Source organism: Echiichthys vipera, assembly GCF_963691815.1.
Source record: "Echiichthys vipera genome assembly, chromosome: 15".
Lineage (NCBI taxonomy): Eukaryota > Metazoa > Chordata > Actinopteri > Perciformes > Trachinidae > Echiichthys > Echiichthys vipera.
The window spans coordinates 22,551,409-22,619,912 of record NC_139840.1 but is presented as its reverse complement, the minus strand read 5'-3'; the positions used below and the strand labels follow the sequence as shown (position 1 = coordinate 22,619,912).

Here is a 68,504-nt window from a genome sequence, read left to right as displayed (position 1 = left end):
GTAGTGTTTGCACACTTGATCATATGCAGTACTTATGTATCTTAAGATTGGATTGAAATCATAATATCATAATCATACTAAGATGGCGCTGCGCTAGTGGCAGCCTGTTACAGCAGGTCTCACTCACGGTTGAGCTCTTTCCCTTCTACTTTTGTCTATTTTCCTACTTTTAATATATTTTTTTAGGTGTTTGGGTGCCGGTGCACCACGGAGAACAAAGTTGCCGTATTTACTTTGGCCTTTCTTTTTTTCTTTCTGCATTTTAAGAAATTTACCCTCTGTGGCACTAATAAAGGAATATCTTATCTGATCTTAAATAGGATGTTTATTTATTAAAAGAATAATTCAAAATATTCTTTTCAAAATAAACTTGAGAGTCCATTAAATATAAGTCTACAGTTAGCTTAGCTCAGCACAAAGACGGAAACATGGGGAAACAGCTCAACCAAATCTGCCTTCCAGCACCTCTAAGCTCACTAATCAACAAGTTATATCTTGTTGGTTTATTCCATACAGAAACCAAAGTGTAAAAATGACATTTAGCTGTTTTATGGGCGATTATGTGCCGGACTGTTTCTTGCTGGAGTGTCGCTGGTCACCAGGTAACTGCACCCAGCACATAACAGCATCGATCTTCTCATCTAAAATTTTTTAGTATTTTGAAGATGTACTCGATGCCTCGAAGTCGATACCTACGAGGCCCCTAAGGGTCATGGGTCCCTCAGCAGTTTCCCGCTTTTCCCGATGGTAATCCAGCCATAACAAGTCACCCTTTTCACTGTTTCCAGGGCGTCAGGGGAATCCGTTACCTGGGTAAGGGTACCTACATCGACTGCGCCCTCACCAACATGACTCAGGAAATGCTGCGCTCAACCTCATACCCCACCGCCCTCCGATTCGCCGTGATCATCACCGACGGCCACGTGACTGGAAACCCGTGTGGAGGCATCAAAGTGGCAGCGGAGAAAGCTCGCGACGAGGGCATCCGGATGTTTGTCGTGGCGGCGTCGAAGAACATCGAAGAGACAGGGATGAGGGAGATTGCCAACTCTCCTGCGACCGTCTACAGGAGGGAATTCATGGCTGTGGATCTGAGCCAGGGCAGAGCCGTCATTCATGTGGACACCATTGACCGCATCATCAAGACCATGGTAAGACACAAACACGTCCACGGAGACACACAGAGAAACATGCAACACGATCGATGCCTGTTCTGCTCACACGTTGTTCCTTTTGTCTTCACAGAAACATTTGGCGTACACGGAGGTAAGGGCATACTCACAGATAATGATCACAAAGGTTTATGTTTCACATCGTTTCAGCGCTGACTCTTCATTTCCTGTGTGACACAGTGCTACAAAGTGTCCTGTCTGGAGACACCAGGGCCTCACGGTCCAAAAGGCCACAGAGGACAAAAAGTGAGCTTCACACACACACACACACACACACACACACACACACACACACTTGCATGATTTGCACACTAGTCACTATTATTCTTACACGTTTTCTTTTTGAACTCACTGACTGCAGGGAGCTAAAGGAGACAACGGTGACCCGGGTCCAAAAGGAGCCATAGGTCGCCCAGGAGACCCCGGTATTGAGGGTCCCATCGGTCAGCCCGGTACCAAAGTAAGACACCAAACATCTACCTAACCCATCGTTCACTATCCACTACACTATGGCAACATTTGTTTGTCTGTGTCTGTATTGTTATTGTAACGATTTGCTCCTTTCCCTTTTTCCCTCTCTGTAGGGAGAACCAGGTTTTAAAGGCGACAAGGTGAGGAATCACTTTGCTTTTGTGAGAAGTTCATCCATGTGTCTTTGATACAGTAAATTACCTGGTTTGTGGATGAATGATGATGAAAATGAGTTCATAATCTGTTCATGAATAAGCACATGCCGATCGTACGTTCGATAACCGCTCATGTTCTGTCCGTCCACAGGGAGAGATCGGAACTCAGGGGAAAAAGGTACGACTTTTTTTCTTTACTTTTATTATTAATCAACAAACTGATACCAATGATTTTTTAAAGATATTAGTCTTTCTCCTCTAATTGTGTCTTCTCTTTGTCATTAGGGCGTGGCTGGCATCGCGGGACGCAATGGGACAGATGGACAGAAGGTAGTAGAACTGCAACTATCTATTATTTTCAGTCGTTTGGTCCATAAAATATCAGAAAATGGGTCTTGTCCTGTCCACATATCAAAGATATTAAGTTTACCGACAAAGAGGAGGAAAGAACAAAAAACAAAAACACAATAAAGAAGCTGGAATAGGATAATTTGGACATTTTTTCTTTACAAAACGTCTCAAAGAGATTATTCAATTATCAAAATAGTTGCAGATTATTTTTAACTAAACCATAAATCGACTGTTTGCTGCAGCTCTAGAAGGTAGGTATTTTGTTGTACATTTTAGGGAACCAGCTAGAATCGTCACTTATTTACGTAAACTGATTCTGAAAGTTGCAAAAAGTGGAAGTATTTGCAGTGAAGCTCTATTTTTTTAACGCTCCCTTCGTCTTCTTCTTCACAGGGTAAAATTGGACGGATCGGTGCCCCCGGCTGCAAAGGAGACCCAGGCGACAGAGTATGACATTCAACACTCTTTTAAATGATCATCACATACATATTTAGTTGTGTTACAGCCTGTTTATGATGTGTTTTTGCCGCTTTGCAGGGTCCTGATGGTCACCCCGGCGACGTCGGTGAACGTGGTACTGCTGGAACTGACGGAGAAAAGGTACAGGGTCTTCACTTAAACCAAAATCCATCAGCGATCCAACCTGTAGTTTAACTAAGCCTGACTGTATATGGGTGTTCTTATGTCCTGTCTTCAGGGTGATCCCGGTCGACCTGGAAGACCTGGTCCCTCTGGCCCGACTGGAGAAGTTGGACCAAAGGTGAAAAACAGGAACATTGGGGATAGCTGCTCTCTGATGTGACAGATATAAGGTCTGAAGCCATTTTAAAAGCTTTGAGGAAGAAATGTGAAAGGATAAACTCTGGTGCTTCTTCCACAGGGAGAGAGTGGAAGTCCTGGATCACCTGGCGTCCCTGGACTTAAAGGAAATCCAGTAAGACTTATTGCCACAGACAGATTAACATTCAGACACATACTCATTATCATGTAGCTCACCTGTGTGTTGTTTTTCTTAGGGATTACCTGGAACTGGAGGACCCAGAGGAGAGACGGTAAGACCCTCTGATTCACCTGTAATCTAATGTTCCCATTCATCGTTCCCCTGCAAGTTCTGCAGGAATGAGTCCTAAAACCTGGAATTTCATTAGCATTTTGTACTCGTTCCCGTCTTAAGGTCAATGTAGTAAGATACTTGAAATAAGGTCTATTTAAATAGGCTCAAGAGATTTTCACATTTTGTTCTATGACATAAAATGCATCAGTCAATACCACCACTTTGGAAGTTTAGTCTTCCAACCACTCAAAGCAGTCTACACTATGTTCAGCTTTTCACAAACTAACTGAAGAGGCTTCTTTGCAAGGTGCCGTCAATCTATCAGGATCTAATTCAACCATTCGGACGGACATTCACACAATGATGGCACGGTCTTCGGGAGCAATTTGGGGTTCAGTGTCTTGCCCAAGGACACTTAGACATGGATTGCTACCTCCTGAGCCCCAATAGTTTAAAAAAGGCGATTGCTAACAAGTGGCTAAATGATACCACAGAGTAGAGCTGCGGATGAATCCAGATAATTTCTATCCAAGCAACCAGTTTTAGGCTCTGAGAAAGAAAAAAACGTGGACATTCGACCCGAATCATGCCTAGGTTAATTTTGAAAAATTACATAATTTAGGCCGAGCCCAGTCGGGTTTGGGCTGAGTCTCAAAGCTCTACTACAGAGGTCGTCTAACGTTGTCATGAGGAACATGCGAAATTAGCTACAAACTTAGTCGGGGTGGCATCGGATATTCATGTAGGTTCTTAAAGCTGCAGTCAGCAAGTCTGGCAGATCAAGTTTCAAACTCTCACGCCCCTCCCTCTCTACCACCGAGCTCCTCTGCTCCCTCCCAACGAGTGCTCGTCAGTGCACATGCACCAAATTCCTGTGATCTCTCATCAATTTCCGACATGAAGTACACGGTACACGGAGGAAGGCTGACTAACTCACTCATAAATAGCAACTGCTAACGTCATTTAGCGTTTGCCTAGCTTTAGTGTTTGTGATATTTTGTAAAATGCGCAAGCGGGGAGGGGGGATCTGTGGCGTGTGCACGGACTGTGAACTGCGCTGAGGGGACAGGATGATAGGGGCACCGTGGATTTTTGTAAAATAAACACAGTAAGTGCACGTAGAGGCTTGTTTTTTTCCCCAAAAGCAGATGATTTATGTTGTTCTATCGGAGCATAGTGTTGGTTTCAGTGGATATGATCAAACAAATGTTGCCGACTGTGACTTTAATTTACAGCTAAACAATAGCTTTTAGTTTGTGGCGATTGCATTTATGCTTCAAAAAACATTAGTTTCGATTATCTTGTTGAACAAAAGGTGTTAGTATCATAAACTTTTCATGGCCACTTATTTCCTGCAATATTTCAAAAACAAAAGAAAATCCCATTCGATTTTTTGTCGAGGGAATTAGGGTGATGCTAACTTCCGGGTTGGCCTACAAAAATTCATCATACCTGCAGCACCCTATTGGCTGTGTGTTGATTTTCTAATTGTTCTTGTGTTCTAGGGAAGAAGAGGAGACTACGGGCCAAAGGGTAGTCAAGGGCCAGACGGAGTTAAGGGAGACAAGGTACGAGGTTATGTCGAAACATTTGTGTATTTCTGGCACCTTAGCTGGAATGATTTGTTTCATTGAGATACATCCCACCTCTAGGGGTACTGAACGCTGATTATATGTTTCAGGGTGAAATGGGGTCCGAGGGCGTGAGAGGACTTTCAGGTTCGCCAGGAAACGAAGGAACAAAGGTGAGAAGAGTCATCTTATCTTTTTAATATGCATATGTTCATATGAAAACCCACTGTTGTTGCACCTGGCATTAACGCCCTCTCCTCTGAACAGGGAGACAGTGGTCTGCCAGGCCCCAGGGGACCATCAGGGGCACCAGGAGTGGCCGGGAAAAATGTATGTTAAAGGTCTCATTTGGTCTAAATGTGAAAGAGATCATTAGCGCATATAATTCACATTGGCCCTGTTTGTGTTATAGGGTACCAGCGGTGACCCTGGTGATGCTGGACCAAGAGGAGAACCTGGACCGGGTGGACCAAAGGTATGTGTGTCTGTGTACCTGTGTCAGCATCTTCCCTCGACTGTCTTCAGGTGTCTAGCTGCGGGTTCTCTTGACTGTTTCTTTTGTCTGTACTCAGGGAGACAATGGAAGACCTGGCTTCAGCTATCCTGGTCCAAGAGGTCCATCGGTAATGTACACTGTCTCTATTTGCCAGTCAATTCAACTGTTGTCAGATTATTGGATGGGTGTTATCAGTTGCTTACATAAATGTAATCCTCGACTGATACAGGGTGAGAGAGGAGAGAAGGGTAATCGTGGACCCCGTGGCGGCAGAGGAGACTGTGGTCAAAAGGGTGAACCAGGAGATAAAGGAACTTTTGGAGAGGCAGTGAGTAACTCATTGAAATTGGACGTTTAATGATACTGGAGCATAAGGTGTATAGTGCAGTGCAGGAACACGACGCTAATGTTTCTGCTTACAACAGGGTGAGCCAGGATCTCAGGGTGAACCTGGTCTAAGAGGGCCAAGAGGAGAACTTGGGCGTGATGTAAGTATACAAAAAAAAAAACCACTGAGTTGCATCTAATGCCAGTCTAAGCTGATGTTTGCATATGTTTGCTTCTTACCGATTAGCGTTATCTGCTAGCAAACCAGACAAAAGCTGAGATGCTGAGATGATTTTATGTTTTCTTCCTCTGCAGGGAGATCCCGGCCCTGAGGGAGACCCCGGCCTCACTGTAAGAACATTTAATCTAAACACCCTTTTTTATCAAATCAACAGAAACATAATGGATATAATGATATAATGTTTATTCCTGCAGGAATGTGACGTCATGAACTACATCAGGGAAACGTGTGGCTGCTGCGGTGAGGCAGCTGTGTTTCCTTTTTTTGTGATCTGAACACGCTCTGATAGGCAGTAAGATTCTGACAGGTTGTGTCTTTGTCACTGCAGACTGTGAGAAACGCTGCGGACCCCTGGACATCGTGTTTGTGATTGACAGCTCAGAGTCAGTGGGTTTGACTAACTTCACCCTGGAGAAGAACTTTGTCATCAACACCATCAACAGACTGGGATCTATGGCCAAAGACCCCAATTCAGAGACAGGTAGACATGCATTTGTTCATTTCATATCATTGCTACTCCAACAACTAGAGAATCAGTCTGTAGCATAGATATATACACATAGATGCTGCATCCGGGATTTAGACCTGCTCTGACCGTAGACTGAATGTAAAGACTCATAGAATAGAGTAGAAATACCTAAACTAAGCAACATGGAATAACATTTCACAGACAAGATTGTTTTTATTTTACAATATTTTACTGATTAGAACGTGTTGAATGTGATGTATCAAAAGAGGTAGGTCCTAATCATCCTTTGAAGCATCTTTACAGAATATTCCAGCAGTGTACAGTTACAAGAAGGTTTTAAATCCAATATTTCACATTTGATTTGCCCGCTAAAAAGTAGGCGGGCTTAGAGTTTATTACAGTACAGAGCCACAGAGCAGAGGACCTTAATATAAAGTTACGTGACTGTCCTAATGATAAATTAAGCTAACGCTAGCTAATGTCAGGTATTTAGTAATTAATAATATAAGATGTCAGTAAGATGCATGAATGCAAGATGAGCTGCAGTTCCTCCAATAGCTACTTGAGGCTTTCAAACCCCATAGACCACAAGGTTAAAATGCTTAATTTACAGCAAATTGTTTAATTTAACCAAGTATCCAGTATCATAAATACACATCTGGCATTTGTAACTAACCAAACTGCATGAAAATTGGTCGAAAATTCATCAAGAATTGTTTCTTTTAATAGTTTATAGACCTCCTGCCTCAATAGACTGAGTGCATTAGGGTATGTGGCTCCCCTGCACCCGCATCGCTCCAGTGAACAGTAGTGGCAGATGCAGCATCTACTTATATATATCTATGGTCTGTGCAATGTCAGAGAAAACTGCACAAGATGGCTGCCAACTTGGTGTAAACACAGTTGCTTGTGTTCACAGGAACGAGAGTGGGAGTTGTTCAGTACAGTCACAGTGGAACCTTCCAGGCCATCCGGCTCAACGACCCCAAGATTGATTCACTGACTGCTTTCAAGGTCTCAAACACAAACACATGCGCAATCTGCTTTGAAGTTTATTCTTAGGGTGTACACAGTCTGTTCTCTTGTCTACTGTATGTTGTCCAGATGTTATTTATTAATCATGGCTGATGTGCTGTGAGATCAGACGTGCTGTGACAGTTCATCCGTACTTATAGCCTAATGTTGGATGCAATAGAAAGTACACAACTTTTAACAACGGAAACGCAAAATTAACTGTTCTAATGTGTAACGAATTGAACTGAAGCGGGTTGTTCGGTGGAAATGACGTATAAGGTTAACTTGAAGTACCTTTATTTTCAAAATTCGTAATCTTTCTTTGTGTCTACAATCAGTACTGATGTCATCATGTCCCACTGTACGTACACACCTTTCACATTCCGACTTCTCCACTGTTCAGGATGCAGTGAAGCGCTTGGAGTGGATCGCTGGGGGAACATGGACTCCATCCGCTCTGAAGTACGCCTACGACAACCTGATCAGGGACAGCCGCAGAGCCAAAGCCAAGGTCACTGTTGTGGTCATCACGGACGGACGCTTCGACCCCAGAGACGACGACTCGCTGCTCACTTACCTCTGCAGGTGCCTGGCACCGTGGCTGTATTTTGAGATTCAGAAGACGCATTTGCGAAGAAGAAAAAAATCTTCTATCTGATCGCTTGTGTTTTTTTGTGAGCAGTGATTCCAACGTCGACGTGAGTGCCATCGGTATCGGAGACATGTTCGACCAGATTGAGGAGAATGAGAGTCTGAAGAGCATCGCCTGCCAAAAGGAAGGCAGGGTGCTGGGCATGAGGCGCTTTGCAGACCTGGTGGCAGAGGAATTCATCGACAAGATTGAAACCGTGCTTTGCCCAGGTACACTCATTACAGAAGCACACATTATGCACAATTTGTTTATCTAGTGGATTATGACGCTGCTTTGTTTAGTCCTTTTTCTCTGACATTCTGTCTTTACCTTTGCCGTAGATCCTATCGTCATATGCCCGGATCTCCCTTGTAAATCAGGTAAGGTTTTAAATATTATGTATCTCTTATTGACTCTTCTTCTATGATGTTCATGCATTAATAAGGCGTCAATATGATTCAAATGAAGTACTTGTTAAATTTTCAAAAAGCATCTGAAAAAGCGTTTGATCTCAGGGGTACATTTTTGTATCTGGTTTTATTCTTTACACAACGTCTTCCGTCCCTTTTCATGCGTGCATCCCAGTGCAACACCATGAATGTCTTTGAGGAGGGACTGTTTGAAAGTGCACACTGTTATCCCCGTTTTTATGATGTGTCAGCAGGCTTTTTGTCGCCTTCGTGTGTGGCGATTCCAACCCGTTCTCACTCAACTCGTTAAATACGGCAGATTGGCCCTTAGCTTCTGATACAGACGCACGAGGCACTCTTCATAGGCAGAGTTGGGCAGGTCTCCATGAATGTAGAAGGGTAAAAAGTTTTAGTCTGACAAATAGTGATGGCCAAAGAAAGCTTCATGAAGTTATATGAAGTATTTTCCATATTTTCTGAGCCCACTTGATGGTACTCACTTTAACAAAGGGTTGAAAACACAACATATTACCATTCCTTGAGCCTTTTTTATTTAAACCAAGAGCTCATCTAGTAACTACTGTGCAAAGATAATTTGACATGCGGATGAGAAACCGCTAAATAATTTCCCCAAACATTTCTTGCACACTTGTTGCTATAGTGAGCCATTGGTTAAGCTACCGCGAGCTCAAGGTTGCTGACCCCTGACATTGTATAAAGAACTCCAAAATCTGCAGGGAAAAAGAGCATGAAGTTCTCGAGAGGAGGTGAGTATGGATGAATGGGTCAAACAAAAACAGGACTTTAGCCCAAGAGGCCGCTCCTCTCGTCCTGTGTATAACCAAAAGTCAATGATGACTTATTTTAACTTTTAATGTACTACGGAACTAACGTTACCACCTAGGTTTGGTGTTATTTTGAGCAGTATAAGTGGTTAAAAAAGCCGTTTTAATGCCTTCACCGTACTGCCCCAAGCTAATCAGTGTTAGCCATGTCCGGCTGTTAGCGACTAGCTTTAACCCAAACCATGATCTTTTCCTAAATCCAACCAAGTAGTTTTGTTGCCTAAACCTAGCCTGAATGTTACATGAAAAATTACGCCAAAGGGGTATCCAGTACGTTAACATTTGACGCCAAGGGGTCGCAACCAAGCGCTTGTATGTGACGAGCTGGGAGTGAGAATTTGTTGGCCAATTTATAACAGGTATAAACCTTTTGGCCTTCAGGTGTGTTCGGACAGTTTGTTTGAAGCATACTGACGCCTTTAAGCTATGCTCAGGATAAGAGATGCTTAAATTTAGGTCAATATGTCTTTTAGACAGTTGTGTAATTTCACCTTCTTTTCTAAGATGCAGTTAATTCATGTCACTGTAAAGCCAACACAGACAAAACCAAACCAAACTTGCAATATAGTGCAGCCCGCTGTAGCTCTGGCATCTTTGTCGGTTGTGTTGATGCGTCGTATCTGTGGGACACCGCCCACAATGTTATTCCGCCCGCTTGTTTCAGGAGGGGACGTCACTGCGGGGCAAGCCCCTCCCCCCTGGAAGGCACCAGCCAAGGATAGCATCCCCCCATTAGTCCCCACCTCTTTGGAGGGTGTGACCAACCTGCTGAACGGCCTGAGCGAGCAGCAGTACGGGGTTGGCGTTGCAACCATGGCGTACACAGCCCAGAGAGCCAAACTCGCCCAGGGATCGGACAGGCAGCAGTGGACCCAGCTGTTCATCGACTCCTTCAAATACGTCTATGGAGACATTATGGGAGACCCAGAGAAAGCCTTGGGACTCTGCTAATGCTAATATTCTAACCATGCTACCTCTCCATTATGGACGCAAATAACTAATAAGCTTACTGCTGAACATAGAATAGATTTTTTATAAATTGTGGGCATTTGTGGGCTGAGGATTGCATGATATGACGCTGGCCCTGTCCTTATGTACAGTTACATATGATGCTGCCTCTCCACATAGAATATATTGAATTAACGTACATGGAGTTAGAAATATGATACATATCGTTTCTTCCACCTTATGGAAAACTTATGTCGTCCATTGGTTGGTCTGTAGAGCCATTCATGTTGCTCCTGTTTAGCGTACAGTGGCTCTTTGATGAAGCCTAATTTCCACTGTGAATCACAAGCTCGCCGAATCACTCTGATGACTTTTTTTTGTCGCTGTTTTGCACATATCCATGGTTACGGCCTTTACTCTTTATTCTTGTGCTCTGTGAATGAGTCATGTTGGTGAAAAAGGCCACAACATGTGGAAAAAATCTGGTTTTATACATGTCACGGTATACTGTATATGAGTCAGATGTGGGTGTATGTGGATGTTTGCTGCCAATGAAGGAACTATTGTATGCTATGCTCTTGATTGGTGCATGTTTTTTTTTTGCATGTGGCTTGGCTTGTATGATGACTAGAGGACAACGACTACAGAGTTGTGGTATCATGTTAGCCCTGTGACTTAAACTTGCTGATGTGAACCATGTTGTTTTGTAAAAAATGTATTCATGTTTTTAATGCCCTCTGAAGAGAATAAAATCATAGAGCAAAAAAGTGTTTTCTTGACGAGGCCCCTGTCGATATGAGAACGTTTAGATGAAACCAGACTGCAAGACTGCAACTTGCATGTATTTTGGTTCGTTTTCAACTCTGAACATCTGTGTTCCAGCTGTAGCTTGCTGAATGTTTGATTTAAAACTTGGTGTGTGTGTGTGTGTGCGTGTCTGTTCCAGAGCCTGCAGTGGCTAGCTGTGTTCAGCGGCCAGTGGATTTGGTGTTCCTGCTGGACGGTTCTGAGAGGATGGGACTAGAGAACCACCGCAGGGCCAAAGAGTTCATCGAGAACGTGGCTCGCCGCCTCATCCTGGCTAATGGCAGTAAGGACGACAGGAATGCTCGCTTGGCTCTGCTGCAGTACGGCAGCCCTACAGAACATAAAGTGGAGTTCCCGCTCTCACACGAGCTCACAGTGATCTCTGATTCACTGGCAAGGGTGACCTACATGGACTCCTCTTCTGCTCTGGGCAGCGCCATCATGCATGCCGTCAACAACCTGGTGATTCCAAAGGTATGAATAAATAAACACTTGGATTTGTTGGCAGGTAACACGTGTCAGAAACATGTTAAAGGAATAGTTGAGTATTGAGTGAGATGGGCGTGAGAGGGTGTGCCCTGAAACTATCCGTGGCGCCACTCTACAGGGCTAATGGAAACATGGCTAAAGTGACCATGAACGTGACAAGATGGAGGCTCTGAAAGAACAGGCTCGCCTGCAGTTACATCTTATTGCCACAGAGACCGCTAGAAACAACATATTTCAAATCTTATGGAGTACAACTTTAAGTGATTAGCTTAAAGAATGAAAGCAGGGTGTCTCTTTTGTTTTATCTGTACACAAACAGTGATAATTGTGAGGTTTGGTTGACTAACTGTTTTGTCCTGCACCGTCTTTAAGCTAAGCAAAGCTATAGCCATATAAACACACGGATGTGAGAGTGGAATCCATCTTCTCATCTTGACAAGAAAGTAAAGATGTTTTTTCATGTTTGTGTTTGTAGGAGGGAGAACGCTTGGCTCGTCGCGACGCCGAGCTGGCCTTCGTGTTCATCACCGACGGCATCACAGCCAGCGACCAGCTGGACGAGGGCGTGACTGCCATGAGGCGAGCTGAAGGCGTTCCCACCGTGATCGCCATGGGAACGGAAACAGACGAAGAGGTGCTGAGGAAGGTGTCGCTAGGGGACATGTCGGCCATCTTTAGAGGAGCTGACTACACCGAGCTGAGCAAAGCTGCATTCTTCGAGCGCTTTCTCCGCTGGATATGCTAACGAGGAACTGTAACGCACCATAGAAGTAGATCCCGTAGGATGAACGAAGGGCCCGCTCCTTCAGCGCACACGTAAACACACACACTGCCATCAACAATCCTCTGTGATCGTTATCGTTACTGGATGTAGGGCACGGAGGCGGCTACATATCCTGTTGTTATGGGTGAAGATTCAATTACATGAAGCCAAAGCGACCCACGTAGGACCAGCTGACACACAAACACTTAGGCATGCAATATCATTTGTAACTTCATTGTTCTATTCATTTTAAATCTACGGTCAGCACCTCCCACCAAAGACACTCCTAAATATCCCAGAAGAGAGGTGTATGATTATTGAAAGTGTACGAAACAAATTGTATGCTTTATTTTGTTTTTATTTTGTATTCTCTCTCTCTCTCTCTCTCTCTCTCTCTCTCTCTCTCTCTCTCTCTCTCTCTCTCTCTCTCTCTCTCTCTCTCTCTCTCTCTCTCTCTCTCTCTCTCTCTCTCTCTCACACTCTCTCTCTCTCTCTCTCTCTCTCTCTCACACTCTCTCTCTATCTCTCTCTCTCTCTCACTCTCTCTCTATCTCTCTTTCTCTCACACTCTCTCTCTCTCTCACACACACACACACACACACAGACACACACACACACACAGTCTTCACAAAGTCAATATTTACATTAAAGGTGCTAAAGTAGAAATAAAGGACAAAGCCATCTGAGTGGTTCTGAAAACTTGTTTTTTACATCATGTTATGCTGTAATTATTGTTTGTTCAGGGGATTAAAACATGTAGACATGTCTTCTCCAGGAGGGAGAATAACACACACACACACACACACACACACGCTGCAGTTATTTACACGTCACGTCACACAGTGACAGAGAAACATAAAAGAACCAAATCTGTAAACATGAAGTCCAAATAAAGCCTAATGTGGTGACCCCAATGCCGTGTTTTGTGTTTGCAGAATGTGTAAATGTGTGACGTGAAATGTTTTTGATCCATGTGCACGCAATTTTAGTATCAAACACACACACACACACATAATGCATTTCATCATTTTGAGATCTAATATGTATCCCCTCTCCATAATAAAATAAAAAGCAATAAACCCCCAGGTTATTTTAATCCCATAAAATCAATGATGTATTTGATCCAAGTGTTAAACTGGGTGCATCTGCTCCCTCTGCTGTACAGAGAAGCACAAAGCAGCAAATTCACTTCAGACCTAATCATCTATTACACTGTATTATTCTCATAGTTTACGCTACATTACATTTTAATGCATTACATGTATTCGACAGATTTAATTATTAGTTAAATTGTAGGTCCAGGTTATTGATACAAAATACAATAGGCTACATTGTGTGAAATCATAAGCGGCCCATATTTGGGTTATATAAAGAAATAAAAATGATCTGCAGCGTTAAAGAGACGGACACATTAATGCATCAATACTTAAAATCCAGTAATATATATTACTCTGCAAAATGAGTACTCTTTAAGTTTATTTTGATGCTAATATTTATGTGCTGAATTAATAATTATTAATATTTTTACATTGCAACCTAGAAATATTTTGACCTCATGAAGTTCATGGAAACATAAAAGGCAACATATGAACAGAAGGATATACTTTTATTACATTTTTATCAACAATTGTATTTTTCTTGTCAATAATAATGTTTTTGCTTGCACTAAATACACCGAATGAATATTAGAGTAATATTTGTGTGTTTCTATTTTCATTTTTATTTTTAATATATATATATATATATATATATATATATAATTGTTTTATTCATATAGACACAGTTCTTTTTGAAAATGAAAGAAAACGTAATTTGCACTTGTTTTTATACACAAACTTATTTTTTTAAACTTTATTTATCATCAAACAGTATGAACAATTCAAAAAGGAATAAAAAAACAAAGCGACAGAAATATACACATCGAAATGATATATATATAATTGATACAAACATTATCAAAACATTTACATATACAATAAATAGTACATTAATTATACAAGAAATATAGAAATGACAAAGTTATAAGTAAATAAAAATACAAAATTAAATTAAAATTAAATAAATAAATAGATCTACTAAAAGAAATAAATTATGAAAAGGAAATAAAAATAAATTAAAAAAAATATATATATAGGTCAAGTTATAATGGCAGACAAGTTCAATGGGTGTAATTGAAATAAAACTAAATAGCTGATAAACATTTTTGTTAGATTTGATTTAATTTAATTAAAAATAATGGGAATGGACATTTTGACTTTATGTAAATTAAATTTACTGAGTAATATGAAGAGATGAATTAAGTAAATGTATTATTGTGAGAGAAGGAGTCAAAAATAATCATTTCCTCATTAAAGTGAAAACTTTAACGTATACATTTGTTATCCCCAATACCTTTTTACAGAAGGTTTATAAACAAAATGAATTTGAAATTATTATTTTTCTTACATTTAGTGGGAAAAAACATGTCTTCTACCGTATACATTTGTTATCCCCAATAATTTGAAAGACTTCAAATCTTAATAAAATCTTGCACAATATTTACCCCACTAATACATTTGTTTCCAGGTTTTGCAGACGTGGACAACAAATGTGAATTTTGTAAGACTGAAGATGAAACTGTTATGTATTCTGTATAATCAACCATATATAAATGTACTGTATTTATAGACATATAATTACATAAAAATATTAATTTTCTATGAATAAATTAAAGATTTTCAAATTTGAGAGACTTTAGAAGCGATAAAGTAGGGGATAGTTTTTGTTACTTTACACTTTACACTACAAATCAACACGTTAACAATGAATTCAATATTATATGCCTCATGTTCAAAATACAGAAATACATTCCTACACTCGATTCTGATGTAACAGCACATTTGACCACATACCCAGTAATATTTGATTAAAACAAATGGGAATTTTGTAAGATTGAAGATGAAACTATTATGCATTTATTTATTCTGGGAAAAAGTTGAAAGCTCTTTTTTAGCTTTAAGTACAAACACTTAATTAAACTGGAAGCAAAGACGTCATCACCTGTTATGTAAACAAAACCAAAACCAGTTGATTAATGTCAATTTATTAGTTCTTCAAGTGAAGCATCACATCCATAAAGCTAAATTCTCCAAATCTCCGCCTAACTTTTATTAAAAATTGAGTAATTCCCTTCAAAATTGAATTTCGTCACTATTTCGAGTCCAAATTATTAATAATAAGAAATGTAATTATACCACGGATAAGTTATGTGATTTTTTTTAAAGAACTGTAAGAACATAGCCCACATCTTAATTTCATTCCTTTGTATGTATTTATTTTTTGCCTTATTTATTGTTTTTTTATGCCTTTGTATCTTATTAAGTATCTAAATACTTCTTTGTCATCTCATTATATTTGAAAGTGTTTTGTTTATTGAAAGGAGAACTGACTGCCTTCACATACATTCCTATCCATGTTTGTACTATATGCAAATAAAAAAAACAAGGTTTGACCACTCGGGGACACCGTAGACTCACGTGATCGTGTCGTTTGTGCGGCGCAACTGAATCCCTGCTAAACGGTAGGTCATCTATAATGATAAATGCTAACTCCATGCAAAGTCTGCTAATAATAGTCGTCTAGAAGTCTGGCGGAGTGAATATCTTAATGCTTAAATAAAGATTAAAGTGGGTTTTTACAGGAGAAATGAAGTTTGTTTAAACAAAACACATCTCCGGGTCGTTTTAAAGAGTTCAAAGGTCTCTACATGAAGTTAGACTGTTGCAAAATTACACCAGGAAATAAAAGATGGCTACTGATATGCGTCATAGACTGAATTTAATATTATATACATGTGTGCTTATATACATATAATTCTCTATATGTAACATACAAGTATGTTTGTTTTTAGAATAATAATGAAGCCAGTCATGCACAAGAATTTAATTGTGTGTGTGTGTGTGTGTGTGTGTGTGTGTGTGTGTGTGTGTGTGTGTGTGTGTGTGTGTGTGTGTGTGTGTGTGTGTGTGTGTGTGTGTGTGTGTGTGTGTGTGTGTGTGTGTGTGTGTGTGTGTGTGTGTCGACAGTATGGAGGAAGAGGCCCTCTCCGCCCTGTGCAGCCCTGCTCTGGTGGTGGACGTGAACAAAGTGAAGAGAAATGCCAAGAGGATGATAGAACGCTGTCAGAGTTTGGGGGTCCAGCTTCGGCCACACATGAAGACCCACAAAACCCTGTACGCAAACAGACACACACTCATACAATGGTATCACGATGAGTGCCGTCTCTCAGGAAGCGTGGGTTCAAATCCCACCGCTGCCATTTCATAATAAGCAAGAGCTGGTGATGTGATGGATTGAGATAATTCTGCATCCTGTGGTACATCCTACATACTCAAGTGTGGTCATATACCATGGACGGATTACTGAATGGGCCTAGACCAGGGGTCTGCAACCCGCAGCTCTTGGGGCGCGTGCGGCTCTTTAGCCCCTTTTCAGTGGCTCCATGTAGCTTTGCCAAAACAATAGCATGGAGATAAATAGGATGGTTTTTTTGGCACAGTGGACAATCTTGCAAAGGAAACACCTGTAATCTTGGAGTTTAAGGTGATTTAAAAAGAAATATGTTTTGTCAAACTAAGATATGCGTCACATCCTTGGTCTACGGCCCAGCGCCTTTCACTGCAGGTGGCTAATCTTGAGTTTCAGACCTGCGCTGTCCCTATGCTAACCGTGGATAAATCCCCCTAAAAACCTATCGGAGGAAATAGTGTCGGTGGACAGATTAATTTGCTTTCATAATTAATACTTTCATAATTTCATAATTATCATATAACTTTATATAAACCTTTATAAGCTGTGACATCAAATATGTTTTGTGGCTCCAGACAAATTTTAATTGGTGGAAGAGGTGGCAAAAATGGCTATTTTGACAGTAAAGGTTGCAGACCCCTGGCCTAGACTCACACAATGTTGCTAAGATAAAACAATGCAAAACCATTAAAAACACATAAACCAACATATCAACTACAAATGACCCAAAATAACTAAGAGGAGGTGCAAAATACGTAAAAATAGACCTTAAAACAAGAACAAAGAGAGAAAACCACCCCATAGAAAAGTAAAACCAGTAACAATTTACACAAATTGACAAAACAAAAGACTACAAAGAAACATAAAACGGATGGAAAAACGAGTACAAGGAGATGCAAAATGATCACAAAGGGTCACAAAATAAGAAAGTCATCCTTCCTTATACTATGTAGTATATGTATATGCGTGAATGTGGTGTGTTAGATCTAGATGGGTGAATGGGTTTATGTGACAAATTGTGTAAAGCGTCTCGAGAAGTCAGACGACTAGTAAGGCGATAAATAAGTACATTTACCATTACAGTGACTCTAATGGTCATGGTTATCAGTTTGGTTGCGGTATTGTTATTTAAATGCGCTGAAAACGTTCAAAAAGTACTGATACACACCAAGTTTTACATTAAAATAGGTAACACTGTTATAAAAAAACAAATTCGACCCCATTTCAGTGTCTCTTAGAAGGCTGAAAAATCTCTGCGGTCACTGCCTTCCACCTTGTTTTCATTCATAGAAAATAAACCCACAAAGAAGTAAAATCTGCCAGGAAATTTACCGCATGTTATAAAATAAAAAGGTAACTGTTTCACCCCTAATACATTCATACAAACCGTCCTATTGATAATGATGTCCGTGCGTTTGTGTTCCTGTTTAGTGAGTGTGCCGACATAATGACGGGTGGATCGCGGCGGTGCATCGTGGTTTCCACACTGGCAGAGGCCTCCTTCTATGCCGACCACGGATTCGATGACATCCTCTATGCTTACTCTGTTCCCTTCGATAAGGTCTCCTCTCAATACATGCACTAAAAAGACTTACACTATGATCTGAAATATGTGCAAAATCAAAGACTTGAGGTTAGGACATCACCTGTGCGTTTTAAAGAGGGGATACATTTTATAGCAGACTGAAAATCTTAAAAAAAAAAATAATTGTGGAAGAACTTGTGTCCCCCTATTACTTTTTCTAGGAAGTTAGAAACGTCTCCATGTTTACGCACATTGCTAGTTAGGATCTGAAATATGTGCAGAATTAAACACTTGATGGTAGGACATCACCTGTGTGTGTTTTAGAGAGGGGATACAGACCTAAAATTGCACAGAATACAGTCTGAAATTATTTGTGTCCCCATGGATAGATAGTTTAAAAACTTCAGGGTCCAAATAGCTTACAGACAGAGACATCACACATAACGTACACGTACAACCAAGACATAAGCAGGACTGTAAGAAGAGGGGCATCTGTATAAATACAGTAGTAAATAAGTAAATAAGAATAAAGATACCAAGAAAAATATACCAAATAGAAAACAAGGTCCACTGAGGCTGTGGGATAAAGGGTGACGGGGTTGTTTGGTAAGGTGCAAAGGTCAGCAAAGACAGTGCAAGTATGAGTTAAGAGACCAGCATTAAATACTAACTACTACTACCACTACTAAATATGTAATATACTGTATATATGTCGCGGGGGCAGCAGCTCTACAGGGGACCCCAAACTTCCCTTTCCCGGGCCACATTAACCAGCTCTAACTGGGGGATCCCGAGGCGTTCCCAGGACAGTGTGGAGATCTAATCTCTCCACCTGGTCCTGGGTCTTCCCCGAGGCCTCCTCCCAGCTGGACGTGCCTGGAACACCTCCCTAGGGAGGCGCCCAGGGGGCATCCCAGACCTGTTAGAAGAGGTCTGTAGCAGCGCAGAGATGGATTTGAAAATCACAACGATAAATAGATCCAGGCATAATAGTGAATAATAATATAAACATGGGAAGACAAAATAACAGTCAATATTAGAGTTTTAAGTGAATTGAGTCCAGGATGGAGGGGGGGGGGCCCTTGCAGGTCAATGCAATTTACATACATTTTATATAATTTCACTCATCTTCAATTGCACTAACTAATGTCTGTGTTTCCACAGGTGGAGCGCTGTGCCGCTCTGTCAGAGAGGCTGGATCTTTTCCAGGTTTTACTGGATCATCCTGTCGCTCTGGAGCTCCTCAAAAAGAGGCCGCTGAGAGACGGTCGTCTGTGGCACGTCTGGCTCAAACTCGACTGTGGCAACGGGAGAGGTGACCACGCAGGGAACACCGGGACACGGCTCGCCTTTGGCGTCGCGCGCCTGCTGAACTTCTGTTTGCTCTTTGCTCGCAGCTGGTGTCCTGCACTCAGATCCTGAGGCGGTCAGATTGGCTCAGGACATCACCGAGGCGGAGGGCGTGGAGCTGACAGGCGTGTACGCCCACTGTGGGAACTCCTATAACTGCAGAGGAGTGGAGCAAATACAGGCTGTTGCACAGGAAACCACCGACCTGACTCTGCAGTTTATGGAAAAGTATGCCACAAAAAGACAGTAAAGGCCAATTAAAACATAATAAGTTCTAAGCATAATGATACACTTTATTTATATAGCACCTTTTTAAAAAAATAAAATGCAGCTCAAAGTGCTTTACAAAATAAAACAAATCAATAACATATTAAAAACAGGAGACAGTGAAAACCATAATAAAATAGATCAAAAGGATAATAAAGCGATAGAAACATTTTAAAGATATAAAAACCTGTAAAAATCAGAAATTTAAGAAGAAACATCAAATAATAGCAGTGATGTTAGTGAGATTAATTCAAAGTGAAATTATAAAAGTAGGTTTTGAGTTGTGTTTTCAAACTATCAACAGAAGTTGTTGTATTTTTTAAAGTTGATGATTTTAGGGAACCGTTTGGAACTTACTCAGATAATAAGTTTATCGACCGTTATCACATTAAGGCCAGGTAAATAATCTGCTATATTTATTTCCTATGAAAGAATCATTCTGTAAACTTCTCTGGGTTTGTTTCGGGGCAGACTCAAGGCGGCTGGCATCACCTGTAAGTCCAGCATCGGCTCCACTCCTTCCTGCAGTCACCCGGTCAAAGACATGGCTCAGCTCAGCGAGGTGCATCCTGGGAACTATTGCCTCTACGGTGTGTGTGTGTGTTTGTGTGTGTGTGGGGGGGGGGGGGGGTGTACCTGTTAATCTTGTTATTCTAATTAAAATCAGCTCATTGAAAGAAAGAAATGGAGTCTCAAATTCAGCTTTTTTGTTTGTTCGCGGTCTTCCAGACGTGCAGCAGTCTGTGATCGGCTCGTGCGGTCTGGACGATGTGGCTGTGAGGGTTCTGACGAGAGTCATCGGACACTGTCCTCACAGGAACCAGCTCCTGATCGACTGTGGATGGAGCGGGCTCAGGTACCTGCATCAGCATCGTTCACCTTGTTTCGTGGTTGCAGAATGGACTTTACCTGCTTTCTGTTTGAAGCTGACATAACCCACTTAAAGGTCAACAAAGACTAGACACCAAACAAGGTTGGCTTTACTCCGTGATTTTATTTTCAAAGTGTTTTTCTGCAGAAAGAGGAAGTGTACAGTAAGCACACCGTGTAGGCTGGTAGAGAGACAGACCCAGAGCTGAGGGCAGTTTGCTTTAAATACAGAACATGAAAACATAATGTAGAAGGTAAGGCAGTGACATGAATCACACTTATATCACAGAGGACAAGAAAGGAGCAGTGTCGTGTTTATCACAAGATATACTTTAAATCATGCTTTTGCAGTGATATACAACGCCTCTGTGTTTTGTTTTGTTTTTAAACTTTATTGAAGTTTACAATTTTACACGTTATATACACTCAAAAAGGGAACATACGGTACATATCACAGAGAGAAAAAATACATGTGCAAATAGTGCAAAGTCAGGAGAAAGTGCGTATACAGAACTGAACATCGCATGTCCAGATAAAGAACTTCTGCGTCAGTTGTCATTTATGTCACATAACCATTTCATACTTGTTTTTTTGTTTCTACTAGAACATGTTTACGTGCTTTAATGGTCTAAAAACACACAGTCTGTGTGGATAAACATGCTTTCACCCTCTGTCTGAAACACTGTTTATCGCTTTAAGACCCTCCTCCAGAAAAAGCCCAGTCTGACGTTTCTGCATCTTCTTTATCTTTGCTCTCGGCGTCTCTGCACTGTTATTGCAGTCGGGGAATGACTGTAAAGGCACAGTGGCGTCACTTTCTACCTTAATATAATATAGTTGTGACATCACAACCGTACAGAAGTCTTGACGGTGTGTTTAAACACATAGTTTCTGAATATGGGCTGTTTTGATACTTTCACAGTATTTATAAAGCACTTAGACATGATTTATACTCAATAAAAGTGATGGAAATGACCTTTAAGGGCATACTCACACTGTCCTTCCGTACCGCGACCCGGACTTTAGGGTACTTGTCTCCCCCCCGCGCCCCAGCCACGTTTGTACTCACACTGCCAGGGCCGGCCAATGCTTCTTGCTGTCCATACGCCATCACGCCGTAACACGTCACACGCATTGATCGCGTGTGTGTGGCTTTGTTTACAAATCTTTCCATAGACCTCGGAGTTTTTGTGCGTCTTGTCGACTGTTTTTGAATATTTTCATCCGACCAAATCTGCAGTAAACACTCCACCTCCGCACCACACCAACGTGAACCTTTCACCGCCATTGTTGTTGTTGTTAAATGTCCGCGCATTGGTCCGTCCTTCTATTTACATGTCCGAACAGGCGACATAACGCTACTGCCGTAGGGCTCGTGCTCGCACACGTGCGCACGCTCGTACTCGTACATGTGCAAATGGCTCCGCTAAAGCCCACCTCTTTCAAGCGGGCCGTGGACAGCCCGCTGGCCGCAGTTGTGCGCGGAGCGGGTCCACTCACACTGCTTAAAGGTACTAGGCTTTAGCTGAAAAAACGGTTTTGGCCCCAGCCAGAAGGACAGTATGAGTAGGCCCTAAGTTACATCATGGGAAGGAGTCTAAGGGCCGAGTAAGAATCTAGATTCATTATTTTAATGTCTCTCGGTTGATCTATGATGCTCACCGAGTTTTTCTCGCCACTACATTACTGTATTTTTTATATAATCATTGCACTTATCATGTTTTCGCTCACTGCTCTCAGTCTAGACGGAGCGGGGAAGCTTCCCACTGGATATGCTGTGATTGAAGGACACCCAAACCTCAAGTAAAGCTTCAACTCTTGTCTCTAGTCTCTCTCTCACTCATACTAGTGTGACTGAAGCTCTGATGAAAACATATATTTCCCCCCACAGGTTGTTGTCTATGACCCAGGAGCACGGTAGAGTGGAGCCCCTCTCAGGACCGCTGGACTACAGCAAATACCCCCTGGGCTCTCTGCTCACCCTGATCCCCTACCATGTGAGTACAGTACAGAGAGGTAGAGATGTGACAGCAAGAGACCGACAGATGAACCTCCACTTATGAAAAAATAATATTACGTAGGCTGCTTGCCTGGCCATAAACACACGGAACATTAGGACTACTTATAGAGTGCTAATTTTGAGTTTATACGGTCAACTACCTGACTTTTTAATCTGTTGAAACAAACTTCTTGTGTGTTTTGAGTGTCGTGACTCCTTCATTCACTCCATCTTTCCCTCACTGGCTGTTAGATACTTAAAGAAATATACCCATTTGCCCCCTTTCTATGAAAACATTATTGTTATAACTAAATTGTTTAAGAAAAGACAGAGAAAAGTGAAGACTTTGAGTGTAATTCCTGCTCAGAACCAACCCATGGTCTTTTTCTGCACTTACATACATCAAATAAGCCATGGAGACAGTTTGTTTTTGTGTATGAACTATTAACGGAGACATCCGGGAGAGTCGCTAACAGCCGGACGTGGCTAACACTGATTAGCTTGGGGCAGTGCGGTGAAGGCATTAAAACGTCTTTTTTAAACACTAATACTGCTCAATATAACAGCAAACCTCTGCAGTAGCATGAGAAGAGACCCTACACAGAAAACAAAGCACCAACAACGTAGTTAGTGAACCCGGAGTTTAATAAAAGAGTGTTTTAAAGATTTACCTACTGGCCCCTGTACCAGCTCCTCTCATAGTAAAGTCCATTCAAGTGGATTACCAAAGTCAACACAAAAGGAAGGAGCCCACTGGTGCTTTGTTTTATTTGTAGGGACTCTTCTCATGCTACTGCAGAGGTTTGGTGTTATTTTGAACAGTATTAGTGGTTAAAAAAGACGTTTTAATGCCTTCATAGTACCGCCCCGAGCTAATCAGTGTTAGCCACGTCCGGCTGTTAGCGACTCCTGGTTTCTCCGTTAATAGAATACACCTCACTATGACTTTTTCAAGATATTTTCATGCCTTTTTTCAACATAATTTACTTCTTTTTGTTTTTTTGTGGGAAGAAAAAATTCAGTCAGAAGATTTTTTTGTTTGCTTTAATCCCTGAACGCCGTGTCAGTTTGTTAGTGTCACAATCCGTCTTGTTTGACTTGCTTCTCTGTTTGTTTTTACAGTCGTGTGCTACTGCAGCGATGCATCCCGTGTACCATGTGCACTCTGAGGGACGTCTGCTGGGGAAGTGGACACCGACACGGGGGTGGTAAACAGCTCGCCTACTGTTAGGATACTGGAAGAAACTGGGAGAAGGACGTCTCAGAGCTACTCATGTCACCTGTAGTTCATTAAAGAATATACAGTGGGTACGGAAAGTATTCAGACCCCTTAAATTTTAATATTTAAAGTTGTCCTCCATAAGATTTACATCTATCCAACTGCCTTTTAAGTTAATATCTATCAATAGTGAGTTAAAACAATGGTGATTGATCATATGACCCACTAATGAATCACTTTTTTACCACGTATTCCAATATCCGTGTCTGTGGCGACGTTCGCAGGCTAGATGTAAATAAGCTGCCATGTTGTTGTAGTAAGGACAGAAGTGAAGTGTAATAAGAACGTGTGTGTGTGTGTGTGTGTGTGTGTGTGTGTGTGTGTGTGTGTGTGTGTGTGTGTGTGTGTGTGTGTGTGTGTGTGTGTGTGTGTGTGTGTGTGTGTGTGTGTGTGTGTGTGTGTGTGTGTGTGTGTGTGTGTGTGTGTGTGTGTGTGTGTATAAGAGGGTAACATATAGGGGACGGACTGGAAGTAGAGAGGTGAATGTTTACACACAGTGAACGTGACAAGATGGAGGCTCTGAAAGAACAGACTCGCCTGCAGTTACAGCTTTCTGCCACAGAGGCCGCTAGAAACAAGGCATCTCAAATCTTATGGAGTACAGCTTTAAATATAAACGATTAGGACGGCCAGGACCTTAAAGTGTAATTTGGCGCAAAATCATCCCATGTCCTTTTTTGGCACTTATACATACATCAAATAAGCCATCGAGTCCATCAAGTATAGTATGTTGAAAAAAATCATGAAAATGTCGTAAAAAAGTCATAGCGGGGGGTATTTTGTGTGCTATTTTTTGCATAGGAATATAATAATATTGTTTTTCTGACTAAATAAAATGACTGTTGTTCTCAACTTCTTATTTTCTCTTTATCAAAGATTTGTTTGCATTCATCTCTTGTATTTCTAATACATGTGTAGGTGTTATTATGATAATAGGAGTGAAAGTGTATAAACATTTTAATTAAAAAAGTACAGTATTATAACACTTAACAAAAGTAATATGATTACAAACTACCATTGATTAATATTATTATTATTAATAAGCAATAACCTTTTATTAATTGATTATTTTGACTTATTGGGATTTGTTGTTGTTTTTGTCTTGTCGTCTTGAGAATGTCTTGTATCACTCTGCGGTTCCTTATATGTAAATAAACTTTTTGCGTACATAAATAAACAGATAAAATTAAAAATAATATAAATAAATAAATGAGTATCTTATGCAATCAAAACAAAAAAAACAAGGGGTCAGCCAGGAAATATGGTAGAGATAATTATAGAGATGCTTTTGTAATTTAACAATACTTTACATGTTTTTTTAATAGTATCTCATTTATAAATGCTACACAAACAGGAATCAACATTTGTGTTGATTCAAAAAAATATATATATTTTGCCAAAATGATGGGTTTATTACTCCCAAACGCTGCTTTCTTGTGCGACTGTTAGATACCATCTTTATATTTTATTTCATATTTTCCTGGTTAAAACCAGAAAAGTCATCTAATAACAATACAACTTTGTTACTGAAGTGTCAAATAATAAAGACAGAAAAATATAATAACTTCAAATAAGAAGTTCTTGCGTTTCCAAAGAGTGAGCCCAAATAAAGCAAAATAAATAAATCTAATAAAGAACAAAAGTTTCAGGGTTTCATTTCTGTCTGCCATGTAATCGTCGTGCGAAGCGCATTGTGGGAAATGTAGTTCTGACTGAAACTAACGTTCTGATTGGCCAGCAGGTGACCTTTCGCTTGTCACGTGGTTTAAAACCTTCAGGAGGATGGCGCGGAAAGTTGTCAGTGCAGCTCTCAGTTTATGAATGCTGTGTTTACGTCTTTCCTCTGGTGATACCGACTAATATCTGGTAAGTTGCCGTCGTTTGGACACGTTTGGTTACTGTTACCGCTTTTCTTTTCCACTTTTAACGTAAGTGTGCAGCCGTTAGTGTCCGTTAGTGACCGTTAGTGTCCGTTAGATTGTCCACAGGGAGACCTTTCCCACCACACTGCTGTATGTGTCGTGTATGGTGTTTGTATTTGTATTTCTTTGTTCCTTTTTCCATGAAAATGCCTATTAATCACATTGTACACACACTGATGATTCAATTACAATACATTCAAACATTTACACGAATGTAAAGGCGCAGACAAGAAGAATACAGTTGAGTTATTATACTTTTCTGCCCCTTTTCAACATAATGCAAACATGTCATCACCAAATGAAATACTAAACATATATAACAGTTTATACACCACGTACATCCAGCTACTCATCAAGTTTATATGATTCAATACGTCTAGTTAAATACAATCTTTTAAATTAAACTTTTTAATTCATCCTCCTGGGAAATCCACAGTTTTACACATCCACAGTTTTAAGCACATTTGTTTTAATGTTGTTTGTGCACACTGATGTTTAAAGTCAAACTTAATCCTATGGTTTGCATTCTCTGATATAAAAACAACACTTTTGTGTGTCCTAAATCTGTTTCTAGCTTTAAACACTAATAACATCTGCATTATATGATGTTTCTGAGTTACAACAATCCTGACTTAATGAACATTTGTATGCTTTGAAATGCAGCTTTGTGTATTATTCGGACTGCTCTTCTCTCTAATAATATTAATGGCTTCATGTTAGTTTCACAGGTGTTACCCCACACTTCAGTACAATCATTGAAATAGGGCAGTATCATTGAGCAATATAACATTCACAATAAGAGGCCAGGTAAAATATATTTGGATTTGTTCAAAATGAATAAGTTTTGCTTTTCACATAATGTGATTTCCATGTTAAATAATCATCCAACACTATACCTATGGATTTTATTTCATTCACTCGTTCTCTTTATTTGTATTTTTTTTTTTTACATTGATGCCTACTACGGATAAACATGAGCCTTTTGGTTTAGTCTGGCATTTTTAACCCATGTATGATCGCGTGTTTCATTAATTTGCACTGTCCCCTTCTTAAATAAACTGAACTGAATTGAAGGAGAAAGGGTATTATGGATGTCTAAAATGTAATAAGAGACAGGAGTGTGATTCTGTTAGATGTTAAACTGTGTGTTGTGTCTCCGTAGTCACCATGAGCGTGTTGGAGGTGAAGTTCATCGGTGATGGAGATGCTCTGGAGCACATCGTGGACAAACAGGAGGGTATGGACAACGCCACGGTCACTTCACTCCTCCTGCTCAGATATAATTGAGTTAGATAGATAACTTTATTTATCCCCGAGGGGTAATATAATTATAAAATACAATATAAAATACAAAATATAAACTACAATAAGAGTACAGTATTGCAGATTTAAAACAGTATATTACACTATACTATGTGGATTTTAAGGTGCAAGATAACAAGAGAAAAGTGCATTTTTAATTACAGTGGTAGATTTCAGTAATAAGTCATTTAAATGATGTGAGTGTGTTTCCTGAGCGTTGCTATGAAGCGTTGCTATGTAGCGTTGAAGGTTATTAGCAGGCGGCTAACTTCTCCCGCGTCTCCCTTTATCTGTGTGTAACTGAAAAGGCGTGCAGGGCAATAGCGCGTCCGTTCAGAAGATGGTGACGTTTAAGAGCCCGGCTGGACGACGGGCCAGAGGAGAGGATGCAGAACACGATGGGGACGAAAATGAAGTCTTTGATGAACAGAACTATGTCCAAGCTTTAGGGGCAGACAATGCAGAAGGTGAGTGAAGCCACTGATTGTAATGGAAAAAATAAAGGTGAAATAATCATTTTCAATATCTATAAGTATTCGTAGAAATATGTTGTTTACCACAACTGTAAGGTGCTGGAAAAGCTTGAAAATTGACCTTGAAAGTGTTTCAATTTGACATTGAAAAAGGTGTACAAACCCTGATTTATAATGAATATATACGTATTTATACAATATATCAAAATATTTTCATGACTGATCAGTCCTCCTGGTACAGCCTGAATTAAGCTATTGTGTTTAAATGATAATTTTACATGGTTGCATCTCCGTTACATAACTTACCTATTATTATTGTTATTATTACTATATAGATAGAAGGCAAAATATTTCAGTACGTGTTATTTCAGTAATATTTATTAAAAAGAGGTGGAATAAAACAAGTTTATACTTCCTCCTACTTCTTTTCGGATATGTAAACAGATTTATATTTTTCAGTTTACTTTGTTATTGTATATTTATTTTTCTCTCTTACGACTGCCCATTAATGTATGATAATTTAGTTTTTTCACATATTCAAAATAAACTATCTTTCTACCTTGATTTTACAGAAGATGAGGTGGGTATGTACAAAGTGGCCGGCGCCTCCATTTTTACCTTTCAGAAAACCAAACGTGGACACAGCATGGCCCAGACTGGTGAGAGCCACCATCCTCTTCTATGACACAAACACACACACACACACACACACACACACACACACACACACACACACACACGCACACGCACACGCACACGTACACACACACACACACACACACACACACACACACACACACACACACACACACACACACACACACACTCACACACTCACTCACTCACTCACTCACTCACTCACTCACTCACTCACTCACTCACTCACTCACTCACTCACTCACTCACTCTTTGATAATCAGATAATTATTAGCTTTTCAGGATATTACAAACGTTGCTTTTGTGTGTTTTTGCAATAGCAAGTGAGTTGGCTCGGACTCCCGGGAAAAGTGTGACCTTCAGCAAAACGCCCAACACTGAACCCTCGACTCCCACCCGAACATCCCGCAGTGAGTTCAGCACAACTTCTGTATGTTTTTGTGTCCCTTTTACACACAACTAAATCTATTCTCTCTCTCTCTCTCTGACCAGACCAAAGAGGTGGAAGCAGAACACCACAGAGGGTGAGACTAAAAGAGATTTCATAGCTTAACTTCTCATATACTCGTTTAATGATGATGTGGTTTATCTATCTGCTGTGGTTTTTGTTGAGACTTTGCTGCAGTCTCAGTGTTAACTCTGCTTTTTGTATGACAGAGCAAGAAGGTTCAGTTTGTCTCCACAACTCCCCACAGGCTCAGGAAGAGAATGACAAGTGAGTGTCAACACATCACAATGGGATTAGATTCTCTTACTGTTACGGATGTATAAAGTTTAGCTAAACTGCTTGACACTTTCAGCTCCGAGCATCCGGTCGGACAGCGATAGTGAGCTGTCGCCCTCTGACTCTGGGGAGGAGGAGGAGGAGGAGGAGGAAGATGGGATGGAGGAGGAGCAGAAGGCAAAGAAAGAAGACAAGGAGAACTTAAAGACTCTAAGAACGCCCAGTAAAGGTTCATCTGCAGCTCTCTACAAGACTCCCGGCAAAAAGAGCAGGGCCGCTTCTGAAGCCCCCAACCAGCCCAGTATGATTGAGGAGTATTTTGAAGCCCATGGCAGTTCAAAGGTCTTGACATCAGACCGCACCCTGGAGCGTTTAAACACCCCTAAACTTGACAGGGTGAGTAAATCGCAGCCAGCTCTCTGAATAATCGATGGACTGCGTTCCCATGTCATTGAAGCGCGTCCTTATTTTGTGTTTGCAGGAGACGTTGGTCCAGCTTTTAGAGGGAAAGCCGTCCTGCTGCTCCAAAGAGATCCAGCAGCTCCACAACAAACACAGAAAGCACTTTAGCAAATGGATGTTACAGTTACAGTGAGTGTGGTCTACACTTTCTTTCTTTTTTATCTTGAAACTGTGCAGATTGTAAAGATCTTCTGTGCTGATGGGGGGAAGATTTTTCACGTTTCTTCAAAAAACACACTTTTCTTACCTTTCTTGCATGTCTCACAGCGATTCCCTCCAAAGTCCCATCCTTTTCCTCCTGCCCAACTTGTGATGCTAAATGCTGCGTTTGAGTGCAATGGAAAGTCTGAAGTTTTGGACCTCCAATAAGGCCGAGTGCACTGGAATGACTGTCGAAGTGTCTCCTACGATCGAATTTTGGGGAGATCGACCTACCCCGAATAGATAGTAGGAGGTTGCACTTTGATAGGCATTCCAGTGCACTCTGCCTTATTGGAGGTCCAAAACTTCAGACTTCCCATGGCACTTGAATGCAGCATGGGCAGAGCAAGTGAAACAGAGCGACGGATGACAGGCAGGAAGCTCGGAAAATAATTTTAATCCGACCGGATAAAACGATTGGTCAGACTTTAGTCAGAAATATGAGGATTGAATATTGACTTCCAACACTTGGTGGATTTCTTTTACATTTTAAGATTACAAAAAGAAAAGTGTAAAAATGCCAGAAAGGTAAGAACTGCCTTAATAACTTTTTTAAAGGCTTTACTAAATGAATTCTGTAATTCTGAACAGTTTGGAAGTAAACTGCAACTTGACTGGTTGGCTGTAACTCTCGTTGTGCAATGTTTGAATGTTGGCACAAGAATAAAAGTGCCCCTGCGTTTGTGTTTCTGTAGGTTGGGGTTCAGTGTGCTGGTCTACGGTTTGGGCAGTAAAAAAGCTCTACTGGAGGACTTCCGTGTGTCTCACCTGACTCAGGAAATTCACCTCGTGGTCAACGGATTCTTCCCCTCGATCACTCTTAAATCAGTCAGTATACACAGGAAAAGCTCTTCAGAATACGAGTGCTTTGGTGCAGCCTATATCAAACATTTAACTGAAGTAGGAGCAAGAGAGGGTGTGTTGAATAAGGCTGGTCATATTCTGTATTTTTCTTATGGTAAACACATTTCATGAAAAAAACAAATCCAGCAAGTATTGTGTGTAAAGGCGGGTGTATCCTCTGTACCTTAGAGCTCCATTGTTGTTCAAAACTATTTAAATGACTGTAGTTTATTGTGAGACAGTGAAAAACATACCTGTCCTACTGAGGAAAATACCCACTACAGCATCAAATGTGTATTAATTCATAGCTGAAAGTAGTCCCCAATAACTGCACCGTTTCCTCCTGTTCAGTAATGTTTCCTTGAAACTGGTGTCGGGCTGTTTTAGGAAATTACTTGACCTCAGTTTAAATTAAATTAAATGTTTATGATCCAGCTTAAAGATTCACGTCATATCGCCATAGAGCTGAGTGCCACAGACTTAACACATTGTTGATTTGGGTCTTTTTGTTGACTGGTTTAAAATGATGAAGGTGGTCCTTTTGAATGCTTTTATTGCAGATCCTAAATGCTCTGACATGTGAGGTTCTAGAGCACCAGGGAAGTTTCCGGACACCGTCAGACCAGATCCAGTTCATCGCTCAGACCCTGAAAGACAGTGAGTGTGTCTATCAAATGCTTTTGTCTAAAGCAGGGGTGGGCAATTCCGGTCCTGGAGGGCCACTGTCCTGCATGTTTTAGGTTTCTCTCTGCTCTAACACACCTGATTCTAATGATTTGCTCGTTATCAAGCAGCTGATGCTTGTCACAGTTTGATTATTGTTAGACTCAGGTGTGTTAGGGTAGGGAGGAACCTAAAACATGCAGGACTATGGCTCTCCAGGACCAGAATTGCCCACCCCTGGTCTAAAGCTTGTCCTTGAATTCTGTGTTTGACAACTGGAGCGTGTCCCTGCAGGTCCAGGTCTCCATGTGTACGTGCTGATCCATAATATCGATGGACCAATGCTGCGAGGAGAGAAGACCCAGAGTGCACTGGGGCAGCTGGCATCCCTGCCCAACCTGCACTTGGTGGCTTCCTTAGACCACATTAACGCTCCACTGGGTGTGTGTTTTGTGTGTACTGCGGTGTTTATTACACTGACATGTATTCTTTTAGCTGAATCTTCTCTGTGTTTCCAGTGTGGGACCAGTTTAAGCAGAGCCAGTTCAACTGGCTGTGGTGGGAGTGTGTGACGTTCCAGCACTACGCAGAGGAAACATCGTATGAAAACTCTCTCCTGGTGCAGCAGACTGGCGCTCTCGCTCTGTCCTCCCTCACACACGTGCTACGCAGCTTGACACCCAATGCAAAGTAACATATCCGCCTTCATATGATTAATTCAGAGCTGTCTAATGATTAATGACTTACTTGAGTTCTTCACGGCTCTGTGTCCTTTTCTGTTCACAGAGGAATTTTCAAACTGTTGGTGAAATTCCAGCTGGAGAACAAAGATAACCCGTCATACACAGGTACACACACACATAACTTCAGAATGCTCTACAGGTTTTCTTTAAATTGTGTGTTTCTTTATGATTATAACATTTTCCTATCGCTGTGTGCAGGATTGTCATTCCAAGATTTCTACCAGCGCTGTCGAGAGGCGTTCTTGGTGAACTCTGACCTCACACTGAGGACCCAGCTGACTGAGTTCAGGGACCACAAACTCATTCGCACACGCAAGGTGGAGTCTTTTTTTTTTTTTATTTTAATATTTTATTTTGACACAAATAGCCACCTGCATGACTTACATTTATTCCCATGATTGTCCAGGGTGCAGACGGAGTGGAGTACTTAATCGTTGCTGTGGACGCGAGCACGTTGATGGATTTCCTGGAGAACGAAGAGGGTGACTGAGAAGAGAGGACTTTAGTTCATCCACTGACTTCATACTGACTGATAGAAAGGCCCAGGTCCATCTGATCAACATAAGACAGGAGCCCAGGTTACAGGCTCCAGTTTAAATGAATGATTGGAATCTAATTATTGGTGAATGTTTTCACTTGTCAGAAATATCACTTTATACCACTGTTACATTCACATCTTGTGTTTTGATGTATAAATGTTTACAGCGAACATAAGAGTGTAAATAAAAACACCTAGTGAGTCATTGCAATTCCATGTCTTTAATTACAGAAATACATTTAAATTTAGCAAAAACATACATTCTTTTGTTTGTACAAGGCAGGTAGGCATGCTGCTATAGATATAATTTTAAAAAAGAAAGCCAGGGAAGTTCATCAGTACTCCCCAGGTGAAAGCACGTGCCGTACATATATAATCAGGAGGTTACAGGTAAAAAAGGGTGTTTTAGGATCCTGTTTGTGATCCAAGTATGAGGTTTGGGTTCAATATGAAAAGAGTGCATGCTATGAAATGTTTCAGTGTTGGATGTCAGTCGTTTTCTGTGTTTGCAGTGAATCTATTAGTGTTTCTGAGTGCAGTGTGTAAGTCTGGAGTCTGTTTTGGGTAGCAGTGTGTACGACGTGAAGCTCCTCTTGATCCAAATCATCCAGCAGCAGCAGAACCGCATCGAGTGTGTGTGTCTGCAAAATACAACTTATAGGTTATAGGCTGAGATCAATAAAAGATATCCCAACATTTTTGACATCTTGGAAGCGATGTTCAGACAAAGCCGTGGGAAGTGGGTGCTGCAGGAAAGCAATTGTAGTATTTAGCTCCATCCACAAACCAGAGCTCTCTTCATCAAGGTGGATAAACGTATTAATTTAGTGGCCTCAGAGCGACCTTTCTCCAATCTGAGTAGATTAAAAACATGGTTGACGTCCCCAACGACACAGAAACGACTTACGCACCTGTCCCTCAGGAATTTGCACATTCTGAACGCTTTAGGAGGACTGTATCCTAAACGTCAAGCAGTGTTTGGTGTTACTCACTAAAGACCAAATTGTCGAGCAGTGCATGCCTAATGATGTGTAGTAATGAGTAGTTTAATTATTTCTCGTCTGATCTTTTGATGGAGTAGTTTCGTTATAAGTTTATGCTGATGGTTTTTGTGCTCTGCGCTTTGTTTTTGTTTTTTTAAAATGTATGGCTACACTGTGCGTTTATGTTTTATAGTATTTGTTGTACATATGTGATATGTGGATCGGTTTAATGTAGCCTATGAATTTTGCGTTGTGTAGGCCTTTGATGTTTTGAGTCAATGTGTTGTGTCTAAAGTGCTGTGCGATGATAATGTTGACTAAGGTGTTTGGACACCCATGTCAGAAGTGTCAATATTTAAGTCTTATTTCATTTTTTTTGGTGTTCAACAGTTCTATATTTCACGTATTTTCACTGTCTTTCAGTGAAAGGCTATAGAGCAACATTTGTACCCTTTACTTTGTTTGCATTAGTATCAATCTGTGTGCGTTTTTGGACCCCTCACTCCCCACGGCCTTGTATTCAGAGATGAAAGCGGGTACCTTTCTCATGGGTGGTTTGTTTTCTCTGGTTGATGGAGAAGACAGAGAGGGGAACTTGTCTCTGGAGAGGAGTTTCATCCCCAACTTTTCCCTGATTTTGCTAAAAGAAGAAATCAGGAGAGAAACGTTTATTCTAAATATGTCTTTTACAGATTTGTTTTCAGTCGATGCATGTTCTACTTCCTGTGAGTCAATCCGCATGGCTTACTTGGTCTCCTCCATACTGTAGTTAAGCGGGTCGTTCTCCGTCTCTGTATCTGGAAGTCCATTGGTGTTGAGCTGATTTTGGACCCTGCCTGGGGGGGTGGTGACCTCTTCACCCTCCATGAGAGCAAGTGCAATCTCATCCTCTGTCACAACTGTGCGCACACGCACACGCAAACACAAGTTTCATTACAATGTGTTTCATCCAAAGCTATGCAGAGTTTTTCTCCAGTCAACACAGTAATTTGAATGCATTTCCTCCTTTTGTGGGCACAAATCGTTTCTAATACTGTCACATACACGATGCACACTCGCCTTGGTTGTCGAGCTTCTGGAGGCGAGGCAGGCAGCGCAGCACGGTGAGGCGATACTGGCCGGAGTCGGTTCCACAACAGGGGTTCTCGGCCAACCAGAGCACTCTGAGACGGGTCAGTGGACGCAGGTGAGAGAGCTCAGTGAGCGAGGGAATGTTGTTCCTCCTCAGGTACAGCTCACATAGACTCAGGCAGCCGGACAGAGGGGAGAGAGATGAGATGCTGTTGACACTACAGTGGGAGAAGAGCAGGAAGGACAGCACAGCCAGGGTTCACTGATTATCTCAAATGATTTGATGCAAATGTCACATGTCAGTGTCATACGGTATCTGTGCGTCTGACTGTGTGGAGAAACCGACCTGAGTGTCAGCACCTCAATGTTGGCCATTTGAGAGAAGATAGAAATCTGAAAGACAGAGAATAAGTGGACATTTATCGAAGGATTCTTACACCTTTTCCAAAGTCAAAGTCATGCACTTTAAGAGCATTTTTTAATGTGTATTTTCAAGTTTTTCCAGCACCTTACAGCTGTATTTGACGACATTAAATATACATACATATTTGTATACAGTAGTACTGATAGAATAATACATCGGTCGGCTGATATTTGTGTTTTTTTACGTGTATCGTATCGGCCGATGCGGGCTGCTGCGTTCACCGATACTTTTTACGGCATTATTTACAGTGAGGCGTCCACAAAAAGCTCTATTTTGCTGGAGACGCCTTTTTGAAGTTCAATAACACATTGAGGCTCGTAACATTTGTTATCATCATTGTGTCATTTTTATGATGTAAATTGAGGGAGCAAAAGTTGTATCGGCTCAATAAAATCGGTATCGGCATCAGCCCTAAAAAAAAAACGTATCAGTCGATCCCTATACAGTGGAACATACAGTATTCTGATTATTGCACTTCTTCATCACATTAAATTAAATGTTATTTGCTATAAACAGAGGAAAACAGTGTCATGCATGTAAATACATTGCATCCTTTATAACCAATATTTCAAGGTTTTCCAATAGCCTCCTTATATTATTACATACATAAATGCACACAAAGCATTAAAAAAACAGTTAAAAAGCACAAATAGTTAGGCCAAATATGTTATCCATTGAGTGTTCCACTACTTACGTCAGTCAGGTTGCATCCCCTGCAAAAATGAAATGTACCGTAATGTTAGAGATGCATATAAAACCAGCTGTACCCGTAAACCACAGACCAACACGATGACTGGTAACTGTTGTGCTAATATGTCAACACTCACCAGCAATTCAGTTTCTTCACGCTTTCCAAGTCGGAGGCCTTAGCCTTAGCGAGGACCTGTTTCCGTGTCAGCTTCATAGCACATCAACTGACTAAGCTGCCGAGGAAGAATATTTTGAACGTCCTAAATGTTCACAAACAACAAAAGACCGCATTATGACGGGAGAAGTGGGCAAACATTTCAGCTCTGCAGCAGCAGCGGGATGTTGTTTCCTCCCCATGAGTGCGCATGCGCGTATCCAAGGAGGCGTCCTTAGTTACAGTCAGCGTACGTTAAGATTTTATTTTTTAACAGCAACACTACTACAAAAGTTTTGTTTTATTTTTATTTTATTTTTTTAAACTCCAATAATGAATTGGCAAAAACTATTAGATTATTTAGGTATTTAAGATTCACTCCCTTAGTTTTTTTGTTATTCTTCATCCCTTTTTTTTAATATTTTACCGTCTTTGTATATTTTAATTTATTTAATTATTGTTTCTACATTTAGATTTATATATTTTTTTTACATTTTGAGAACTAAATAATATGCAAGAAAATAAATGTTTATATTAAATACCACGGAGTTGTCCTTAGTAACAGTCAGCGTACGTTAAGATTTTATTTTTTAACAGCAACACTACTAAAGTTTTATTTTATTTTCATTTAATTTAACTCAAATAATGAACTGGCAAAAACTATTAGATTATTAAGGTATTTTAGATTAACTCCCTTAGTTTTCTTTTGTTGTTATTCATTCCTTTTTACTGTCTATACATTTTAATTTATGTAATTATTGTTTCTACATTTAGATTTATATATTTTTTACATTGTGTATAACTAAACAATATGCAAGAAAAAAATGTTTATAGTACATACCACGGAGTTGTCCTTCGTTACAGTCAGCGTTTGTTTAATATTGTATTATTTGTGAAGAATACACAACAGAGAAACTACTACTTGGCACAAGTTTTATTTTACCTTTAAAACTCAAATAAAAAATTGGCAAAAATATTAGATTATTTGGGGCTTTTCAAAATTCACTCTTTTAGTTGAGCAGACCCCACAGATTTTTGTTTTTGTTATATTTCGTTCCTTTTTTATGTTTTACTGTCTATACATTTTAAATTATTTAATTATTGTTTCTATATTTAGAATAATATATTGTTGACGTTGTGTGCTCTGGAATACGCAAGAAAATAAATGTGTATATAAATATTTTCAATAAAAAACAGAAAATAAAATAAAATAAAGATTAACTACTTTGCAAAAGTAGAGACCTTTTCAACGGAATTCCATTGCTAGGCAACAGCTTTGTTCCTTGTTAACTTCCTGTCAGTTGATGCCATTCTTATACACTGTAACAGGACATAAACTAGGACTGCTTTAAAATGTTTATGTTTACATTTTTGAAATGGTCCAAACAATATTTTATACGATGTATTTATTACCGCTATTTTTTAAGGAGTATCTTCGTCATGAAAACTCATAGTCCCACAATGCAACGTAAAACGACTGGGTAAATCGCGCATGCGCGGTAGGCAATCCCTCTTTGGACCTACGTCTCCACTGAAACGATGGTGAGCCCTGAATGTCCCTATCCAAATCCGTGTCAATCTACCGATTCCTGCTCTTTAAATGATATAATCACATATTTCGAGGCTCGGTGTTGTCCTTATTTGTCAACCCCGACAGTTATTTGTGTCGATTGTGTGGTTGTGTCAACAGTTTAAACGATGTTTTCGTGTCCTCAGTCAGACAGAAATGGCTGCCACCATTGCTATCAGTTAGTAATTGAGTCCATGTACCGGGCGGGCTGGGCATAGTAGCACGCTGTCGGTCTCTAAATCCCGAATACCGTGCTAGCTCTGAGGACACACGGTTTTTAATGTAAGATAAAACGACAGGTTTTGTCCAAATATAGTTAATTCCCTCCAAACCTGAGGAAGCTTGTGCAGGCTAACGTTAGCTGCTAACACCACTGTGACAGCAGCTCCAGGGTTAAGGCTGCTGGAAATCCTTCAAACACTTGAATTAACTGCTTGAAACGGCTTCAACTCTATCGTTTAAGGGATGGCATATATGATATAACCCAGAGGAAAGATCAACATAACTGAGGGGGGAAAAAAGCATTTTGTCATATTTGAATGATCAAAATAGTTGATTATTGATCTATTAGTAGAGTTAAATGTCATGTTGGTTGTTTATTAGACACTAATGTCTGTTAATAATTTAATTTGATGAAATATTTCAATAATATGTATCCTGAGTTTTGTGCTGTATACAAATATGTAGTGCACCACAGCTGTAAGATGCTGGAAAAGCACGGAAATTCACCTTGAAATGCTTAAAGTGCTTGAATTGTAGTATGGTTTATTCTAAGACTGAAACCAGCACTTTCTGCCGTTTTTGCATGAAAAATGACTTGACAAGAGATTATCAACATAGTTGGTTATATTTCTGTCGATCTATTAAACGAGTTAGACGTCACGTTGGTTGTTTATCTGACACATCTAATTTAATTTGTTGACCAAGTGCATTATTAGGAAAACTGAGTATTATGGTGTTTTCAAATTTGTAGTGCACCACAGCTGTAAGATGCTGGAAAAGCATGAAAATGCACCTTGAAATGCTTGAAATTGACATTGAAAGAGTTGTAGGGACCCTCATTCATGGTTCTTCAGGTTTTTGCCGTTTCAAAGAATAAAACGTGAATATTTGCAGTAATGTGACGTGTTCCAGCTTTAAATTCATATAATTCAATACGCTGTATACCTTTACTCCTGTGGAACTTTTTAACCTAACAAATTAATTGCTTTAACTCCTGTATCGTAACTTACTGTTTACATGTTTTCTGCAGGCCAAGCGTACCAAGAAGGTGGGGATCGTGGGTAAATACGGCACGCGTTATGGTGCATCGCTGAGGAAGATGGTGAAGAAAATTGAAATCTCCCAGCACGCCAAATACACCTGCTCTTTCTGTGGCAAGGTATGGACTTTCTTACAAATCACAAACACGCTACGCGGGGACTAATTCATGATCTTCTCACAATGTTTGGATGTCAAGTCTGGAGAAATTGACACAAAACTGTTATTAATGTGCTAAATTTACATTGACAGACCAAGATGAAGAGGAGGGCTGTTGGCATCTGGCACTGTGGGTCCTGCAGGAAGACCGTGGCAGGAGGCGCCTGGACTTACAAGTAGGTTTCTTTTTGCTTTGCTGTAATTCTTCCACCGTGCTCCATCTCAGGGTCTTGTTGCGTTGTTTGACAGGAAGTGGTCAGAACACTGAAGGAAGTGCACCCATGGTCAAAGAACTGGATGTCACTTAGGACTTTTCCACACGAACAAGGCTATTTTTTAAACCAAACTTTGATGGCCCCCATTAATAAAAAAATTCCTGTCCATATGAAACCGCTAAATCCGCCTGCGTCAGTGTGCCACATCGAGAGTGCTCCACAAGTGTCCATGCATACAACTGACTGTTATGACTGACTGAAAACCGGAACAAGTTCACCCTGGACTTCGGTTTCAGGAGCAAAGGCTGCGGTTATGTGTGGATGAAAGACCAAACTGCGCAGAGAAACACACGGTTTTAAAAAATATCGGCGCTCGTATGGACAGCCCCTTAGTGTTTCATTATAAAGAAAAGGTTCAGTATCGGCGCTCGTATGGACAGCACCTTAGTGTTTCATTATAAAGAAAAGGTTCAGTATCGGCGCTTGTATGCACAGCACCTTAGTGTTTCATTATTAAGAAAAGGTTCAGTGCTGATCAGTGTTATCTAAATGTCGTGTTTGGCCTGTTTGAGTGGGCTTCCTGTTCAGAGCATGATGGTGGGTCAAAGTATCTGTAACAGATCTGTTTGTAGAGCTTATGGGTAAAACTAATTGATCCCAATTAAGTTCCCTTTTCAAAGAAGTGTTCACTACACCAACAAATGAATCTCACACAGCCACACTGCAGCTTGTTAACTCCAGGATATGCCATAATATGAAACTGATGACCTCTCAGATCATCTCATATCCAGAGAACGTTTACGACATAGAAACGTCCCAGTTTTTAAAATATGAAACCTGATCCAGCAGCTTACATGGTACATTTCTTCCTTCACATTCTGTTGGGTATTTGGGAACATCTGACTTTTCTACAACAGCTGCAACATTTTTCTGTTTTGAGATGGAAAGTAAAGTCGATGACGGCACATTTGTCCAATCAGATGTAAATCACACAGTGGAGAGCCAAACTGAAATAAAATACTCATGTTGCCAGACCGCAAAATGATCAGAGGTCTGTTCCAAACCACCACAAAACACTTAAAATCAGAAATACCGTAGTGAACAATGTTGGTGAAACTGCAAAAAAAACTCTTTAGGGGTTTCAAATGAAGTATTTCTGTGATTGTGGACAATTGATTTACTGTTTGCCGGGTTCGTATGGGTGCTTGAAATCTTAATGCTTGAAAATCCTTAAATTTAAATGTTTTCAAGGTTCGAAAAGTGCTGGAATTTTTGGAAACTGCTTAAATTGTATCAGTCTTTGACAACAAATAGTCTAAATAATTCAAATGAATCCTTCTGGTATTACGATCAATTTTAATTAATAACATAACACCATCTCTTTTAATGTGATTTTAGTCAATTAAAAGTGAAATAATAATTTTTGATATGTATTTGTAGAAACATGTAATTTACTACGACGGTGCTGGAAGAAGTGCTTGAATTTGACCTCGGAAAAGGTGTAGGAACCCTGTGTGAGGGGTTATCTGGAAAGTGTTTTTTCAGTTATTATACTGTGTATTCCACAGGCTCCTTAAGTTTGAGGCTGAGAGCAGAGGAGTAAAATAGAAACATTTAATCTTCTCTTTGCATGCCTTTGAGTTAGAAGTGCGTTATCGAGGAGAAAGTGATAAATATTTGAATAACTAATAATAAAACAGTTCAAAACATAATTCATCGTCAATAATTAAAAAGCATTTGTATGAATAATAAATAAATTTACATGTGAGTGTAATTTGAGCAACACAATGTTTCTAAATTAAGGAAAGGTTGTTATGAAAGTGAATATTTATGAAAGTACATGCACATGGTATAAGTCCTGTTTGTTTTTTGTGTGTTGCAGCACAACTTCCGCTGTCACAGTCAAGTCTGCGATCAGGAGACTGAAGGAGTTGAAGGACCAGTAAACCAGTGCAACAGTCACTGGTGGATTTGGGACTTTTTCTATCATTTTACCGACCTGGACACGGCCTCAACATCCACAAATAAATCTGTCTGGAGCGGAATTCTTTGTTCGTCTGTTTTTTAAAGCGTAGACGAGGAGATGCCTCACCAAACAAAACCTGCGTGAGTGAGAGTTGCACTGGAGCTTAGGGCGACAGGCTGCACTGGTATATTTGCATTTCCACAATATTAGAAAGGTTCTGGTTTGTAATTTTCTTGGCAGTAAACTCCTGCACTGTTGCAAATCAGATGAATCACCCCCAGATTTGTGGCTGTTCCTGCTCTGATACTGGAGTAAGAAGTGTGCGCTTTCTTTACCACATGGAAAATGAAGTTAAAACCTTGAAATTTGACCATTGTTCTACTGTAGTGTTCTTTTGCCTGTTTTAATCCACAACAGATGAATGAATACGGCCGACTCTGGAGCACAAAGTGAAAATATCTCACGGATTAGATCAACAAGATAAAACACTTGTTAATATATGGGTCATTACGTAGAGTGTAAATGTGTAATATTGACCTTTTTTACAGCGGATATTTGGACTTGTGCAAAACGAGTGTAATATAATGGCTGCTCCAGTTTCTTACTCTAAGTTTATTTATTTCTGTAAGGAACTCTTAAACAGTCCACAGTAAAACAAATACAATAACCAATGTTGCTGTTACCTGTGGACTTCCTGCAGTGTCTGGGAGGAATGTGCTGTGAAAAGGGTTCATTACTGGTACTACAGTGGGTCTGCATTTTTATATGCATTACTGTTTAGAATAGTGGCTTCTGTATATTTGTTTGCAGATAGGAGCTACAGATGTTTTATATATTTACTGATCTTTAGCACAGGTGTGGATAAACATACAAATAATACAAAATGACAGTAAAATATATTTTTTAAAGCAGACCATGTGCAGGGGTGTTCTACAAGAAAAAACGATATATTTAACATTTTAGTTCCGTAATTAATTAGTTGCACTAATATAGTTTTAAATGACAACAAATTGCCTCCCAACATAATGAACCATCTTGTATCATAAAGATTTGTAGAAAAGCACAGAAAATGTGGGTTAAAATTGACAAAGTTAAACTTTATATATATATATATATTTATATATATATATTTATATATATATTGGAAAACTGAACAGACATAATAAAACGTCCATAATATAACATTACCAGCATTATAAAAAAGTTCAAGGATATGGATGATTTCTCTTTCAAACCAATTAAAAAAAGTTATATATATATATTTGCCTTTCACCATGTTGGACACAAGTGATGTGTATTCTGTAGCATTGCACATGACTAAATAAGTAAAAGTCAAGAATACCAAAATTTCAATAGTTGATTATGTGATACTTCACACCATATTTATAAACAAGTATAGTCTACATATTACTATGATTGTTAATATTAATATGACTACTATTATTAAAATGAAACCTGTAGAAAACAAACCAAACACACCTCAGTGGGGTCAAGGAACGGCCCGTGTCCAGATGGTAACCAAGGTTAAGCTAAAGTCTCGCGAGATGTTTAAGGTTAAGCATGAATCTCGACTGGTTGAGGTTAGATGGTTACGTTTAGGCATTTGACTCTAATTGTTAGGTTTAAATGAGTATGGTTAGGCACCTGAATCTAATGGTTAAGGTTAGTAGAGGAGGTCCGGAAGCGAATCTCGCGAGACTTTCTGCGCGTTTTCCCAAATGTGGGGTTCCCATCTAGACACGACACAAGGAACAAGTATGGCGGCGTCCAGTGTCTTCAGACCGGGCTTGTTCAACAATAAAGTCGCGATAGTAACGGGTGGAGGGACCGGGATCGGTAAAGCTATCTCTGCAGAGCTGCTGGAGCTGGGTGAGTGATGCTGAACGCAGTTTAAACAACAGGGAAGTGAGTCAACAACAGCTGACTGACAACAACAAGAGCCAGGTGAACTTTGACACATTAGATGCATGTGCAAACCGACTGTCTGACTGGGAAATACTGGGAATAGTGACAGGCAAAATCAATATTTGGTCAATTTTGAGCTATTTTGCTTCCTTAACATGTCTTCTTTCAGACTAGTAGAAAGAAAACATTTATTTTACTAATATTTTTTTGTTTCTGTTAATGTCTGTCCTAATAAAACATGATAAAAGTGTAATAATATAGCAGAAATACCCTGGTCAGGTCACATAATCTGATGGGGCACAGAAATGTGTGCAACACCTGGGTGAAGTATTCTATTTCTATAATTTCACCCTGTCATGGCGGAATAAATACAGAAAATGATCTGTCATATGTTGGACTCACATTATAAAAAATACAGTTTTATTAGTAATACAGTTTGCCTCCCAATGAAGTGTAGTGGAACTCCCAATATCTAATGTAAAATACAGATTGCCATGTAAAATGAATGTACTTCAACATGCTTATTTCATTTTGAGTAATCGATGAGTTACGTAAAGGCATAAAACTGAGTTTCTCAGCAAAGAATTATGCAGAAGCACCACTTTAAATATTGTGTTCATTAGAGATGTGCTCACAAGCTTCTGGGAAATAAGTCATTCAGCATGAAAAAAAACATTACAAATGATTAATTGGCTAAAGAAATCTTAGCACTACGGTGGCCCTAAGTGCAAATCAAAGCAGCAAATCATAAAACATTGTTGTGTTTTCCTATTTGTTGTGTATTTCTTTATGCTGTTTTTCTATATGTTGTGTTTCCCCATTTGATGTCGTTTGGGCAGCAGCTATCAAATATTTTAGAGAGAGAATACTCTTGCAGTTTACCTTCACAATATGAAATAAGCACATTACACCTGAAGAGCAAACAGCGCTTCTACTACGTTGTCCTCACGTTCGGTTTTAAATTGCATCTTTTTTGGAGTCAAAACTCAAAAAGGAGAAAAACATTCAGACATCAGTCCTGAACTATTGTGTCTTCAGGTTGCAGCGTGGTGATCTCCAGTAGAAAGGCCGAGAGGTTGGAGGCGGCAGCTCAGGAGATGAGGCAGAAAATCCCAGCTTCCAGTCTGGCGTGCGTCACTCCTTTCCCCTGTAACATCAGAAACGAGCACGAGGTGAGGTCTGCGCGCATCTCCAGCCTCTGGATCCTGCTCCACGGTGAAGCCGCCAGTGCCCCATCGACCTGTTTTGACCTCCTAATGTGCTGCAGGTGAAGGACCTTGTGTCGTCGGTGCTGAGGCGGTACGGCAGGATAGACTTCCTGGTGAACAACGGAGGAGGTCAGTTCAGCAGCCCAGCAGAGCACATGTCATCTAAAGGCTGGAAAGCTGTGATCGACACCAACCTGACGGGAACCTTCCACTGCTGCCAGGAGGGTAAGACACAGACAGCCACGCTCTCTCCGTGTGACCGCTCTGCTGTTCTATACACAGAAAACATCCATACGGTGAAATCCTTTCATTAGTGTTAGTCCATTTTAGGCACTTTGTCTGTCACGCTTTTTCTTTAAAGCGCGCACAGAGAGTGTTGATGTTTGATATTTATTTGAAAACAATAATCTCTGGTTGACTTTCCAGGAAAAAATAAAACAAAAAAACTACCAATAATGTTGCTATTTACTCCACCAAGATGAAATTGATTGGATAACATTATTAGCTTTTTTTTTTGTTTTCTGTCAATTACATTTACACAGGTTTAACCCCAGGACTGCTCTGCTTTCTTTTCTTTCTTTCCTTTGTACGTTTGTACTTTTTTACATTGTTTTAACTCGGTAGTTAAATTCTGTCAAAGTGTCAAATACTTTATTCCTTCTTTTTGACTTTTTTTAGAGGTATTTGTTTCTTCTTCAGTTGCACAAATATCGCAATGAATCGTAGATTATTTTCATGCAATGTATCGCACAATCGCTGTACTGTGACGCCATCGTTACCGCGGGCAACAGTGACAAATAACGTGAGTTCCTCTGTGATTCCCACCTCTAGTCTACACTGCGTGGATGAAACAGCACGGAGGTGTGATCGTCAACATCATCGCTGACATGTGGAAAGGCTTCCCAGGCATGGCGTAAGTCGCAGCGCCCCCCAAGTTTACACTCACACACTCGTCTTCTCCCTTTAGTTGAAGCATGATCTCGTCTTCCTGACAGCCACACGGGAGCAGCGAGAGCGGCGGTGGACAACTTAACAAAGAGTCTGGCCATCGAGTGGGCGGCTTCAGGAGTCAGAGTCAACTCTGTCGCACCTGTAAGTGCAGGTCATGCGTTCATCCAGACGAAGTGTCTGGAGGTCTTTAGGTATGTGGGGGGTTTTAAGTCTGTGCATTTGTCTGGTTGCAGGGCACAATATTTTCCAAAACTGCAATGGAGAACTACAAGGAGCTTGGACCAACGATTTTCAAGATGGCTCTTCCATTTAGTCCTGCGAAGAGGCTCGGAGTACCAGAGGAGGTGAGTAACCCTCAGCCCCCGAGGAAAGACACTCCTTCAGTTAACACCAGTTAGGGCGCACTCACACTGTCCATCCGTGCCGTGCCCAAGGACGTTTCAAGGGTAAAGTCTAGTTCGTTTGACACAAAAGTGACTTTTTTGTAATAAATTGGTATTTAAAGGGTCAAAATTATGAAAAATGAATTCAAATGTGCTATACATGAGTAGGACTTTACAAAAAAGGGCAGAACAGAGTTTTTTTAAATAGTGACCTGAGGGTTAAGTGTCTGATTGATGCCTTCGCTGTGACTTCATAATGTTTCTGTGCATTATTCAACGCCATGACTCCGGAGCAAAGGGGGAAATCAGCGGATACTGAATGGAAACTGTGCTGATTAATTATTTCTTCTGTGCCGTCGGGTTGAAGATGTGTGTGAAGCATCAACGTTTTGCCCAAAAATAAATTTAACATATTTTATTAAAGTCTTCACTACATCTGTAACAGCAACTTGACCGGTCGGCAGAAATATACAATCTCAATGCGGTTATTCTAGTTTGTTGTTGTGTTTCTGTGTTCAGATCTCATCAGCCGTGTGTTTCCTGCTCTCTCCTGCTGCCTCCTTCATCTCTGGAGCCACCCTCAGGGTCGACGCAGGGCAGAGTCTGTACCACTCCATGTGGGAAATCCCCGGTATGTTCATCTTTCTAAAAAGCAGCCACGCCTTGAAGGCAGTTGAATTTTTTGTGTTGTGTTTTGCAAGGTTTGAATAATGTGCATGAAGAGCTTAAAATGTAGGTTACATGGGATGGAATATATGATTATAAAACAGAAAAGAAGATACTTGAGAGACAGATAACAGCATTTCCTGTCATTTTTGCTTGAAAAAATGACTTTTGACGATTAACAAATGATCTAAATAGTCGGTGATTATATTTATGTTGATGTATTAGTCAAGTTAAACAGCATGTTGGTTGTTTATAGCACAACAACACCTAATTTAAGTGCAATAAGAAGTATACTGTATACAAATATGTAGTTAAAGGCATGAAAATGCGACTTGAAATGCTTGAAAAGTGCTTTAATTTGACTTTGGAAAGGGTGTAAGAGCCCTGAATATGGCGCTCTAAATTCTTGGGTGTTTTCTGTGTTTGTCTCCAGACCACAGTGCCTGGCCTGAGGCTCCAGAGGGGGAGAACCTGGACGCTCTGAAGGACATGCTCAACCCACAAAGCAAACTCTAATTCACTTTTGTGGCATAGTCTGAGCCTAATGCGTTAACACACACACACACACACACACACACACACACACACACAAACATACACACACACACACACACACACACACACACACACATACATGACCTGTAGTGGCACCAGAAGCCCTGTCAAAGGAACGAGACACCACTGTGGGCTGGTTAATGGATGATGTGATTTATTGTTGCAGTCATGTACATAATTGTACGTAAATAATAAGACGTGTGTTTGATTAGTTTCTTGGACAATGAGCTGTGAAGAACTGTTGAAATGTATGTAGAATATTTTTGCCAGTGCCTTCTGTAAGTTGGTGAAACATTGTCATTTGCACTGATTCAGTGTTTCCAAGGGACTGGTCTCCTGCAGAGATGAGATGGGAGAGTCGTGCGTTCACAGGGACCTGGCCGTGTTGTTCTGTTCAAGTGTAACATTTGTGATGTAGATGATCTCTAAGAACGTAAACGGATTGAGTAATGCATTAATTGATGAGTCTGAAATTGCCCGTAGGTGTGAATGGTTGTCTGTCTCTGTTCGTCTCTATGTGCCCTGTGATAGACTGGCGTCCTGTCCAGGGTGTACCCCGCCTTGCGCCCGATGTCAGCTGGGATCGGCTCCAGCACCCCCGCGACCCCGACCCCGGGATAAGCGGTTGAAGATGAATGAATGAATGAATGGAGAACAGTTGCCTCCCATTGATTTTCTTTGAAAAATAGTTACGATATGCAGTAATTGTTACTTCAGTATCTTACTGTAACATGATTCCTTTATTTTCTAATGTTAAAGGAGAAACAGACGCGTTCTGTATTATTGAAATTAAAACTATTTGGATATTAAAAGTCTGATAAAATAATTGTGTCCTTTAACGTGTATCTGTAAGTACCAGCAAGTTAATAGTAGAATATCCACAAATATATATTAATATTTATATATTTATTACTGTTGCACTGTGGCTACAGTATTACCAAACACTCACCATGGTCTCATTTTATAAGTGTCTGTATATTATCTAGACACCAATATATTATAATTGATTATTATTACAGTGATAGGTTCAATTGTTGTCTATATTTTAAGTATCTTGAGATAAAATTTGTTCTAATTTGCAAATGTAAATTGAATTGAATTAATGCATCTGCAGTCTTTCCCTTGAACACGTGCTCTATTTTATGCACTTTTTATATTTTTATATAGTTATATCTTTTTATTTACTGTAGATATCTTTGTACTCATAGTGTTTCTGTGTTCTGTGCTTTTCTCTCTGTTTTATTATGACATCTCAGGTTTGCTCCGAACTAAGGTTCTAAACAGGTTAAGCACTTCCTTGAGGCTAAGAATATTGAAACAATGAAATGGCCAGAGTCCAGATCTAAACCCCAAAGAGATCTCTGGAAAATCTGAAATAAAGTGATGTCTAAGAAACCCACTACATATATTTGTCTGTGGAAGAGACTCAAGAATAACGGACCAGAGCAGTGTGAGAAATTAGTGATGTCCTGTGGGCGCAGATGTGCTGAAGTCTTTTAAAGCTGTGGCCTCTACACTTCCTGTTCATTTCTGGATCCTAGAGAAGAAAACATTGTTTAAATCTTCTCTTTTGACACAATCCTTACTGATCTCTAATTTTGATCACTGTTTTTTTCTTCACAAAATAAAGGTTTTTGTTGAAGCGTCTTTGTTATTTAAAAAAACATGCTAATACAGCAGAGGTATACTGCCCTTGAAGCCTAAGTGCAGTAACTACATAATCACCAATAACATGATTTCTTTATTATATTAATAATATTTTTATTTTTACCATAAATTGTTTTGTAAGCACTGCACACAGCTGATATTATATCTGAACAATAAAAAAATCACAATATCTCAGAATAAATAAAGAATTAATACTTTGTTCTCTAATTTTGATCTCCACTGTTTCTATCTATAGTTTACTTGGAAAGGATCGTGATCCTGAGCAGTAATGAATGTTAAATATACAGATAAATAACAATAGTTTATTTGTAATTTTGTATTTTTTTGTAATACTGACATAGCTTCTGTTTTAGAGTTTCCATAAATTTGACGCAGTGCACAGACAGTCTCCTGTTTGCGCGAAAGGAAAAAGTCAAAGCCACAGTATTTTGTCCCTAATGCTGTGCCGTAACACTGCCGTAAAACAACCTCAGCTGTCGCGATCTTCAGTCTAGCTTCAGAGGTCACAACAAACCGCGCAGGTAAAGTGTTTTCTCTTTGATAAAACTAAATCAAACCTCAAACACTTATTTTATTGATGTCTCCCCGTGTGTGATAACGTTATCTCAACACATATGAAGGTGTAGATTATGACTCTTAACACAAGTGCTGCTTTTATTTATCCAACGACAGAGCGGAGCTAACGTTAGCTCACCTAATGCTAACTGAGGAACCACTTTGATTCATTTAGATTAATGTGTACAAATGATTTACTTTAGCTAGATACGTTTATCATATAGTTATGGAGGGTTTAGCATGGATTACGTCTCAATACATGAATCAATGTGTACACAAATTCTGGGATAAATAAACACAATCATTAATAAATATATAAATACAAAAATAAATGTTTAAATAAATACTAGGATAAATAAATACGTTTATTAATAAATATATAAATACACAAATAAATGTTTAAATTAATAATTGGATAATGAAATACATTCAATAATACATATATAAATACAAAAATAAATGTTTAAATAAATACTGGGATACATAAATACATTCATTAATAAATGTATAAATACAACAGTAAATAAATAAATGTTTAAATGAATACAGGGATAAATAAATACGTTCATTAATAAATATATGAAAACAAAAATAAATGTTTAAATAAATACTGGGATAAATAAATAGTCATTAAATATATAAATTCAAAAGTAAATAATTGTTTAAATAAATACTGGGATAAATAAATAGTCATTAAATATATAAATTCAAAAGTAAATAATTGTTTAAATAAATACTGGGATAAATAAATACAGTCATTAATAAATATAAAAATTCAAAAGTAAATAAATGTTTAAATAAGTAGTGGGATAAATACATTCATTATTAAATATATAAATACAACAATGAATAAATAAATGTTTAAATAATTACTGGTATATATAAATTAATAAATAAATGCAAAAATGCATAAATAAATACTGGAATAAATAATTATTTTTTTATTCACTTAAATTAGTTTTCTAAATATATAGTGTATTGTATGTATATATTGTTGTTGTTAATATGTTATTTGTATAGCTGGAGTAAGTAAGTGTGGGTCTGGATTGTAGAGACTGTGAATTATGGACATATCTATTTCTGCATGTCTCTTTATATTTCACTTTGCTTTCACTCTGAGGAAAATGGAGGCTTATTTCTGGGACTCATAACTGCATAGTCTTCTGACAAACAAAAGATAATATAAGGTGTTAAAAATAAGATGTCTACCAGTTTGCTGTATATATAATTGTATATCTGTACCTGTTTTTTTAGCATGGGAGGTGACCATGGCCACAGCAAGTTGTCCATGCCGGACTGGCGGCAGTGGAAGGCGGCAGGAACGCCACTGGAGTTCACACAGCAGCGGTTGGCAGCCAGGGGCATGAAGGATCCATGGGCACGGTCAGTATTTCTACATGAGATGTAGCTGGTATTTAAAGGTTGAATGTGGAGAATGAGCAGAACACCGCCATCTAGTGTCTCAAGATCAAAGTCGCAACAACAAAATATAATTCCACCACTCAGGTTGCCATGTTGGTCAGACCTGGCCCAGTAGCCGACAGGAGACCAGAGTCTGTTTGAACCCATCCCCTCCAGCAAATCGCGCCATAAAAACAAATATTAGAGGACCTCAAAGCAATTTCAGTCAAAAACAACTGGACTGGTTGTTTGTCTAGGAAGACGTTTCACCTCTCATCCAAGAGGCTTCATCAGTTCATGTACGCATCTGACCAGGCTGGGACTGGTCCAACTAACTGGTGTGGAGATCCAGGTATTTAACCTCTCACAAGGCCGATGATGTCACTGAAACCCTTTGTGCTCCAAGTGCCCACGCCCGTCGTTAGAGTGACAGTCGGTGGTGGGCAGTTGGTTTCGACGTCGTTAGAGGTTAGATTGTTGAATCTCCTGGGAAGGGACGAAAGGGCGGCATTGTAAATTGGAGATAAGTGGTGTCTCAGACCCCCTCCTCTGTTTAGCGATGGTTTCTCCACTTTAACATAGATGGCTTCTTACATGAACTGATGAAGCCTCTTGGATGAGAGGTGAAACGTCTTCCTAGACAAACAACCAGTCCAGTTGTTTTTGACTGAAATTGCTTTGAGGATAACGATGACCTGGACGAATGAGAACATTCACAGGCAAATATTAGAGGAGTTTGACTGACTGTTAGTGTTAGCCGTTACAGCTAAGTAAACATGAAACTTAGCTTACCGATCAAGGAGAAACGTAGCCATTTGGGCGTGTGTTTTAATTTCGTTTAACTCCTTTATCTCAGTCCATGGAGTGAATGTAAGGCGTATATTAGCTCTTGTTTTTGCCCGTCTCCGGTCACTCAGCTGCTGGGACAAATAAGCAGCTGCAGGATTGAAAAACTTACTCAGTACCAGACCCCAGTAGCTGCACCCAACAACAGACAACCCTGGCAACCCGCAAAGCCCAACGCAATTGGCTGGTTCAATGGAAACGGAACGTGACAGAAAGTCGTTTAAAAAGTGTTTTTAAAATATTAATTCAGACTAAATATATTTTTTTTATGGAAAAGCAATACTTTCATTCTGTGCCCCTCAAAACGCCCCGAGGGTGTATTATTTTTTTGAAAATAGCTTTTAATAAAGATTCTACATATTCAACCTTTTTAAGTAATTCTTATTCCCTGACCCTTCTCCTTGTCTTTCTCTCTGCAGCAACGAGGCCTGGAGATACGCAGGCAGGTTTGCTCACGCTGTGACTTTGTCTGAGGTGCTGCTGAAAGGGTTCAAGTGGGGCTTCGCTGCCTTTACTGTGGCTCTGGCTGTAGAGTACGCCCTGTTCCCACCCAAGAAGAGTGACCACTGATGCTCATCACTGTCCCTCAAGCCGCAACCATAATGGAATCTAATAATATTCTGTATTTTCTGTTTATTAAATGTGTTATGATCTCCAGATATTCTTTTTATTGTCACATCTTTAAACCGTAAACAACTTTTCATTTATATGTTTAATGACCATGATGAGCTGTTAATCTCCCTTGACGTACAGTGTTAGTGCTGAGATGAAGCTGCAGATGAAAGCACAGGCTCACTCCTGCTTCCTCTTCCTGCTCAGTTTCCGTAGGCATAGTTTCAAGCATTTTACAGTCAGTATGATCAAAAACAGAACTATAGCAGCCAGTAGTGCGATTACATCCAGGCAGAAGTACTGGAACCAGTTGAGGTCATGCACAGCAGCTCTGAGATGTTTCGCCCCTTTGTGCCTCATCACAAATTCTGTCCAGTACACTGAGAGGTCGAGCGGGTCAACTGGCCGGTCTTTGTGGATAGCCGACAGCTTCTGTATGTCCTCTTTATACCTGGATATAAACAGAGTGTTGAAGTGAAGTAAATATTATGAAAAGCAGATTCTAAAACTTCTTTTTAACAACTAACGGACATTGTGGGCGTCCCTCTGATCCCTCACCTGGGCTGATTGATGACCTCTTTGAGCCCCTCAAGAAGGCTTTCTGTCGTGATCGAATAAATATCCAACACGACTCCGGCTCCTCTGCTCGCCAACCTCTGTGCGTTGTCGGGCTGGTCCCCTGTAATTGGCACCATCACCATGGGAACAGCGTGACACAGTCCCTCAAAGAGACCGTGTGAGCCAGCGTGAGTGATGAAAGCCCGGGCTCCAGGATGCGCTAACACACAAAACACACACATGTCAGATCTTTAAAGCATGTGGCGCCTCAGCGGTCAGTTTTGAGTGACGTGCTTCACGTTTCAGGATGTGTCGCGGTGGATTAACAGACCTAGAAGATCGTTCTGAGGGACCCATTTCATTAACTTCACATTTTCTGGGACGCCGTCAGGAGCCTCCTCGGTGTACCTCCATATGACCTCACAAAAGAAGCTGAGTGTCATTTACTGCTGACAAATGTATGTTATTAAATCCAGGAGTGGAAAAAGTACTCAGATCCCTTACTGAAGTAAAAGTGCTAATATCACACTGTGAAAACAATCCACTAAAGGTAAACTCCCTGCATTCAAAACCATATATGTACTATCAGCATAATGTAGTTAAAGTAAAAGTACTCATAATATTCCTGCTGCATTAATGTGTATGTTGAATTTTACTGCAGTAGACAGTCAAGGTTGTGCTCATTTGAACTGCTTTATATACTGTTGGATAGTTTAATCTACAGCAATGCATCATATTCTATAAAACCATCGTTTTTAGCGTCGCTGTCATTTGCTTTGAGAACCAAGTATCCATAAAGAGGCAACTTTATGTTTTCATCTTTGTGACGATGCATTTTTGATCTCAAATATTTAGTTAACCTGAGAAGTAGGAGAATTTTCTCCACACACAAAGGACACACTCGATCCTTCTGTTTATCAAAAACATTCAACTCATCTGGAGATTCGTAGTTACTCGTCTGGAAAGTGGTTAAAGCTGTCAGACGACTGAAGCGGAGTGAGAAGCACAGTTCTTGCCTCTGAGATGTAATGAATGTAGAAGTGGAAAGGTGCATAAAACTCAAAGTACAAGTACTTTAAATTTGCACTTAAAGGTTGACTTTGTAGAATCTTTATTAAAAGCTATATTAAAAAAGAATGAATAATACACCCACTGAGAGTTTTGAGGGGTACGGAATGAAAGTATTTCTTATTTTTAATAAAAGAATTTGGTCTGAATTAATATTTTAAATGTTTTTTTTATGGGTTTGACAATGACTTTCTGTCATGTTCTGTTTCCATTGTAGCAGCCAAAAGCGTTGGTCATTGAGGGTTGCCAGGTTTGTCTGTTGTTGCTACAGAAACAGGAATCATTTTGAGTTGAGAGTTGGCTAATGGATTACACAGGTCTCAAGGAAAGACTTCCTGTTGAAGACTGGCTAACGTTAAATACTGTTGTAAAATTAATTGATTAGTCGAAATTAGTCGATACCCTGTGTGTTTCATCACTGGACACGGCGCAGGACTCGGAAACGAATCTGGCAACCCGACTGCTGGAATTATTTTTGACTTTGAGACACTAGATGGGGGTGTTCTGCTCATTCTCCATATTCAACCTTTAAGCACAGTACTCGACTAAAATGATGTTCTTAGTTATAGTCCATCTCTGTCTGTACCTTCTGTGGAATCTGCCTGAAGGCCTCCAGGAACACCGAGGTTATCTCCTCTGGCAGTTTTGACACCATGGTGCCCAGAGTGAACACTACAAACCCATGTTCTCCTGACAACCAGGACTCCAAATCCTGCAGAACACACACACACACACACACACACACACACACACACACTGCTGTGAGGGGTCTGGCATTGCTCTCTCCGTTGTTTGTTTGTATTGTATTGTATTGTATTGTATTGTTTGTTTGTATGTAAACACGCAGGCCTTACTTCAGGCAGAGGATGTCTCACGTTGCAGTTGATTCCACCAACTAGTACTAGATTAGGCATGAGTGGCCGTGGGAAGTCCAGTGATATGAAGTCCGTCCTGTTTAAACACAGTATCACAATATGTATGTGAACATGATGAGAGAGAATACACGAACGGTTATAGAATAACAGAATATGTGTGTAATAACAATCAGGTTTATGTGTATTTGGGCGGCAGTAGCTCAGTCCATAGGTGACCCAGCTGGGAACCGCAGGGTCGCCGATTCAAGTCCCTGTGTGGACCATGAATGGAATGTGGACTAGTGGCTGGAGAGGTGCCAGTTTATCTCCTGGGCACTGCCGAGGTGAGCCTGTTGAGCAAGGCACCGAACCCCCTACTGCTCGAGATGCCGATCCATTGGCAGATCCCTCGCTCTGGCATCTCTCCATTAATTGCATGTATATGGTTCCTGTTGGTTCCTGTTTGTGCATGTGTCTGTATTTCAGGCCTGTGTGTGTGTAACTTGAATAATAACAGAGTGAAAAATTGAATTTCCCCTTGCAGGATTAATAAAGTAATAATTCTTCTTCTTGTCCCAAATATCAATATATAACCTTTGCACATGTTACCTCAGCAGCCAGATATCAGAGTCTGACAGCACTTCAGCTACGCCCACTTCCTCTCCCAGGAACTGATAGGCTATTTGGTCAAAGTGCCAGTACATTAGTCGGCATAGCAACGGCTCCAGGAAAGCCACCTGTAGGTCAGAGCAGAGTAATGAAGAAAAGCACAAGGTAAGGTGTTAAGGTGCTTGGCAAAAGAGCTGGATTTACTTTACATTTTAACAGAGCTGAATCAAAAGTCATCCATTAAGTCGTAGTACAGTAGTCGTGTCATTGTGACTTCAAACTGAATGACATGGGGTCATTTTAGGCAAGGTACTCCAGTGCCAACATTTCAGATATACCTGGATATCTCTGTAGAATTATGTGACAATAAGAAAAGATATAAGAAATGTGAAGTGGAAGTATTTGTTTGATCAATGCAGAATCTGTGGTTTACCTAGAAAAGTGAGGTCAAGTTCATTTTAAAGAATATTAAAGAAATCATGGCCCTACTTCATGCTTGCACCTCCATATCTGTACGGGCTGCACAGTGCTCACCAACGTGTTGAAAGCTCTCTGCTTGAAGCTCATTCTGTCCGTGTATCCGCTGAAGAAGCGTGGCACAAATGAGGGTGGAGTGGGGCAGCCTGCAGCCTTCATATCCAAGAAACATGGAATTCCTCTCAACAGATTTATAGTGGGGATACCTGAAATTCATTTTTTAGCAAGACCTGTGAGAACGTGCAGATGAATGAGAGCACAGATGACCCTGGTGTGCCAGAACTCACCTAGTTTCCGAGCTATTAATGAACCCGTGGGCACCATGGGGTCTGTTAGGACGGCATCAAAGTTCTGCATAGTGAAAGGGTGCAAAGCAAACATAGAAGAAAGGGGTGAGTCTTCAACACCTTGTGCTAATAAAGCACCTTTCCTTCTACGTCATACACCCGTGCATTGATTATATGCTGTTCTATGCTCTCTTCAAAGCCACCAGACAAAAACAGTTATTTTACCTTGCAGAACACGGGAGTTGCGGGGCCACGATGAGTTACCGGTTGGTTTGTTAGTTGTTTTTTAGCACCTAACCCTTTCAAAGCACCAGAGTCACACATTAAGACAAACTAACTAACTGAAGGCAGCAGTAGACCAGCAACTCCCTTTGTCTGCGAGGACAAGGTCAATGGAGTCTGGCGGCTTTGAGGACGGCGTAGAAAAAAATATGAACAACACTTAAACTGGTACAGATTCTTTTTAGGTGGCTAAAATATGTTTTGGTACTTCTACCTGCTTTTCCAAACTGGGGCTGTGCCATCCACTGTAGGTAATACTGATAGACCCATTAATTGGTCTGGCTGATTGTTCCCATTGTGAAATCGTCTGTATCAGCAGATGCCTGTGCTCACAGACTAATTAACAAAAATGTCTGCAGACACAGGCCTTCAACCAGTTAAATAAGCTTACAGGGCTGAAAAAAACTGCTCTATAGCAAACCCAGATCCTACTCCTGACAAGTAAAATTCATATTTTACATTTGGGATGGGTGTGGGGTGTTATGCCTTTTACAGAATGTTTTGAAAATTACGTTTGTCCAAACTATGCATCAAGTTATCGACCACAACGGGACACAAACTAAGCAGAGACCACACAATAACCGTGTTAAATACATGTTTATTCAAGTTCAGAAACTTTGTGTCTCATTTGTTATTATATGTCATTTTTTGCATTTGATCTGCTGCAAAAACAACATAAAATCTGTATTATATTTCCTCTTTTGGCCGCCTTGCTCCCTGAATATCGGCATCCGCTATTGAAAAACCTGCACTAGTCGATCACTAGTAGGTCATACACCGGCTATAGATTAGTACTTTAAAAAATCCATAATAACCCTTTAATCATCTCATGAACCCTTTAGGCTTTGATACCTAATTGTAAATTTAATTAAAACCAGTTCCATCTCAATAAAATTACACCTTGATGCATCAATATTTACAATGTAATCAAGTCTTATTCCAGTCACTGTTTGCTTTCTTGTTTTTTTGCAGCATGAGTTCTTTTACCTTTCAAACTTTACGGTACATTTTCTACTTTCACATAAGAAAAAGATTTGAATTCTTCTTCTTAGACTATCCCAACTCCAGCAGAATCAGGGGTTGTAAACAATGACACTTTACTCTTTACAATAAAAATCCAATCCAATACAGCAACTGTCCTAAAAGTAGCCGAAACAGTCTGAACAAATGGCTGTTAAGATTACTGAAGCATAAAGTGCAACGCTATTGTGTTGTATTTTATTATATTTCACACCTGATCCTGTATTTGCACTCACCTGTTGTGCCAGATGTGAGATCACACTGACATTGAACAGTAGGCTCTCTGCCGTGGTGTGGATGAAGCCGGTGATTCTCTGGATTTGCGTGATTTTTTTCCTCATTTTCTCCGTAAAAGCCTGTGCAGATTTTTGCAGCGTGTCCTTGTGTGTGGCCATGATAGACTCGATGTAAGCCTTGTCATAAGGGACAGGGTAGGTCACAGTGTCGTAGTGTTTTCCTGGACCCATCCGTATACTGACCTCTGGTATCAGCACGGTGACCCGGTGTCCACGGCGACCCATTTCTTGTGCAATGGCCTTTATACCAATCCAGTGACTCCCATCCATGGGTACCACCAGCAAGTTACCCAAGAAACCAGAAGAAGCACTTTCACTTGCAGGAACAGTGTTAGTGGCTGCTGTCATCTCCTTCTTCTCTGGCCTGGAGTTTTCTGCCCCAGACTCCCTCGTTTTATCCACAGCACCATTGACCTGTGTGTTTATGTTCAGCAGAAGGAGCACAAACACCGACGCTTTCCACATCGTTCTCTTCCCTCCGTGTCTGCAGCTCACGAAATCCAACACTGAGAAATGTGTGAGGCAAAACGCCTTCTTCTGTGTGTTTTGAATGCTCGTGTAACCTATTCCTGCCCTGCAGGATCCTCTGTGTGGTTTGTTGAAATTCCTCTGTGAATTAGCAGAGTTGTGTGTGTTCAAAGTCCTCACTTTAACAACAGCGACAAGTCAGGCCTCAACGTGCTGGAGGTCATTGATAAGGGACTTTCACTGATTTTAAACTACTGTGTGATTGGATTTTATTGCTATCTATACTTAAAAGGAAGCAAGAATCACAACTGACACTGCACCTGGGTCACTGGGGTAAAGTTCAGTGGAGGGAACGGCTGGTTTTGCAGAAGATTAGGGATTTCTGTCAAAGCATGGACCCACACATATGGGCTGCAGTATATAGTCATGTGGCTACATGTAGGCCTACTGCAGTATATTCTTTAGGCAGTCAGGAACATCCTTTAAGATGCATTTAAAAGTTATGTCTTTCCATGTGAAGCATCCGGTGATAAATTAAAAGTAATTCCAACCTCAATTTGCACCTAATATTTCATTTGCACCTTACTCCATGTGTTCAGGGATGTTCCCAAACTCTATGTCTACTTACACAACATGATTGATATACTTCATTATGTCACATTAACTCCTCTCTCAGGATGTGAGCCATAAAACGGACCAATCAAGACTGTTTCTCTAGATTTCTGAGTCATTTTGAATCATAGGTTTGAATGTGCAAATGGAGCAGGTTCAGGGTGTGAACTAGCAACCAACAGTTGTTTTACAGCATCCTCTGCATATTGCATTATTATGTGATTATTAGCAGACATTTTGACCTGTGATACTCAGGAAATCACAGGTGTTAATAAGAATGGCTCTGTTAAGTAATATTTGACCATTATGGAAAACTTAAAACTCAAAAATTATAATCCTACTCCTCTAGGAGCCAAAACATGTGCTAAAGTGCTCTCATGGGAGCCAAAGGGTGTGCTAAAGTGCCCTCTAGGAGACAAACCCTGTGCTAAAGTGTCCTCTAGGAGCCAAAATGTGTGCTAAAGTGCTCTCATGGGAGCCAAAACCTGTGCTAAAGTGTCCTCTAGGAGCCAAAATGTGTGCTAAGGTGCTCTCATTGGAGCAAAAACGTGTGCTAAAGTGCCCTCTAGGAGCCAATACGTGTACTAAAGTGTCCTCTATAGGAGCCAAAGCATGTGCTAAAGTGCCCTCTAGGAGCCAAAACGTGTGCTAAAGTGCCCTCTAGGAGCCAAAATGTGTGCTAAAGTGCTCTCATGGGAGCCAATACGTGTGCTAAAGTGTCCTCTATAGGAGCCAAAGCGTGTGCTAAAGTGCCCTCTAGGAGCCAAAATGTGTGCTAAAGTGCCCTCTAGGAGTCAAAATGTGTGCTATAGTGCTCTCATGGGAGCCAAAACGTGTGCTAAAGTGCCCTCTAGGAGCCAATACGTGTGCTAAAGTGTCCTCTATAGGAGCCAAAGCGTGTGCTAAAGTGCCCTCTAGGAGCCAAAACGTGTGCTAAAGTGCCCTCTAGGAACCAATACGTGTGCTAAAGTGTCCTCTATAGGAGCTGAAGAATAAAAAATCTTGTGTTAGTGTGTGTATTAGTAATAATTCAATTAATAATCATGTGTTAGCGTGTGTATTAGTAATGATTAATAAGAGTGTGATAATCAATGATTCAATTAATAATCATATGTTAGCGAGTTTATTAGTAATGATTAATAAGAATGTGATAAGTGTGATTATTAGGTATGATCATTTAAAGTGTGATAGTGATTATTAGTCCAAGCTCAAACTTTTCTGTTTCCAAAAGCACACAAACTTTTGACTCAATCTTTTTCTGCTTTCTCCAAAAGCACAGGAACAGTAAGTCGGTCAAGGTCACAAAGACAATGAACTAGCCATGTTGCAAATATGCACCTGGCAAAGTTAGTTGAGATTAGGGAAGTTGCTGTACGTGTTGTGCTTTCTTCACAGATAAAGAAGAAGACTCCTGCTCTACAGAGGCTACTCCTACGCACAGGGAGGAAGATGGAGGCTGGAGCAACTGCTACTTCTAAAATACACATATGCACGCACAAGCGCACACATAACCACGCCTTTGTAACAAGTTTATATGCTGGAGTTTTTAGAATAGATATCAGAACTTCTTGACTCTGATCACGGGTACTGTGTGCTCACAGTTACTCTAGATAGAGAATAGAACATTTCTCCAGACGTCTGTATCATCCGATGTTCTTCTGCTAATAAATGCCTGCTGGCGCACTAAACTACCAACGACTCTGCTGACTCCAGAAAGCCTCCTGTAGAATTTGAATTACGCAATATATACTCTGCTAGGTCCTTTTGATTGGTGTGAAATTCTGAAAAGTATTGTGTAAAATTCCTACAGAGAAACTTGGTGACCCTGGACGTGATTCTGACAAGGAGGCTCAGGTAAAAGGAGCTGCAGAGGTTGGACCGGTGACCACGCGGAGTCACTGGGAACCTCCTGGGGCCGACTGAACTTCTCCACAAGGGCCCATCACTGACAAAAGGTAAGCAGTCACCTATTCTTCTTAAGAAGTGAAGACTGTGATTCGGCCTTAAAATCTAAATTGGTGGAGAATGTCAGTATGTTTCCTAGAGGTTAATTTGATCCAAATTTAGCCGGGGGACTGACGATTGAAAAAAAGGCCTGTTAAACTGATTTGGAATCAGTATAAGTAAAAGGTAAAGGAGTGTTGGGATCATAAATCCTGACAGGTCCTAGGCGCATAAACGGTGCTCAGTAAGACGTTCAGGGAACGCAGAAAGGCCGGAGGCTGTAGAGACCCTCGAATATACATTAGGCATTAAGGACTAAAAGCGCCACAGGGGGATAGCCCCTAGGTGAGCCTAGAAAGCCACCATAGGTCTGGGACCTAAAGGTTCTGGGAACCAAAGAAAAAATTGTAGGTCTGGGACCTAAAGGTTCTGGGAACCAAAGTGTAAGAAATACTTAAAAACTGTGTTTGTTTGTGGGATTGTTGTGTGGGAAGTTTCGAGGATAATAGAGAACACAAACAGATAAAAGTGTGAGTAGGTTTCTGTGGTGGTGGATACACAAGACGATTAAACTCACCACTGGTCTTCTCTTATCTGGGGGTACATAAATAACGGGGCTGTGACACTCGGCTTTTGGTCATTAAAAGTAGTGATTTATATCGTCTCACTCCGCTCTATCACGGTAGAGTAGAAGCTTGAGTGAGGGGAGGATCACTGGGGACTAGATCCACTGACCGGATAACGAGTGTGTGTGAATAAAGAATAAATAAATACCTGTGAATAGTACTTTAACAGCTGAAATAACTATGACAGGCCCTGTAGAGTCCCGGCTGATTGATGGTCGGACTCTTTAACTGATGGTTCACAAGTGTTTATTTTTGGGCAAAATAGATGATACCGTTGCTCCATTAAATCTTTTGACACCTTGAAGACTCTGAACACACCGTGAACACAACGTGAACAATAAGAGTAAGAGCTATGGAATGAAACAAAAATAATATGTAATAAATAAATAAATAATACCATCTATATAATATCATGTTCAACAATATCAAAATAGTGTGTTTTTAACCTTTTACAGAAAATGAATTGTCATTTACAATCATGAAATATACTTTAAACCTATTTTATCTTAATTACAAACTCAGAATAGAGTGCAATAAACAAACATATCTAACTAAAAAAAATGATATTATAACAGTTATTATATCAGTTTGCAGCTTTAACTTCCAAAGATTGTTAATGCACACAAAAAATAATGCTGTATTTATTAAATACTAGCAGCAGTGTAATGAAATAATTGTCTCCTTCAGAGAGACAGATGCTCTGAATCGCTCCAAAACAGCGTTACTGATTAAATTAAAAGCTTAAAATAGACTTGTATAAAACGATGCAAAGCAACACAAGGACATCCCGTTTTGATAACGCAGCACCACATGAAACAAAATGATGACAAACCTTGTGCCCTTATCAGCCAGGTGCTAAACAAACTTGTCAGTTTACATTTCCTTAAGTTTTTGCACTTTTGATAGACCCGTTTGCAAGACATTTAAAAACTGTAAAGTTGTTTTTTCTCTCTCCTTTTCGGCTATACTCTTTCAAAATAAAAGCACAAGCCTAGAAACAGGAAGTAACGGTAAAAATAAACAAATTTTAAGAGATTTCTCATGAAAATGCAACTACACATTTTGGGAATATGATGTGCTATATTAAAGGTAATTTACAGGCCCAGGATTAGGTTGGGATGAATACTGGCAGCGAGTAGCAGGACGGGTGAAGCGAGCCAGAGAATATGGTAAAATATGTATGTATGTAATATATGGTTCAGTTAGAGGAGGAGTTAGAGGAGGACAGAGCACGTGAAGAAGTAGTGGGAAACAGAAATAATGGTCTGAGTAGGTTGTGGCATAAGAGAAAGAAGGAGGAGAAGGAATAGGAGAAGAGGGAGGAGCGAAGAGCAGATTTGCATATGGCCGGACTGGCAGCTGAGAGTGTAGAGACAGCTGAGAAATAGGGCAGAAGAGAAGGAGGCAGAAACAGTACCCCCACCCTATCCACACCCACCCCCGTCACCATCAGCCCCTTGAGCAAGTAGAATATACCCAGATTTGTCTTTACAGTTACCTACGATTGAGGCAGAAGGAAGTATGAAGGTAAGAATGAGAAGAAACGCAGAATATGAGGATACGAAAAAGAGGGAAGAAAGACTATAGTATAATAACAGGTGATTCTGAGAGGGTGAGACTTCAGACAGAAGAGGAGCGCGATGTGAGGAAGAGAGATTGCATGAGAGGGCACAACAGAAAGGAGGGGCTTTCGGAGAGACAGTATGAGAAAAAAGTATGAAAGGGAACATGGGAAGTCAGGAATACTAGGAGAAGAGTTAGAGGGAGAAATAGAGGGAGCAGCAACACACACACGACAGCAACACAAAGCAGGAAAACCCAAACCTGAGACTGACTTAACTGACTCAGACCACTCTGACTATGACTGTAGAAGCCAGAAAAGCGACAAACACGGGAGAAAGAGACAGGGATTTAAAAACAAACACGTAAATCTAAAAAATCAGTATGATGAGTTCTGGCTCAGAGGGGGAGGAAGAGGAGATACTATGGTCAGAATGCGAAAGCAGAGGACCAGGAACTAAGACTAGGGACAGGACCACCGATATATATAAACAATTTAGTTTAGCAGACAAGGAACACATGAATGCACAACTACCACCACTTAGTGACGGAGCTGGAACATGGTGACAGATATTAGCTGGTCTAACCGTAGGCACAGAGCTCACCATGAATGAATGAATGAATTTTATTTTTGGTTCTACATCAGATGTTAAATAAAATGACATAATGTTTTGACAATTTCAACAACAAAAAAAGGATTAAAGGGGCTGAAGCAACTTGCTTTTATTAGCCCACCCTAACATCACAGTTCTGACTGTTTAAACACAACGTATTCACTTATGATTAAACATATATTTGATTAAAAGTATATTTATTTATACCTAAATAAATGAAATAATGTACTTACTTTATATACATTTAAACATATTATACATGTAAACATACATACACATACTCACAAAGCAAAAATCAAAATCTGCAAAATCAAAATTCATATTTGCTTGAATAAGGTTTACTTTTTTCTCATTTCCATGTATTAAAATTAATAACATTTCCCTTTTCTTATTCATTTACTTATTTTGCTCTTTTCCAATTATAACATTTATACATATGCATTAATTATTTCAAATTTCAAGGTCTTTTAAATATCGGTCGTGTTGAAATTACTTTCAGTTTATCATTAAGGTCATTCCACATTTTTACACCAATAACGGACGCGGACACGCACACGCACACGCATATTTGTCTAATGTTAGTTCTTGCTTTTCTTGTTTCAAATCGAAGCAGTCCTCTTAAATTATAGCAATTGTTTCTTAATTTAAATAAAGATTGAATACCTGTAGGAAGATTTTTTACAGCTCTGAATAAGATTTCAAGTATTTTTAGCTTGACTATATCCGTAAATTTAAAATATTAGATTTTATGAAAAGCTCCTTAGTAGAGTCACGGTATCCCATTATAGGTGATGTGAGAGGATTAAGATTCAAGATTCAAGAAGCTTTATTTATTATTTTATTTATCCCGAGGGAAATTATTTTGCAACAGTTTCAATACAAAGGTGGGAAAAGATCAGAGTAACAACAAGCATAGAAACATAATCAAATAAAATAAAGCTAACGTAAAATAAATCAAACAATAACTAAATGTGACAGAGTGCACTGACATAGTGGTTAAACGTAGATATATACAATAAACAACAATACGCACTGTGCAGTTTAGCAGCATATGAAATAAAATAAGTACAAACTAAATAAGTGGTAAAGAGCGATAAGTGATAACAGTGTTAAAAATGTAGCAGCATTTCCTACAGAACTAATAATTATTTGGACAGAAATACGGATTAGGGACAACAGACCAATTAGATTTGGATGCAGGAAAGACTCGCAGGAAAGGTCAGGAACAAACCCAGGGTCAGATCCACTGCAGGGATCAATGTTTAAAGCTGCAGTTATGAAAGGAACAGATAAGGAAGTGCAGGCAAAGATGGAGGATGACCCCAGAGCAGACACAGATCCATTACACATATGGATGAGGACACTTCAACATCACATGCGTAGAGCAGATGAAAGAAAGGCTGTGAGCAAAACAGAGATAGATAATTTGAAAATACAACTGACCAAATTACAGTTAGAGACACAAGCACAAATGAGCCAACAACAGGAGGAGCCAGCACCAATGGGAATCCCCAGTTCCAGTTGCCCCAGTTGCAGGCCAATTCTATGCAGGACCCCCTCCCCAGGGACCATGGAACCCGCCAGGACCATGGGGCCCACCACAATCAAATTATAGAGGAGGAAGAGGACGAGGCTTTAATCCTCGAGGAGGTTATGGAAGGGGCAGGGGCGGATCACCGGGGGCTAGGGACAATGGGTGTTTCGTGTGTGGAGGTCATGGACATTGGGCACGAGACTGTCCACAAAACCAGAGAGGTCTACCAAGAGGGGGACCCCTGCCACAGCGGCAACAACAGCAGGTGCCATCACAACCACAACTGGCCCCAGGTAACCAGTCGCCCCAAGGCACCGGGTATCCAGACCAATACTAGGGGTGCCCAGGGTCAAGGGCAAGGGGAAAGGCTGACTCCTTGCTACAGGAGAAGTGAACGAACGAAAAGTGAACTTTTTAGTCGATACAGGAGCAACACATTCAACTCTGATACAACCTCAGTTCGGTCAACAGCTCTCCAAATATTCCATAGACCTTGTGGGATTTGGAGGACAGCCAATGCCACTCCCTTTCACAGAACCCCTCCCCACTAAAATAGCTGGTTACCAGTTTCATCAAAGCTATGTATATACACACATATCCTATGTGGCCCACAGGGGGTGCAAGTTCATTTCCCTAATAGGGTAAAAATAGACTGTTCAGAGACAATTACTTCAAGATGTAACATTGGACAATGGATCCTAGGGGAAGATCCTGATCAGCAGCAACAGTCGGCCAACGTTTACTGGACTCAATTGAAAGAGGACCCAGACCCGCCAATTACCAATGTTTTGAAACTGTATCAACAATGGACACCGTGGATTCACTCAGTGCACCCATATGAACCGGTCCCTGACGTTCCCCACTGTACTTTTCTCTATGACCGCACCCAAACTGAAGAAGTGTATGAGGAAAGAGTTAGGGAAGTAGAGGGTTCCCCTTGGACACTGACTTCGGACTGTATATATCAGAATCAGAATCAGAAAACCTTTAATGTCCCGCAGACGGGGAAATTCTTTTGTCACAGCCGCAACAGAATATTACAAAATAAAGTTAAATTTTAAAAAGGTAAGAAATAGAAATAGACATATATACATATTCACATGACATGGTGCGGTTGTTCTTGTTTTGTTTGTTTTGTAATAATATAATATGGAGTGAATAAATATGAGTAAATAAGACCAAATAGTGCAAAAACAGAAGTGACCATAGTTCATAGTACATATGTATCAAAGAAAGGAGTAGTAGCACAAGTCCTGCTCACTGTAGAGCAGGCAGAGTGGTACAACATGGGTGACACTGCAGCACCCCATATTAGCTTAGCATTAGGAGCAGGAAGTCAAGCTAAAGATTTAGGGCCCATGGTAAAAACAACATCTCAGTTACAGGACTGGGAACAAACCACAATCCCGGCAGTCACATACTCTAAAGAAGGACAGGTGTACAAGATCACTCATCACATCACCTCACAATCAGAATTAGAGAAAAAGGTAATCCAGGCATCCACTCAAAATTTTGACCAGGCATAGTGTAATAGCGTTAATCTCATCATCCGTTTTTACTCTATCAGGCTCTCGACTGAGAAAAGTAGAGGACGGCTTAGATGCAAATATAATGTACACACACAAAGGAGTTAATGCAGCGAGCTGTTTAGCAGTTCCAGATGACGAAAACCCACATGACTGCATTCCACTGACAACGCAAGCCATTATAGTGAGACCTGACTTGCATGCAAAATCACAGGATCGACCAGACATTGACTTGTATGTATACGGCTGCTGTTTCAGAAAAGATAATGGAGGAGTAAGCGCAGCATGGGCAGTGGTTATCAAAGATCAGGGAAAGTTTGAGACACTAAGTACAAGAGAAGTGAAAGAAAAAACCGTCAGCTCAGCGAGAGGAAGTGATGGCAGTGACAGCAGCTTGTAAGCATGGTGAGGGAAAGAGAGTGAACATATACGATAGATAGATAGATAGATAGATAGATAGATAGATAGATAGATAGATAGATAGATAGATAGATAGACAGACAGACAGACAGACAGACAGACAGACAGACAGACAGACAGACAGACAGACAGACAGACAGACAGACAGACAGACAGACAGACAGACAGATAGATAGATAGATAGATAACTTTATTTATCCCCGAGGGGAAATGAGGTCATCGTAGCAGCGATACAAAACAATCAAAAGTATTAAAAATAAGATAAAATATAAAATACAAAATATGAACAACAATAAAATAAAATAAAAGTACAGTATCGCAGATAAACACTATATTACAATGTGCTGTGTGGATTTTAATGTGCAAGAGAGATAAAGGTGCATTTCAGTGATAGGTCACTTTGAGTAGTGTTAGTTTATTCCCTGAGCGTCGCTCAGCGTGGCTGTGCAGCGTTGTACAGTCTGATGGCAGGCATATGCAGACTCTGCATAGGCCAGTGCAGCAGTGCATTGTCAGTTGAAAGAGTGAGAGAGAGCAGGTTTTGTGACAGCTTCAGGTCTGCCTATTAAGCATGAGGAGGAAATGAGGACAGAGAAAATAGCTAAAATGATGGCAACTATAGGTTTATCATGATTAGATTGTTTGCCTATGACATTATGCTCTAAGAGGGCTAGTGTGAACAGAGAAAAGAAATTTACCCCTTATGAGTTATTTACAGGTCGCACCATCCCTGGACCAAGACAACAGGAACCGCTGCAGCCAGGGGCCACACCAGGACTGGCATGGTCCTACGTGACTCAACTCCAAGGCTGGGTAAAAACATTGGCAGGAAGCCAAGGGAGGTCAGGACCAGTACCAGCCCCACTGACTTTGCTAGGAGAACCTTGGGTGTATGTAAAGACATTGAAAAGAAAGTGGACACACCCCAGGTGGACAGGACCCCATAGGGTAGTGGAGCGAACCTCCACAGCAGTAAAAATACAGGGAAGTGACAAGTGGATTCACCTTTCAAGGTGTAGACAGGGGGAGGAGCCCAAAAGGTCCTTAGATCAAGTCAGAACAGATCTAACCGAACAGGGTTAAGGGACTTCTGTAAATACATATAATCTATTATTGACTCACATACACCATTAGTAAAAACACCACAGTATATAGAGTTGGAAAAAAAAAGAGAGAGCACAAAAACAAACATTGTGTGTGTGGACACTTAGTGTGTTTTTTGTAATATTCATTATTTTAGTGGCAATCTATCTCATATGTGCATGGTTTGATAATTGTTAGAGTTATGGAACTTGGCAGGCCACGTTCGTGGCATTACTTTAGACATCCAGGATTTTGTGGTCTCGGAGGAATGATCACTCTGATGAGTGATCAACAGGGGGAATTGAAGAATAAAAAATCTTGTGTTAGTGTGTGTATTAGTAATAATTCAATTAATAATCATGTGTTAGCGTGTGTATTAGTAATGATTAATAAGAGTGTGATAATCAATGATTCAATTAATAATCATATGTTAGCGAGTTTATTAGTAATGATTAATAAGAATGTGATAAGTGTGATTATTAGGTATGATCATTTAAAAGTGTGATAGTGATTATAAGTTCAAGCTCAAACTTTTCTGTTTCCAAAAGCACACAAACTTTTGACTCAATCTTTTTCTGCTTTCTCCAAAAGCACAGGAACAGTAAGTCGGTCAAGGTCACAAAGACAATGAACTAGCCATGTTGCAAATATGCACCTGGCAAAGTTAGTTGAGATTAGGGAAGTTGCTGTACGTGTTGTGCTTTCTTCACAGATAAAGAAGAAGACTCCTGCTCTACAGAGGCTACTCCTACGCACAGGGAGGAAGATGGAGGCTGGAGCAACTGCTACTTCTAAAATACACATATGCACGCACAAGCGCACACATAACCACGCCTTTGTAACAAGTTTATATGCTGGAGTTTTTAGAATAGATATCAGAACTTCTTGACTCTGATCACGGGTACTGTGTGCTCACAGTTACTCTAGATAGAGAATAGAACATTTCTCCAGACGTCTGTATCATCCGATGTTCTTCTGCTAATAAATGCCTGCTGGCGCACTAAACTACCAACGACTCTGCTGACTCCAGAAAGCCTCCTGTAGAATTTGAATTACGCAATATATACTCTGCTAGGTCCTTTTGATTGGTGTGAAATTCTGAAAA

General features: G+C 40.2%; 8 protein-coding genes across 9 annotated transcripts in view; 6 read left to right on the top strand and 2 right to left on the bottom strand.

Annotated features, from left to right (window-relative positions):
• The window catches only part of col6a2 (collagen, type VI, alpha 2), a 17,193-nt gene extending 4,007 nt beyond the window's left edge, over positions 1 to 13,186 (top strand). Inside the window, exons 5-32 of one of the 2 annotated variants that reach the window (XM_083928305.1) lie at positions 789 to 1,151; positions 1,246 to 1,266; positions 1,353 to 1,418; positions 1,534 to 1,632; positions 1,757 to 1,783; positions 1,950 to 1,976; positions 2,084 to 2,128; positions 2,543 to 2,596; positions 2,687 to 2,749; positions 2,847 to 2,909; positions 3,030 to 3,083; positions 3,166 to 3,201; positions 4,709 to 4,771; positions 4,885 to 4,947; positions 5,042 to 5,104; positions 5,187 to 5,249; positions 5,347 to 5,397; positions 5,500 to 5,598; positions 5,696 to 5,758; positions 5,913 to 5,948; positions 6,033 to 6,078; positions 6,167 to 6,319; positions 7,227 to 7,321; positions 7,725 to 7,906; positions 8,004 to 8,182; positions 8,294 to 8,332; positions 11,102 to 11,436; positions 11,927 to 13,186. In XM_083928305.1, the coding sequence (XP_083784431.1) occupies positions 789 to 1,151; positions 1,246 to 1,266; positions 1,353 to 1,418; positions 1,534 to 1,632; positions 1,757 to 1,783; positions 1,950 to 1,976; positions 2,084 to 2,128; positions 2,543 to 2,596; positions 2,687 to 2,749; positions 2,847 to 2,909; positions 3,030 to 3,083; positions 3,166 to 3,201; positions 4,709 to 4,771; positions 4,885 to 4,947; positions 5,042 to 5,104; positions 5,187 to 5,249; positions 5,347 to 5,397; positions 5,500 to 5,598; positions 5,696 to 5,758; positions 5,913 to 5,948; positions 6,033 to 6,078; positions 6,167 to 6,319; positions 7,227 to 7,321; positions 7,725 to 7,906; positions 8,004 to 8,182; positions 8,294 to 8,332; positions 11,102 to 11,436; positions 11,927 to 12,196 (2,718 nt within the window). In that variant the 3' untranslated portion in view covers positions 12,197 to 13,186. Of the gene's footprint in view, positions 1 to 788; positions 1,152 to 1,245; positions 1,267 to 1,352; positions 1,419 to 1,533; positions 1,633 to 1,756; positions 1,784 to 1,949; positions 1,977 to 2,083; positions 2,129 to 2,542; positions 2,597 to 2,686; positions 2,750 to 2,846; positions 2,910 to 3,029; positions 3,084 to 3,165; positions 3,202 to 4,708; positions 4,772 to 4,884; positions 4,948 to 5,041; positions 5,105 to 5,186; positions 5,250 to 5,346; positions 5,398 to 5,499; positions 5,599 to 5,695; positions 5,759 to 5,912; positions 5,949 to 6,032; positions 6,079 to 6,166; positions 6,320 to 7,226; positions 7,322 to 7,724; positions 7,907 to 8,003; positions 8,183 to 8,293; positions 8,333 to 9,871; positions 11,006 to 11,101; positions 11,437 to 11,926 lie in introns of those variants that run through there. The other variant, XM_083928306.1, reaches the window with a different exon arrangement.
• A 2,542-nt stretch (positions 13,187 to 15,728) lies between these two features.
• On the top strand, positions 15,729 to 24,560 carry LOC310957334 (D-serine dehydratase). The gene is made up of 10 exons (XM_083927852.1): positions 15,729 to 15,773; positions 16,279 to 16,425; positions 17,933 to 18,062; positions 19,191 to 19,341; positions 19,424 to 19,604; positions 20,115 to 20,233; positions 20,373 to 20,499; positions 22,254 to 22,316; positions 22,405 to 22,510; positions 23,635 to 24,560. Exons 2-10 carry the CDS (start codon positions 16,280 to 16,282, stop codon positions 23,722 to 23,724), a joined length of 1,113 nt encoding a protein of 370 aa, XP_083783978.1. The 5' UTR covers positions 15,729 to 15,773; position 16,279; the 3' UTR covers positions 23,725 to 24,560.
• Positions 24,561 to 25,568: 1,008 nt separating this feature from the next.
• orc2 (origin recognition complex, subunit 2) lies at positions 25,569 to 32,451 on the top strand. Its single transcript, XM_083927897.1, has 16 exons — positions 25,569 to 25,657; positions 26,876 to 26,950; positions 27,324 to 27,482; positions 28,061 to 28,147; positions 28,466 to 28,555; positions 28,638 to 28,669; positions 28,803 to 28,860; positions 28,946 to 29,265; positions 29,351 to 29,460; positions 30,228 to 30,360; positions 30,936 to 31,032; positions 31,333 to 31,479; positions 31,557 to 31,728; positions 31,825 to 31,886; positions 31,980 to 32,098; positions 32,188 to 32,451. Exons 2-16 carry the CDS (start codon positions 26,881 to 26,883, stop codon positions 32,269 to 32,271), a joined length of 1,740 nt encoding a protein of 579 aa, XP_083784023.1. The 5' UTR covers positions 25,569 to 25,657; positions 26,876 to 26,880; the 3' UTR covers positions 32,272 to 32,451.
• A 150-nt stretch (positions 32,452 to 32,601) lies between these two features.
• cfap410 (cilia and flagella associated protein 410) lies at positions 32,602 to 35,827 on the bottom strand. Its single transcript, XM_083927915.1, has 7 exons — positions 35,625 to 35,827; positions 35,492 to 35,510; positions 34,720 to 34,766; positions 34,362 to 34,591; positions 34,051 to 34,201; positions 33,843 to 33,942; positions 32,602 to 32,960 (listed from the first exon to the last, which is right to left on the bottom strand). Exons 1-7 carry the CDS (start codon positions 35,699 to 35,701, stop codon positions 32,796 to 32,798), a joined length of 789 nt encoding a protein of 262 aa, XP_083784041.1. The 5' UTR covers positions 35,702 to 35,827; the 3' UTR covers positions 32,602 to 32,795.
• Positions 35,828 to 37,128: 1,301 nt separating this feature from the next.
• On the top strand, positions 37,129 to 40,890 carry rpl37a (ribosomal protein L37a). Its single transcript, XM_083927985.1, has 4 exons — positions 37,129 to 37,183; positions 38,464 to 38,592; positions 38,724 to 38,806; positions 40,728 to 40,890. Exons 1-4 carry the CDS (start codon positions 37,181 to 37,183, stop codon positions 40,789 to 40,791), a joined length of 279 nt encoding a protein of 92 aa, XP_083784111.1. The 5' UTR covers positions 37,129 to 37,180; the 3' UTR covers positions 40,792 to 40,890.
• A 1,675-nt stretch (positions 40,891 to 42,565) lies between these two features.
• On the top strand, positions 42,566 to 46,820 carry pecr (peroxisomal trans-2-enoyl-CoA reductase). The gene is made up of 8 exons (XM_083928917.1): positions 42,566 to 42,680; positions 43,755 to 43,888; positions 43,984 to 44,149; positions 44,756 to 44,837; positions 44,920 to 45,016; positions 45,109 to 45,219; positions 45,778 to 45,889; positions 46,358 to 46,820. Exons 1-8 carry the CDS (start codon positions 42,569 to 42,571, stop codon positions 46,438 to 46,440), a joined length of 897 nt encoding a protein of 298 aa, XP_083785043.1. The 5' UTR covers positions 42,566 to 42,568; the 3' UTR covers positions 46,441 to 46,820.
• A 1,793-nt stretch (positions 46,821 to 48,613) lies between these two features.
• ndufb3 (NADH:ubiquinone oxidoreductase subunit B3) lies at positions 48,614 to 51,606 on the top strand. The gene is made up of 3 exons (XM_083928741.1): positions 48,614 to 48,668; positions 49,957 to 50,085; positions 51,369 to 51,606. The coding sequence occupies exons 2-3, from the start codon at positions 49,958 to 49,960 to the stop codon at positions 51,517 to 51,519; spliced, it is 279 nt and encodes a 92-aa protein (XP_083784867.1). The 5' UTR covers positions 48,614 to 48,668; position 49,957; the 3' UTR covers positions 51,520 to 51,606.
• Positions 51,607 to 51,741: 135 nt separating this feature from the next.
• On the bottom strand, positions 51,742 to 57,477 carry LOC310957992 (UDP-glucuronosyltransferase 1A1-like; the record flags this gene model as incomplete). Its single annotated transcript, XM_083928763.1, has 9 exons — positions 51,742 to 52,012; positions 52,120 to 52,339; positions 52,451 to 52,538; positions 53,774 to 53,899; positions 54,042 to 54,138; positions 54,651 to 54,778; positions 55,185 to 55,333; positions 55,415 to 55,478; positions 56,953 to 57,477. 9 exons carry the CDS (start codon positions 57,475 to 57,477, stop codon positions 51,742 to 51,744), a joined length of 1,668 nt encoding a protein of 555 aa, XP_083784889.1.
• Positions 57,478 to 68,504: the final 11,027 nt, after the last annotated feature.

What these genes read in the sequence shown, in the direction of transcription:
- LOC310957334 (XM_083927852.1), top strand. Translation starts at nt 16,280, where the DNA reads ATGGAGGAAGAGGCCCTCTCCGCCCTGTGCAGCCCTGCTCTGGTGGTG. An exon ending in CGACTGTGGCAACGGGAGAG is followed by an intron (nt 19,342 to 19,423) that starts GTGACCACGCAG and finishes CTTTGCTCGCAG; the next exon opens with CTGGTGTCCTGCACTCAGAT. An exon ending in TGTGGATGGAGCGGGCTCAG is followed by an intron (nt 20,500 to 22,253) that starts GTACCTGCATCA and finishes CACTGCTCTCAG; the next exon opens with TCTAGACGGAGCGGGGAAGC.
- orc2 (XM_083927897.1), top strand. Translation starts at nt 26,881, where the DNA reads ATGAGCGTGTTGGAGGTGAAGTTCATCGGTGATGGAGATGCTCTGGAG. An exon ending in ACACCCCTAAACTTGACAGG is followed by an intron (nt 29,266 to 29,350) that starts GTGAGTAAATCG and finishes TTGTGTTTGCAG; the next exon opens with GAGACGTTGGTCCAGCTTTT. An exon ending in AAATGGATGTTACAGTTACA is followed by an intron (nt 29,461 to 30,227) that starts GTGAGTGTGGTC and finishes GTGTTTCTGTAG; the next exon opens with GTTGGGGTTCAGTGTGCTGG.
- cfap410 (XM_083927915.1), bottom strand. Translation starts at nt 35,701, where the DNA reads ATGAAGCTGACACGGAAACAGGTCCTCGCTAAGGCTAAGGCCTCCGAC. An exon ending in ATTGAGGTGCTGACACTCAG is followed by an intron (nt 34,592 to 34,719) that starts GTCGGTTTCTCC and finishes CTCCCACTGTAG; the next exon opens with TGTCAACAGCATCTCATCTC. An exon ending in TACAGTATGGAGGAGACCAA is followed by an intron (nt 33,943 to 34,050) that starts GTAAGCCATGCG and finishes TTCTTCTTTTAG; the next exon opens with CAAAATCAGGGAAAAGTTGG.
- rpl37a (XM_083927985.1), top strand. An exon ending in CCTGCTCTTTCTGTGGCAAG is followed by an intron (nt 38,593 to 38,723) that starts GTATGGACTTTC and finishes TTACATTGACAG; the next exon opens with ACCAAGATGAAGAGGAGGGC. An exon ending in GGAGGCGCCTGGACTTACAA is followed by an intron (nt 38,807 to 40,727) that starts GTAGGTTTCTTT and finishes TGTGTGTTGCAG; the next exon opens with CACAACTTCCGCTGTCACAG.
- pecr (XM_083928917.1), top strand. Translation starts at nt 42,569, where the DNA reads ATGGCGGCGTCCAGTGTCTTCAGACCGGGCTTGTTCAACAATAAAGTC. An exon ending in TGCAGAGCTGCTGGAGCTGG is followed by an intron (nt 42,681 to 43,754) that starts GTGAGTGATGCT and finishes TTGTGTCTTCAG; the next exon opens with GTTGCAGCGTGGTGATCTCC. An exon ending in GAGTCAACTCTGTCGCACCT is followed by an intron (nt 45,017 to 45,108) that starts GTAAGTGCAGGT and finishes GTCTGGTTGCAG; the next exon opens with GGCACAATATTTTCCAAAAC.
- ndufb3 (XM_083928741.1), top strand. Translation starts at nt 49,958, where the DNA reads ATGGGAGGTGACCATGGCCACAGCAAGTTGTCCATGCCGGACTGGCGG. An exon ending in ATGAAGGATCCATGGGCACG is followed by an intron (nt 50,086 to 51,368) that starts GTCAGTATTTCT and finishes TTCTCTCTGCAG; the next exon opens with CAACGAGGCCTGGAGATACG.